At 52.9% G+C, this 65,546-nt stretch overlaps 2 protein-coding genes across 2 annotated transcripts; one reads left to right on the plus strand and one right to left on the minus strand.

Moving 5' to 3' along the window:
• Positions 1-6,238: 6,238 nt before the first annotated feature.
• SPAG8 (sperm associated antigen 8) lies at positions 6,239-20,584 on the plus strand (the record flags this gene model as incomplete). Its single annotated transcript, XM_081880670.1, has 7 exons — positions 6,239-6,345; positions 7,368-7,707; positions 9,268-9,442; positions 11,509-11,554; positions 19,850-19,970; positions 20,080-20,142; positions 20,437-20,584. The coding sequence occupies 7 exons, from the start codon at positions 6,239-6,241 to the stop codon at positions 20,557-20,559; spliced, it is 975 nt and encodes a 324-aa protein (XP_081736796.1). The 3' UTR covers positions 20,560-20,584.
• A 532-nt stretch (positions 20,585-21,116) lies between these two features.
• On the minus strand, positions 21,117-57,600 carry NPR2 (natriuretic peptide receptor 2). The gene is made up of 22 exons (XM_081881396.1): positions 56,734-57,600; positions 41,248-41,450; positions 39,979-40,092; positions 34,111-34,246; positions 32,507-32,601; positions 32,129-32,255; positions 31,795-31,879; positions 30,243-30,363; positions 29,939-30,013; positions 29,740-29,817; positions 28,427-28,531; positions 28,130-28,201; positions 27,541-27,700; positions 27,141-27,302; positions 26,115-26,283; positions 25,232-25,378; positions 24,262-24,385; positions 22,670-22,738; positions 22,351-22,525; positions 22,064-22,162; positions 21,706-21,797; positions 21,117-21,430 (listed from the first exon to the last, which is right to left on the minus strand). The coding sequence occupies exons 1-22, from the start codon at positions 57,500-57,502 to the stop codon at positions 21,368-21,370; spliced, it is 3,240 nt and encodes a 1,079-aa protein (XP_081737522.1). The 5' UTR covers positions 57,503-57,600; the 3' UTR covers positions 21,117-21,367.
• Positions 57,601-65,546: the final 7,946 nt, after the last annotated feature.

Genomic DNA, 65,546 nt, shown 5'->3' on the forward strand with positions numbered 1-65,546 from the left:
AATGGTAGAGTTGGAAGGGACCCCCAAGGAACATCTAGTCTAGGCATCCCCAAACTCAGCCTTCCAGATGTTTTGGGACTGCGACTCCCATCAAGACTAGTGGTCAGGGATGATGGGAATTGTAGTCCCAAAACATCTGGAGGGCTGAGTTTGGGGATGCCTGATCTAGTCCAACCCCATGTTCTCTGGGGCAGCCAAGACATAAAAAATACGAGAAGGGTTAGTGACCCACAGACTTAAAGGGGCCACAGCAGAATCACCCCAGCCCTGAAGAGCCCTGGAAGCAGTGGGGTTGGAGCCAGAGCCAGGCAAGCGAGAGATTAACCGCTCAGCTGCCCACAGTCCAAGGCCAGACCCTGACAGCCACCGAGATGTCTGGGAGCAGCTGAGGCTACCAAGGGAGAACTCCGCCCCCACCCCCTCCAGTCTCCTTTGGGGACGTGCGTCATCCCTGGTGGGCTGTTAGAAGTTTCCTAATGAAAGGCAAACAGCCCCCCCCCCCAGCGCGCGCGCGCACACACACACACACACACACACACACACACACACACATGCATTGCCAAGGCCCATCAGTCATTGACTCCTCCAGCCAAAGTCAACAAATAGCAGAGCCCTGAGCACACGGTGGGGGCAGGGAGAGGCTTGAAGGAGCTGCCTGTGCAAGAGAAGCGGGGAGCCAAGGGCCCCCAGAGGTCAACCCAAAGGGAGACTTCATGGCCTGGGGGGCTTGGAGCGCTGCCCTCCAGCAGCTGTCTCTGCTGAGGCTCTCCAAGGCTGGCTCCATTTGCACCCTCCTGATGCACAACCCTCCTGGTGCATCCAAAATGACAGAATTACATCTTCAGGAGAAGAACAGGCTCAGGAGTAAATTCTTCAGAAGCCTGGAGTCCCTGAAGGGGTGGGACGGTGCCTGGTATGCCTCCTCCTCCTTTGGGCAACATCTTGCTCTGCTTTCCCTTGGCGGCTTGGAAGAGGCAGGGCTGGTCGTCTGGGCAGCCCAGGACCTCTAAACACAAGCTTGCACCCTGGGGTGGTCAGTTGGGTGCTGCGAATGCAGCCAACACAATGCAGGAGGCAGGAGGTGCAAGTTACCGGTTTCTGCAGCCACAGCAGCTGCTGTGATTCTCCAGCCCCCAGAGGCAGTGTTACTCCCTTGTCTCTCCAGACAGATGGGTGGCAGCAGCAGAGGGGGAAGGATCCCCATCCAGTCCGACTCCTTGCAATTCAGGAACCACGACGGAAGCACCAAAAGTCTCCCATGAAGGCGAGTCCTTTCCCTTTTGAGTGAATCCCCCACCCCACAGGCACCCCCCCCAAGTGCTGTGTGTGGGTTTAAGGTTCCTTAACTCGAAGCTGGAAAGGGCACAAAGGGTGCTGAGAGGGGGGTGCTTTGAAAGAGTGGCCGGAGTGCAGCACAGAGGAGTGGCTGCTTCTCCCCACTCACCAGCTGGACTCTTGAGATCCCAAAACCTCACATGGACCTCCCTTTTGGCTCAGGTGGTCCTGCAGTCCGAGCCAGAGACCTGGGAACCCATGGGGGGCTGGCGGGGGGCTGGCTTGTTTATGCACAGTGCCCAGGACGGGGTTGGGTGTTTTCTGGTCATTGAACTGGGAGAACAATGGCAGAGGTGGAGGAAGAGTGAACTTCTTGTGGCTCCTGTCCTTGTAGATGAGAGACTCCCCTCCATCACAGACAGGGCTTTCCAGGTGCGAGGCTTCAGAGCCCTGGGCTGGCGTGGCCTGCTTTGCAGTGGCCCCTTGGCGCAAGCAGGCAAGCCTCTGCCAGGGTCATTTCCTCCCAGGGAGAACCTGCAGGCCCAGACCTGGACTTCTCCTCCCGCCATCCCACTTTTGTGGCGCAAGCGGGGCAAGCGAGGGAGCAGCCTCAGAAGCCAATGCTGAGCCAGGGGCCCTCGGAGACCTCCTTGTGCCAGGCCAGCTGCCTCCTCCTCCTCCTCCTCCTCCTCCTCCTCCTCCTCCTCCTCCTCCTCCTCCTCCTCCTCCCGACCCACAGCAGAGGGAGAGCAGCTGGTTCAGGCTCTGCAGACCCCATTTCCCCAACAGGGCCAGGCCAGGCTATTCTTAGTCCCACAGGCCTGGGGGGGGGGGGTCCGGAGTGCAGCAGCAGCAGCAGCAGCAACAGGCTCCTCCACCAGGCACCCAATTGACTGCCAAACAGCTGCCCTTGCCTCCCCCACCGCCCCCAGGCTGCAAGTGGGGCTGCCTGGCCTCTCCACCAGGCTGGGCACAATTGGGAGACGGGTGAGGTTTCCAGAACTCTCTTTCTAGGCTCCATTAAAACAACAACAAAAACCCAGGAGCCAGAGGCAGCTTTGCCATACTTCTCCTGTTAATTGGGGGGGGGTGTCTTTCCAGCAAGAACCACGTGGGAGCCCCCATTTCGACCTCTAAATATGGCTGACATTCTGCTGCAAGGGCAGAAGCCTCTGTCACTCTCCTGCCATTTGAAATATTTGCATAAATAGTTTTTATTGTTTTACACCATGATGTCAGTGTTTGCTGTGCCTTAACCAGCTGAATTGCAGCTGAGAGGGGGGGCTTTCAAAGTGGGGCACCTTAAACTCTGGCAATGCCTGTCTGGCATGGTGGGGCTGTCACCCACCAATTAGCTTGCTCTGGTTTTAAAAAGGCTCTTACAACTGTTTTATTCTGATGGGCATTTCTTATGTTGGAGTCCTGAGTGCATTTTTATTTAGTTTTGCTCAGCTGTTGATTGTGGTGATATTTTTTATTGATTTTACAGAAAAAATACAAAAGGGTGTCTGTCAATACAGAGATTATAAATGTAACCATTATAACAAATGCAGGAATTCTGCACCCTTTCCCCTATTGTGGCTTCAATATTTCTAACAGATTTTCTCAGTAGTATAATATATATATTACATAAAATTGCTCTCTATTTCAGGCATTAGTGAGTACAAACTAGGTTAAATTTTTTAAAGGGAAACATTGATAACATAGAGCAGTACATGGTGCTGTTTTATGCTGCTGTTTTCACTTGGTGCTTTTTAAATCAGGTCTGGCACCTTTTCTGTTGTGATTTGGATTTCTGTTTGTAAGTTGCCTTGAGTTTGATTTTGTCATAGAGAGGGTGGGCTGTGGGTGTCCTAATTAAAAAAAAGAATAATAAGCATAACACAAATTGTGAACTGCTTTGTGTGATTGAAAGTAAAAAATACAATATTGTGGTGGTGGGGAGGGCTGGGAATGCCCCCCTCTTGCCTGAACTAGAAGTGCTTAGGGGGAAGATGTGATTCCGAAGCAAGTGTCTCAGCCATTGGGGGGGGGGGCTCTAGGTTATGCCTGGCCTGACCTGCACTCAGCTAGTAAACTGAGGAGACCATCCTCTCTGCACGCAGAAGGTCGGGGCAGAAGCATACTGATCTGAAGCTCTGGAATGGTGTAATGTTGGAAAATGTCGATCACTTCTCCTACCTGGGCAGTTATCTTTCCACAAGGGCCAACACTGATGCCGAAATCCAGCATCGCCTGAGCTCTGCGAGTGCAGATTCGTTTACAAAGCTATTGTACTACCAACCTTACTGTACGCTTGTGAAACATGGACCACCTATAAACGCCATCTTCAACTCCTCGAAAGATTCCCTCAATGATGTCTCCAAAAAATTATACACATCACTTGGGAAGATAGGCGAACAACTTCTTTGGACTGGTCATGTTGTTTGGATGCCTGATTATCGTCTTCCAAAGCAACTACTCTGTTCCCAACTTAAGAATGGAAGGCGAAATACTGGTGGACAACAAAAGAGGTTTAAAGACGCTCTCAAGGCAAATCTTAAAAATGTGGTATAAGCACTGATAACTGGGGAACACTGGCCTGTGAGTTCTCCAACTGGAGAACAGCCTTGACCAAAGGCGTCATGGACTTTGAAAACACTCAAACTCAGGATGATAGGGAGAAACGTGCTAAGAGGAAGGAATGCTTGGCAAACCCTCACCTTGATCAACTCCCACCTGGAAACCTCTGTCCCCACTGTGGAAGGAAGTGTGGATCCAGAAATGGCCTCCACAGTCACTTACAGTGGCTGTAGACACCTGCTTCTTGGGAGAAAAGCAATGACAAACCTAGACAGCATCTTAAAAAGCAGAGACATCACTTTGCCAACAAAGGTCCGTGTAGTGAAAGCTCTGGTTTTCCCAGTAGTGATGTATGGAAGTGAGAGCTGGACCATAAAGAAGGCTGATCGCCGAAGAACGGATGCTTTTGAATTCTGGTGCTGGAGGAGACTCTTGAGAGTCCCATGGACTGCAAGAAGATCCAACCTCTCCATTCTGAAGGAAATCAGCCCTGAGTGCTCACTGGAAGGACGGATCCTGAAGCTGAAGTTCCAGTACTTCAGCCACCTCATGAGAAGAGAAGACTCCCTGGAAAAGACCCTGGTGTTGGGAAAGATGGAGGGCACAAGGATAAGGGGACGACGGAGGATGAGATGGTTGGATAGTGTTCTTGAAGCTACTAGCATGAGTTTGACCAAACTGTGGGAAAACATAACAAATTCCTTCCAGTAGCACCTTAAAGACCAACTAAGTCAGTTCTTGGTATGAGCTTTCGTGTGCATGCACACTTCTTCAGATACCTTCAGATACTATGGCAGACCAACACGGCTACCTATCTGTAACTCAAACTGTGGGAGGCAGTGGAAGACAGGAGGGCCTGGCGTGCTCTGGTCCAGGGGGTCACGAAGAGGCGACACCACTAAACGACTAAACCAGTCACTTACAGACTCAACGTTACAGATAGGTAGCCATGTTGGTCTGTCATGGTCAAAACAAAATAAAAAAATTCCTTCCAGTAGCACCTTAAAGACCAACTGAGTTAGTTCTAGGTATGAGCTTTCGTGTGCATGCACACTTCTTCAGATACACTGAGTGTATCTGAAGAAGTGTGCATGCACACGAAAGCTCATACCTAGAACAGACTCAACGTTAATACTGTGTTCGTGGAGGACAATCATACTCAGTTCTGAGTGATCGCCAAAGAAGACTAAACAAAACACCAGGATATTGGAGGCGCCACATGAGAGGGACATAATATTTGGCCCTCTGAGAAGAGCCAGAGGAGGGAGAGCGAACTCCATAACGAATAACAGGAGCTGCGGATGCAGTCGAGCTGAGCCGGGCGGAGGAGAGGAGGGAGCTGGAGGAGAGCTGGGCAACCGCCTCAGGATCAGCTCCTCGCTTCTGAGCACGTGCAGATTGGTGACCTACAGCTGCAGCCGAGAGCAGCCTTCGCGGGCCAAGGAGCTGGGCGGCGGCACGCAACCCTCGGGCACGACAGCTTGGCAAACTCCCCGCGCCCGCCGCCTCCTCGTCGTCTTCGCCGCAGCTGCTCGGCAGATGCACCCCGCGGCCCGCCAGCCCCTTTCCGGAGAGGCTCGGGGGAGGCAGGCGGGGCTGGGGAGGGGCCTCTCCGGCCCAGCGCGGGGGCCAGATGTGGCCATTCGCAAACTCTCTGCCCATGCCCCGGGGCACGCTCGGCTCCACCGTACGCGCCGTCGAGGGGGCTCACGACCAGCGTCTCCCGGACTCCCTGGTGTGGCTCTCCAGACCCGAAGGCGTCTCTTCGGCCCCCACGATCCTCTGCAGGGCCTGATTGGGGTTTGATGAGGCCCTCAGCTCCCGAAGTTAATGGGGGTCCAGCTGTCCTTTGTCAATAAGAAATTGTCGCTGTTTTTTGTGTTGAATATATGCTATATGGCAAATTATGGACCTAATAGGAGCCTACACAACACAAAACACTGTTCCTGTATGTAGGGTTTTTGTTTTTTTATCTTATATTTTGGAAATGTACATCCAGATTTTTTTCTTTATATTTTCTGGTGGGACCCTAAGCTATAGCTTGTGTAGCTTATCCGTAAATCCGGCACTGATCCCCTGCCCTGGCCCCGACGGCAGGGGCGGGCTCCGCGGCAGGGCTGCCCCGAGGGAGCGGGCGAGCCGGCTGCGTCTCTTCCAGGCCCGCTTTGCCCACCGCAAGGCGCAGCCTCTTCGGCCGGGCAAGGGCAGCAGGGCTGCAGGTCTTCGCCGGCTCCGGCTGGCTCCCCACTGGACGCCCGTCGGGGCAGAGACCGGCCGTCGCGGAGCCTGGCGCGGGCGAGAGGGGCGGGGCAGGGGCGGGGCAGCGGCCCTCGGCGCGCGCCAATGAGAGCCTTTCCTGCATTCGCCTCCTGGCCAATGGGCGCGCTGCGTCGCCGTCGCCATGGTAGCGGCCAGCTGGGCCCCAGTCCGTGTTTGGCGTCTCCGCGACGACGTCTCCGGGCCCCCACCTCGAGCGGCGCCGGTCGGAGGGATGGAGCCGGAGGGCGGGTGAGGAATGGAAGAAAGAGACGGAGGCGCAGAGGGAGGGGGAGGAGGCGAGGAAACGCCGAACACGTGTCTTTCTGCACGTGTGAATGGGGGCCGTGGTCTCCTGAGCCGCATGCCGGTGGGCGGGCAAAATCAAAAGTGGGCACCACCCAGGCAATCAGGGGGCATGCTCACAGCAAACTCTAGCCAGGCAAAGGCCCCTGAGAAGGGCACATGGCAGGGGTGGCATGGCCTGCTGGGAATGCCAAGGGCCAGGCAGAGGCCCAGGGATGGCCACATTTAGCTCCAGGCCTGTTTGGGAGCCCGTTATTTCAAGGACTGCCCACACCGCAGAAATCTACCCATGTTGAGGTGGGATTTGGGAGGTTTCGCTTGGGTGCCCCCCTTTAAGATTCATTCAGCTGAGAGGCCTCAGAGACAGGCCTTCTTAGTGGTGGCTCCTGCCCTGGGCACGGAATCCCCTTCCTAAAGCTCTGCACTTGGAGCCATCCTATGTTGTGAATCGCCCTGAGATCTACAACTAAAGGGCAGTATACAGATTTAATAAATAAATCTCAGCCCCATGTGTTCCCTGACCTTCAGTTAAAGACTGAAATCCCCCCTCCCCCATGAAATAATGAGGTCAAGCCTGGTTTTAATTTCATTTATTGCTGTGTGACTTTGGCTTGGTGTTCTGTGTTATGCAGGGGCAAAACTAGCCTCTATCTTACCCGGGTCAAAGACCCAGATTGGCACACATACCTCATGAATATTTGCGTACACACACACCCAGCCTGCGAGCCTCAATTCCGCCCCTCTGGAGGCTTCGCCAGGGCAACAAAACCTGGCTAGCCCCCCCCCCCCAGCTATGGCACTGCCAGGCCTCCCACCTGCCCATCTTTTTGATGAAGAGCAAGATGCAAATTCTAAAAATAAACAGAGTTTCCCATTTTCTTCTTGGAGTGAAGGGTCTGTGCTATTCATTTTTCTGCCTGGAGCAGAGCCAAGTCTGACTGCCTTTCCGCCTTCCTGAACCTCTGCAGGTCCCTTCAAGGCCCACCTGCGCCCAGCGATGGAGAGGCAGCGGCGCCCCCTGTCCCCGAAGCCCCCTGCTGCATGCCGGAGCCCCCTTTGTGCCCGGGAGAGGAGGGGCAGGAGGCGGCGGTGGTGTACGGCCCCAAGGAGATGCTGCCTGAAGACCCCCCGGTGGTGGTCCACACCCCGGCCTACTCAGTGGAGCTGCCTCCCTGCCACGGGGTCCCGGGACCCACTCTGGGGGAGCTGCCGGCCACGGAACAGGAGGCCATCCCCGTCGTCCCCCTGGAGCCCATGAGGGAGCTCCCCATTCGGGGAAAGTGCCTGATCTACAACTGGCAGGAGGAGGTAAGGTTCCCTGGGCTCCACACCCCTGGACGGGCAGGAGGGGGTGGCAAGGCGGGGGGGGGGGATTGTCACCAGGGAATTCCTGTTCCCTTCTCCCCCTGCATTTCCCAAGTGAAGAGACAGTCCCGCAGCAGCAGCAGCAGCAGCAGCAGCAGCCCCTAGGCCTGGGGGTCGGGCGCCTGACGGCCATCTAGTTCAAGCCCCTGCAGTTTGGGAATCACAACTAAGGAGCCCTGGACAGGTGCTACTCAGCCTCTGTTTTAAAACCTCAAACGAAGGAGAGTCCACCAGATTCCAAGGGAGGCCTTTCCACTGCCAAGCAGCTCTTATGGTCAGAAATCTTTAATAAAAAAATTAAAAAAGAAAGTTCTTCCCAATGTTTAGTTGGCAGTAGATGATCTATGGAGCCACACAGACCCAGCAGGAAATCCTCAGCCTCAACAGATAATAACAATAACAATAACAATTTACACCCTGCCCATCTGGCTGGGTTTGCCACCACTCTGGGCGGCTCCCAACAGAATATTAAAAACACGATAAAACATCAAACATTAAAAACGTCCTGAAACAGGGCTGCCTTCAGATGTCTTCTAAAAGTCAGATAGTTGCTTATTTCCTTGACATCTGATGGGAGGGCGTTCCACAGGGCGGGCGCAACCACCAAGAAGGCCCTCTGCCTGGTTCCCTGTAACTTGGCTTCTCAGAGCAAGGGAACCGCCAGGAGGCCCTCAGCGCTGGACCTCAGTGTCCAGGCAGAACGATGGGGGTGGAGATGCTCCTTCAGGGATACTGGACTGAGGCCGTTTAGGGCTTTCAAGCTCAGCACCAACACTTTGAATTGTGCTCGGAAACGTACTGGGAGCCAATGTAGGTCTTTCAGGACCGGTGTTATGTGGTCCCAGCAGCCACTCCCAGTCCCCAGACTAGCTGCTGCATTCTGGATTAGTTGTAGTTTCCAGGTCACCTTCAAAGGTAGCCCCACATAGAGCGCATTAAAGGAGCCCAAGCAGGAGATGACTAGAGCATGCACCACTCTAGATCAGATCTCCAGCACCACAAAACTCCCTTCAACCTTCAGCTAACTGTCCCCCCAAAACCTTGAGCCTCAATTGTCCTGCATAGGCTGGCTTGGTCATGGTTGCCATTCTGGGCAACTGGACTATATTTCCTTGACAAAAGACATGCCTGGTTCAGCTTTCCCGATGGGTGATTAACATTCTGCAGCCTTTAACATGTGTTGGGGAGTATTGTTTTGGTTTGATTTTGTCCTACTTATTTTGTGCTTTCATCCTGTATTTTAATCTTGTGAACTGCCCTTAGATCTTCGGAGGAATGGCAGTATATACATTTAATAAATAAAATAGAAATAAAATGCCCTCTTCCCTGCTGATTGGGGAAGGACTGTCTACGGATTGGGTGGCTGCCCCTCGCTGCCTAAAGGGAGGAGAGCCCTGAATGTGCCAGGAGACCCCAGGGAGAGGGAGCAGCTGGCAGCCCCTTGCCCTCCCCTAGGTGGAGTTCTCTGGCTAACCTGCAGCCGCCCTCTCTGCCCTCTTCCAGAGAGCCACCAATGACCTGGACCGCGTGCCCTGTCCCGAGTGGGGCACAGAGGCCTCCTTCTACCGGCACGGGCACCGGGGGCTGCTCACCCAGCAGTTTCTGGCTGGCCTGAGCAGCACCACCACCATGAAGGACGCCTACCGCAGGCCCTGGAGGACGGGGCTCCCCATAAGAGGTGAGGATCTGGGGAGGGAATGGGGGGGGGGTGCAGAGCCGAGAGCTGCCTTTCCAGACGGCCAAGGAAAAAACTTTGCCACAAAAGTGCCAGGTCGGGAGGCCTGTTTATTGTTTGCTTTCCGGTTTCTCCTCATTAAGCAGACAGACACGTTTTGTTCTCGGGTCCAGACCCGCCCAAAGCACACCCGCCTCCAGCTCTGTCCCTGACCTGGAGGGCTCTGACCACTCAGCCCTCCTGCAGAAATGGCAACACAAGGCGGGTGGGTGGTCCCTGTGGGTCAAAGCCCCTTCCTCAAAACAGGGGCTCCTCCTTGGCCTGAGCTCAGTCAGATACGGGCCTTAAATGCCTTTGAAGCATAGAATTGTAGAATCAGAAGGGGGTCCAGAGGGTCCTCTAGTCCACCCCCTGCAATGTGGGAATCTCGGCTGAAGCATCCATGACAGAGGGCCCCCCAAGCTCTGCTTAAAAGCCCCCAAGGAAGGAGAGGCCACCACTCTCTGGGGAGACTCTTCCACTGCCAAACCGCTCTTGCCGTCAGAAAGTCCTTCCTGCGGTTCGCTGGGAATCTCCTTCCTTGTCACTTGAATCTGTTGCTTTGGCTTTTCTCCTCAGGAGCAGCAGAAAGCCAGCTTCCTCCCTCTTCCATGGGGCAGCCCTTCTGGGGGCCTTTCAGGCTCTCTGGTGTGGGCTGCCTTGAAAAGCCAGCGTTCCATGGGAATGACGACATTTTACCTTTAGCTCCTCCTTTTCTTCTGGCTTTCAGTCTTCTTCTGTGTTTCAATTAAGCCCATTTCATTCCTGTTTGCTGCCCTGAGCCCTTGCAGAGCTGGGGGGGGGGGAGGCAGCAGCTCCACCTCCTCCTTCCAGTCTCTGGGGGTCCAGAGTGCGAGGGGCCACAGCAGTGGAGACCCTTTCCATGGGGTTTCCTGGAGGAGGCGGATCCTGCCCGACTGCTCTGGGGGGGCGTTGGGGGGGCACTGGCCTCTTGGACGTCTCCAGCTGCCGCTCAGGCAAAGCTCTTAGCAGCCTGAGCCCCGCCCCCCAAAACTTCTTCCCCCACCCCAGTCTAAATCAGGCTTCTCAAGAGTCACCCGCTGTAGGCAGGCCTGCTCTGCTCCCACAGGCTCCAAGCCATCGCCATGGGTGCTGCAAAGGGCTCTTCCTTTCCTTGTGGGTGCCTTGCAAGGCTGAGCTGGAGTCACTGGCAAAGCCCCCAAAGGCCATCTGGTCCCCCCTCCCCCCAACCTGACCGTCTTCTTGGAGTGATGATGTTGGATCTTTGTGAGGCCTGGAGAGCTGTAACCTGAGCTTACCTGGGTGGATCACCTTTGCATTCGCACCCTGAGCTGCTTTGTCTCATATAAAGAGGAAAGAGTGAAGCCGTTCCTGACCTCTCGCCTGGGTCCCCCTTTCCTGGGGAGCTTCCCCCCCCCAGCCCAAGCCCACTGGGCAGCCTTTCTGTGCAACATTCCTGTAGCCTGATGGGGATTTCACCACTGCTAGTGGATCAGGCCAGCGACCCATCTAGTCCAGCCTCCTGTTCTCACAGTGGCCCACCAGATGCCAGGGGGAAACCAGCAAGCAGGATTTGAACCCGAGTCTTCTCCCCTCCCGTGGGTTCCAGCAACTGCGATTCAGAAGCCTTGCTGCCAGAGCTGAGGCATTGTGGCTTTGAGCCCCCAATATCCCTCTTGTCCTCTCTGAATGTGTCTCGTCCCCTTTTCAAGCCTTCCAAGTTGGTGGCCTCACCACCTCATGTGGAAGGGAGTTCCATAGTTTAACGGTGCTGCACGAAGGAGGACTTCCTTTATCTGCACTGAATCTTCCAACATTTGGCTTTGTTGGGACACCCGGGAGTTCTGGTGTTAGACCAAAATATAAGCCCCGAGAGAGGGGGGGAAGAGCCCTCCCCTGGCTTGGAGCTTGAAGACGTCACTGCTGCCCAGGGAGGCAAAGGAGACTGGCATGTGTGGGGTGCAGGCAGAGGAGGACATTCTGCTCCCCCCTTGAGGCGCTGTCCTGCCTTCTGAGATCTGACCTCCTTCCTTGTCCTCCTCCCGCAGGGCAGCGTGAGGCCACGCTGGAGTGGCTCCTGTACCAGAAGCACAGGTGAGCGAGCAGCAGGCAGAAAGCCCAAAACACCAGGGCAGTAGGTGAGCCGTGGGTGGCCCCCTCCTTCCCCAGCTGGGCCCACCCTCCTGCCTCTGGAATGGGCTTTCAGAGGTGAGAGAGGCTGCCCCCCCCCCAGGTCTCACCCGCTGTGCCATCGCCCATTTCCCAAGTGGCAGAGGCTCCATCAGACCAGGAACACTTGCTTTGGTGCTCAAGGGGGCAGTCTGTCCTTGGGCTTCCGTGCCCCAAGGCAGCCCTGGATGAGAAGGTGTTACACAAAACAAATGAAATACCGTGAAAATCCCTGAAACAAGAAGTCATTTACTAGAAATATTATCTTATAGAATTAAACTAAGTAACAAAAATCAAAAAGTTTACAGAAAAAATTAGAAAAACCTAGAATTGAACAAAGCCTTAACGGGATGCCGGCTACAAACCTCGTTTCTTGAGTTTGTTTAAAATCTTTTAAGGCTTATGATTTCTCTATTTCCTTCTGAGGAAACTGAATAGTTCAGTGAAACGAGGTTTGTAGCCAGCATCCCATTAAGGCTTTGTTCAATTCTAGGTTTTTCTAATTTTTTCCTTAAACTTTTTGATTTTTGAAATTTAATTCTATTGTGTAATTCTATAAGATAATATTTCTAGTCGATTACTTCTCGTTTCAGGGATTTTCATGGTATTTCATTTGTTTTGTGTAATTTCTCGGTTACGTGACTGTCTTTTTTCTACTAGATGAGAGGGCAGGTGGGCAGGTGCCCCCCAGTGGCGGTGCGTATGCCCACGCTGCCCAGGACGGGTACGGTCCCGAGGGGGGGGCGTGGCACAGAGGGTGTCCTCCCAGGCGCGGAATAGCTGCTTAGGTGCCCACCCACGACTCCCAGGCCTCCCCCAGCTGTCAAAACCAAGGAGGAAGGGGGGGAATGTTGCTGGCAAAGGGGTAGGCTTGGGAGTCACAGATGTGCTAAATGTCATCCCCTAGCAAAGACATCTGGGGCGGTTCGCCCCCACTGCACCCCCTTCCTCCGCCCCTGATGCCCCCTTGCCAGAAACAGATTGCGGGGCCATTCCACGTCAGTTCAACGCAGTCATGCCACCCATTGTCTCGGATTTTGATGAAACTTGGTGTACACCCTTCCCTTATGGTTGAAAGAAACCCCCTTAAGTTTTTCCCCTCTATCTCAAACGGTTTTAATTTTAAAGCACTTCGAAGTTTCGTGAAACCTGTGTTTCTGTCCCTCTTGAGATCCTCGGCCTTGTGTGCATTTAATTTTCTTTCTCCATAACCAATGATCAGATCTCTTTGAAATTTTACACAGAGATCAATAACATGATTGTGGGAATGTTCTGGGGTGCAGGAGAGGATATATTGACTAATTATATCCTTATCCAACTTGTGCTAACAAGTTCCCAAAATATCAGCAGAGTTTATAGACATTCCCCTTTAAGTTCGCAACGGTAACGCTTGCACAGGTTCGCTAGAACCTCTATAATAATTACTCTGGTAATTTCCCCTTTGTTCCCTCTTAAAATACAAGACACGACACAGTCTTTATAAAAGTATAAAAGAGTTTACTCACGTTCTGTTCACAATATGATCCCAGAAGGTAGGCAGGCTTAAAAAGGTTACATGCACTTAGAAACATGCACTTATAGGAAGATAGTACTGTCCTCTCTTGGCTGAGAGCCAAGAGGGCATGTTGCTCCTTCAGAAGATGAAGATGGCAGAGAGGCAAGAGGCAAGAGGCAAGAGAGAGAGTGGCTGCCTGCCCTGTGCTTTTATCATTACCTGCACAGGTGAGGCCACACCCACCTCTGGTCACATGCGGAGGAAGTCCGTCCCCAGGAAGTTTACCTGCTTGCTGGACAGACATCCCTCCCCATGTTCTAACATGTACACTCTAGGAATGTTGTCATTGACTGCTCCTGTGTTTACATCCCACATACCCCTTCTCAGGCAATACAACATACACAAAACATAAACAACTTTATTCAACCACCCAGAGTCCCAGCTTCACACGTAGATTCTGGAAACTCTCTCTTGGTAGGGGTTTCGTCAGGATGTCAGCAGTCATCTCTTGGGTGCTGCAGTAGGATAGTTCCACAAGTCCATCCTGGATCATCTGGCGTATGTAGTGGTATTTAACCCCAATGTGTTTTGTTCTGGCCAGGAACTTCTCACTCTGCGTCAGCTTCAGGCAACTTTGATTGTCCTCTAGCAAGCTGACAGGCCCTTTTCTCACCAACCCAAAGTCCTTTATGAGTTGATCAAGCCAGGCGATCTCTCTGCAGGCTTCTGTTGCTGCAACGTATTCTGATTCTGTGGAAGATAATGCTACACAGCTCTGTTTATAACTGCCCCATGAAACAGGTCCATCACCAAACATGAAAACATGACCACTTGTTGATTTATAATCAGCATTATCCCCAGCCCAATCCGCATCAGTATACCCAACCAACTTAGGGTCTCTGACGGCTGGTAACCTTAATTTACAATTCATGGTACCCTTCAAATATCGCACCACCCTCTTTACACCTGCCCAATCATGCTCAGTGGGAGAATTCACTTTTCTGCTAAGAATCCCCACAGCATTTGCTAAGTCAGGTCTACATGTGGTAACTAAATACAAAAGTTTACCAATCGCCGACCTGTAGTCATTGTTGTCTGGCAACTGCTTCGAATCCTGCTGATTCTTCAGGAAGTCAGTAGCCATCAGTGTAGCAACTGGATGTGCGTCTTGCATCTGCATGTGCTCAATCAGCTCGTGGATCTTCTGTCTTTGGCTGAGAAGAAATGAGCCGTCCTCTTCTCTTTCCACCTGGATCCCGAGGTAGTACTGGACATCTCCTAGCTCCTTGACCTCCACCTCTTTGCTAAGGTGTTTTACTATCTGTGTATAGTCTTTCTCACTTGCTGTGGCAATAATCAGGTCATCAACAAATGCTAAGATATATGAGAATTGTCCATTATTTGACTTACTGTACAAGCACTTGTCAGCGTCGCCTTGCTTGTACCCAAGTTGCGTCAGCATTTTATGCAACTTCTGGTTCCAGGCTCTAGCAGCCTGTTTAAGTCCATAAAGTCCTTTCTGCAGTTTGCACACTAAATGTGCCTCATGTGGTTTCACAAAACCTTTGGGCTGTTTCATATAAATTTCTTCAGAAATCTGCCCATGTAGAAAAGCGGTAGCAATGTCTATGTGTTTCACTCTCATTTTCTTGGAGGCTGCAATGCTTAAAAGCATTCTTACGCTGCTGTACCTCACGGTTGGTGCAAAAACTTCATCATAGTCTTCACCAAAACGCTGTGAAAATCCCTGTGCTACAAGTCTAGCTTTGTAGCGCTGCACTTCTCCTTCTGACCCCTTCTTAACCTTGAAAACCCATTTACTGCCAATGGCCTTCTTACCGGGAGGCAGCTCAGTGAGTGTCCAGGTCTTGTTCTGATGCAGTGCATCCATCTCCTCCTGCGCGGCCTTCCTCCAGAGACTGGCTTCTACAGCTGGCATCTCCTGTATCTCTTCCCAAGTGGAAGGTTCCTGTGGAAACGCCGACCCTGCAAAGTAGGACAACCGTAATGGTGGGACACCTTTGTTGGTTCTGGACGAGCGTCTGACCTCTGGTTCTGGGACCGCATCAGCTTCCTCATCCTCCTCCAACGCAGGCATGTCCCCATCTGAGTCCTCATCTTCGTCTCTGGTGCCGCCAGGGTTCTGGTCCTCTGTGTCGCCTGTAGGGGGTGCTGTAACACTCGAAGGCAGATTAGTACTTTGTGGGGTCTCAAAAGGGAAATATACAAATTCTTGAGTCCTTTCTGACTCATCGGAAGAATCCACAACAGTGTTCTTAGTGTCTACCTTTCCATATTCATCAACATAAACCGCATGGTATGCATTTGTCTTACCAGTTTGTAAGTCCATAATTCTATATCCTTTGCCTCCAGAGGCGTATCCCACCAGGATACCTGCTTTTGCCCTGGAGTCAAGCTTGTGTCTGTGTTCCTTGGGCACGTGGAAGTAACACGGACTTCCAAACACACGTATGTGCGACAGATTGGGAGCTTTCCCATGCCAAAGTTCAAATGGTGTGCGCTCTGCACCTTTAGTTGGCAGTCTATTCTGCAAATAGACCGACGTGTACACTCCTTCGGCCCACAGCTTCTGTGGCAAACATGCATCCTTTAGCATGCACCTTGTCATGTCCATAATGGACCTAAACTTTCTCTCAGCTATGGCATTCTGCTGTGGTGTGTAAGGAATTGTGGTTACATGTGCAATTCCTTCCTTGGCCAGGAGAGCCTGCATTTCATTTGAGCAGTACTCACCTCCATTGTCGCTCATTAGCACAGCTGGAGCTCTTTGGAATTTATTCTTGACCATGGCAATGTATTCCTGGAGCTTGTCCACTGTCTCACTCTTCTCTTTGAGGAAATACACAACACAAAATCTTGAAAAGTCATCCAGAAATATTAAAATGTATCTATTCTTTCCCAGTGAGGGAACATTCATGGGTCCACATATGTCAGTGTGCACTATGTCAAGCACTTTGTTGCTTCTTTGTTCTGCACAACGTGGAAATGAAGGTTTTACAGCCTTCTCAGTAATACAGCTTATGCACTTTGCTGGAGCTTTGTTGCTCTGCTTTACCTGCAAACCTCTTACAAGATCTCTTTTCTGTAGATCCAGAATGACGTTGGTGTCTCTATGTCCAAGCCTTCTGTGCCACAGGTGCAGATCTGCTTCATCTTTCTGGCTGGAATGTGCCACTTTTGCAGACTGATTCTCTGAAAGATCAAGCTCATATACACCATTGATTAGCTCTGCTTGAGCAAACACTTTGCCATTTCTAGTCACCTTGCATTCTCCATTTCCAAATGTGATCTGGAAACCTTTCTTGTCCAGTGTGGACACGCTGATTAAATTGCAGCTCAGCTCTGGTACATACAAAACTCTAGAGATTGTGTTCTCAATGCATTCATTGTTTATATTGCATTTCAGACTCATGGAACCTGCACCTTTTGCTTTAACAATGTTCCCATCTGCAATTTCAATTTCAGATCCTTCTTCATCATTTATCTCATTAAAATAGTCCTTTTTATATGAAAAATGTGAACTGGCACCTGAATCTAAAATCCATTTATTACGTTTATTCTCACGATTCTGGACAGTTAAATTCCTTTCTTGCAGTAGCCATGTGCATTCACATTTCCCCTTCTTTTCTCCTTTTGGCTGAAAGGGGTGGGGTTTCTTGGCTTTAGGAGCCCTGCAATTCTTTGCAATGTGTCCTTCTTTGTTACAATTGAGACAAATCACTTTCTTAGGCATCTCTTTGGACTTTGTAAATTGCCTAGATGCATAACTACTGTCTTTGCTTCTAGCATTTCTCACTGGAGATTCAGCTCTATCTCTGCATTCTTCTTTTAAATAACCAATCAAGTCTTTAAAAGTCAGACCTTGTCTATGATCCATCAAACTTACAAATGCGCTAAAGCGTGGTCCAAGTGATGACAACAAAAATGCTATCTTTGTATCTTCATCAAAAGCTTTGGGAGTCAAATCAATTCTCTGAATAATCTCAGTGAACTTGTTGATGTGCTCTGTGAATTCCTCTTTTGAATTCATCCTCACTCTGGTTAATTTACACACCAAGTTTCTGAAGCAGTTTATGCTAGATTCTCCATACACGCGCTCAATATCTCTTAAGATTTGAGATGCATCATCTGTACTATTTATTAATGATAGCTGCTCATCACGAAGTCCACTCAAAATTATGTGTCTAGCTTCGCTGTTCATGCGTTTCCAAGCACTTATCTTGGCTAAAGCTTCCTCAGACGATCCCGTAGGTTGAGGGTTTAAAGCTTCCAAAATGTGCTTATAATCTAAACATGCTATCAAGCGCTGCTTCCAGTGTATGAAATTGTGTTCATTCAGCACAGGCATTCCTAGCTTTGCATCACTATCAAAAGCTGCTCTAGCCATCTTAAAATCCAAAAATTTGAAAATTCTTCAAAATTTCAAAATTTCTCAAAATTTTAAAATCAAAATCTCAAAAATCTCAAAATTCAAAACAAATCTTCACTGCCTTGGGTCACTGTGAACTCTGAGGGAAGGGGGGGGGATTGCTTAATCCCCACTGCACAATGGAACAAAGGACCATGTGCTTACCAGGAAGTTAACTCAGAAAAATACTACTCAACTCAAAATCACAATCCAATGCAATCCTTCAAAAATACGCAGAAATATGCAATACTGGGGCCAATAACCCTTTGTGGGAATGTTCTGGGGTGCAGGAGAGGATATATTGACTAATTATATCCTTATCCAACTTGTGCTAACAAGTTCCCAAAATATCAGCAGAGTTTATAGACATTCCCCTTTAAGTTCGCAACGGTAACGCTTGCACAGGTTCGCTAGAACCTCTATAATAATTACTCTGGTAATTTCCCCTTTGTTCCCTCTTAAAATACAAGACACGACACAGTCTTTATAAAAGTATAAAAGAGTTTACTCACGTTCTGTTCACAATATGATCCCAGAAGGTAGGCAGGCTTAAAAAGGTTACATGCACTTAGAAACATGCACTTATAGGAAGATAGTACTGTCCTCTCTTGGCTGAGAGCCAAGAGGGCATGTTGCTCCTTCAGAAGATGAAGATGGCAGAGAGGCAAGAGGCAAGAGGCAAGAGAGAGAGTGGCTGCCTGCCCTGTGCTTTTATCATTACCTGCACAGGTGAGGCCACACCCACCTCTGGTCACATGCGGAGGAAGTCCGTCCCCAGGAAGTTTACCTGCTTGCTGGACAGACATCCCTCCCCATGTTCTAACATGTACACTCTAGGAATGTTGTCATTGACTGCTCCTGTGTTTACATCCCACAATGATGAGGATTTCAGGAAAAAAATACACCAGGACTCAAAAGATTTTATAAATGCTTTAAAAAAGATCTATAAATGCAGCTTTTTTGGTGGAAAAACTAGGTTTAGAAAACCTAAATTTTCAGCATTAGGGCACAATGCAATCAAAAGGTTTTGATGGTGACAATTATTGCAAAGACATGTTCTTTCTCAACAAAGAATAAAATTTATGGGTCTCTTATGTCTGATCATTGGTTATGGAGGAAAAATAAAATGCACACAAGGCCGAGGATCTCAAGAGGGACAGAAACACAGATTTCAGGAAACTTTGAAGTGCTATAAAATTAAAACCATTTGAGATAGAGGGGAAAAACTTAAGGGAGTTTCTTTCAACCAAAAGGGAAGGGTGTACGCCAAGTTTCATCAAAATCTGAGATGGTGGGTGGTGAAACCCTTGTTTTTTGTGTTGATTTGATGTGGAATGACCCTGCAAGCAAGTGGGGACTGGGCACAATGGAGAGGGGGAAGCAGTGGAGCTCTCCAAGGAATGGGACCGGGGCACAGACTGTTAAGCTGCCCACTTTTGAGAGTGGCATGGAAGGGGCCTGGCGCCGAATGCCCGTTTGCCCCTTTCGAAGGAGCTGTTGCAGGAGGTTGGGCGAGGGATCCTTCTGATCCCTCCCAACCAGCGTGGCAGGTCAGGTGCCGTGAGGAGACCAGCGCAGTAGACTTTTCCTGAATTGAAGAATGAAAGAAAAGACCAGTTTGGGGAGAAGGCTGTGGGAAGCCTCCCTTCCTTGCCTCGACCCTTTCCTGGTAACTCCAGCCAAGGGACGGAAAAGAAAGCAGGACAGGAATCTGTGCGTGGGGAATAACAAAAGCATAGGTAGGCAAACGAAGGCCCGGGGGCCGGATCCAACCCCATCAGCTTCTAAATCCGTCCCATGGATGGTCCTGGTATCAGCATATTTTTACATGAGTAGAATGTATCCTTTTATTTAAAATGCACCTCTGGGTTATTTTTTTCTTTTCCTTCAAAATATAGTCCGGCCCCCCACAAGGTCTGAGGGACAGTGGACCGGCCTCCTGCTGAAAAAGTTTGCTGAACCTTGAACAAAAGGAGATTGGAGACCCCTTCCCTGAGAGGCAGGCGGAGGGTCTCGGGGTGCAGCATCCAGCCCCCGTGCCCCAGATCTCAACGGGGGGCCCTCCCTTCCCCCATATCCCACAGGGCCAGAGAAGGGAGGAAGGTTTGGGGGAGAGATGGAGCTCTCTGCCGAACTTTGCTCCGTCTCCTTTGGGGTTGACGCAGCACCCCAAGCTCAGATCTTCCTGGGAAATCTCTGAGGTCTCCTCAGTGGGGCTCCCAGTGGCAGGGAACTGGACATTGCCCCCCCCCATTCCAAGAAGCTGCTTCCCAGCCCTCTCTGTCTTCCTCTGCAGCAAGGAGCTGAAGGAGGAAGAGGACGACGGCCCCCCATGTGGACCCATGGATACCATCTCCACCACGCACGACCACTTTCGCAAAGAGGGCTTTGTGTCGGTGGCCCCTGCCCCCACCAAGGTGAGAGAGGGGCAGTGGCATGGGTGGGGCAGGCAAGTGCCCCCCCAGGGGCATCCCCCCAACCCCCCCCAAAAAGAAGCTGCCATGTGACTCTTGATCTCCCCCCCAGCCCCACGACTACCGCCTGGAGCAGCCGCAGACCTTCTGGTTGGAGCACTGCCGACAGGTGCCGGTGAGTGGCCCCCCCTCCCCGACACACCACCCCCACTCCAAATGCCCTACATTCTCTCTCCCCCCCCCCTGTGGTCCTGACTTTGAAGAGGCTCTGGAGGGCACTGAAAAAGGAAGGGGAGCAGGGTTCTCTCCTCCCCCCTTGCACCTGTTGCTTTCACGTGACAAGGCTGCCCCCCCCCAAAAAAAACCAAGACAATGCTGGCTCCCTGACAGGCAGAGGGAGGGGGTGGCCCACGGTGTGTTTCCCAGCCCCCAGCTGCCTTCTCACTGTTGTTTCTCCCCCCCCCCACAGGGCGTCTCCAATATCCGGACTGGTGACACCCCATTCAAGAAGTGTGCGACGTTCACGACCCCCACCACTGAATACCTCGACCAGCCGCTGCCCTACGGCCCAGAGAACTACCCCAAGCTCTAAGAAAATAAAGTGGGGCAGCTATTGGCAGATTGGGGGTGCTGCTGCTTGGGTCTTTTTCTCCCCTTGAAGTCCCTGGCTGGGGGGGGGGGACAGGATTTGAGGATCTCCTGGACAGGCAAAGTCTCTCTCTCCATTTTGGATCTGGCAGCGGAGTCAGGCTCCCAGGGCCAGGAGAAGGAGAGCAGGGAGGGCTGCCCCCCCCCAGGCACCTTCCGACCTCCACTGGCCCCCTGCTCCACCCCGGACAAATAGCAGAGGCTGCCCCAGGTTAAAAAGTCTGTATTTCAACAAAATATTTTGCACTATATTTACACCCGGAGGGAGGGGGGAGGAACAGCGGCGCTCTGGGTTGGCTCAGCCGGCTGAGTTGTGGCGCAGGATCCCACCTGCGGGGGGGGGGGGTCAGGAACCAGCCAGCCCCCCAGCTGGGCGTGGGGAGCACAAGCGGCCTGGGATGATCCGTGCTCCGAGAGGTGCGCTGCCTCTCTGTGGGCTCCTGGGGCCTCCTTGCTGGCGCATCTTGGTCTGGGTGGGGGCGCATCTTGGTCCGGGGGGGGGGGGGGCTCTCATCCTGCCCCATCTTCTTCCTCTCTCTCTCTCTCTCTCTCTCGCTTTCCTCTCATGGCCGGGGGACGATAGGGCTCCAAGTGCTTCCTTCTCTCGGTCCGCCCGCCTGTCTCTCATGGCTGGGGTGGGGGGGCCTTATTGCTCCAAGGCTAAGGGGAGTTTCGGTGGCTCTTGGCGGTGGGAGGAGCCTGCTGCCCAGTACCCATAAGTGGGAGGAGTCACAGGAGGGGGAGGAGCCACATCAGATGACCACGTTCTTCTTCTTCTCGCCCAGCAGCCAATAGGTGCGCAGCTTGCCCTTGCCCTGCCGTGGGGAGAAGAAGAGGCTCAGCCCTGGGACAGGTCGCCCCCCCCAAAAAAACCCACCTGTACCCCTCACCCAGCAGAAACCGAGGGGGTCGTGGCTTCCAGCAGCTTGCCACAACTCTCCCAAAGGTCCAGGGCAGGAGGACCAGGAACAGCGACCTTTTCCTCCCTGGTGGGGGAGCCAAGGGTTGGGGGCTGCCTGGTGGGGTGGGGGCTGCCACACGGCTTCCCCTCCCTCCCTCCCTCCCACCCAGGGAGGATAGAGACCCCCACCTTCATCTCCACATCCCCCCTCAGCTCCAGCTCGAAGCAGCCAAACTCGTCCAGGTTCTCCTTGGTGGTGCTGGAGACATGGATCTTCAAGGCTGGAAGACACAAGGGGTAGGAGTGGGGTCAGGGGGGGGTCAGGGCCAGCGGGAGCCCCCTCCTTCCCAAAACGGGGCCAGAAGAGACAGGTATGGGGCAGCCAGCATCCACGTTGGGCTGGAGGGAGGGAGGATGGACACCAGTTGTGGGGGAATCATAGAACGGCAGTTGGGAGGGGCTCCCAAAGGTCCTCTAGTCCACCCCCTGCAATGCTGTGCAGCAGAAACTTCAACAAGGTTGGGGGTGGGGGGGAGAGGGGGCTCACCCTCGCCGCTGGACTCCATGCGCGACGCTGTGTTGACGGTGTCCCCAAAGAGGCAGTAGCGGGGCATCTTGAGGCCCACCACACCTGCGCACACGGGCCCTGCAGGCAGGCAAAGGGAGGCGGCGGCTTAGAATCGTAGGGTTCAAAGGGACCCCCGAGGGTCATCTAGACCCACCCTCTTCAACACAGGAATGGCAAGCGTCCCTGACAGACAGCCCCCCCGACCTCTGCTCAAAATCCTCCGGTGAAGGACCTGCTGCCGGTGCCCGCGCTGTGCCAGGACTCACCCGAGTGGATGCCAACGCGAAGGCGCAGCTGCTCGTTGGGCCGGTGCCGGATGCGAAAGGTCTTGACGGCCTCTAGGAGAGCTAGCGCCATGCGGACAATTTCGTGGGCGTGCAGCTTCCCGTTCCGGACCGGCAGCCCCGACACCACCATGTAGGCATCGCCAATCGTCTCCACCTGTGGGGTGAACCTGTCAGGCCAGAAGTGGGGAGGGGGCCCCTCTTCCCTACAGCTATATGGTCCAATCCTGGCTCTAGGTTGGGGGCTGAGGGACAGCTTTGGGTTCAACAGCCAGGACCCACAGGCACGTTTTGCACCCACCTTGTAGACGTCGAAGTTATCAATGATGGCATCGAAGCAGGTGTAGAGATCGTTGAGGAGGGTCACCACCTGGAGAGGGAGACACTCAGGTAAGTTGGGGGGAGCCAAGGCAGTGGGGCAGAGGAGGATCTTGGGGGAGAATGAAATGATGGGGGGCAGAAGGGGCAGAGTTGCCAAGGGAGCTTGGGAGGGGTGAGCTTCCAGGGGGAGACAGAGAAGAGGTTGAGTGAAAGCACCAGGAGGGGGACACAGACATCGCTATAGGGCCACCTGGGGATTTTCACTATGGAGGCCCCAATGTGCCTTGCTTAGAGTCATAGAATTGTAATAAAAATAAAAATAATTTTTTTTATTTATACCCTGCCCTTCCCGGTTCAGAAAACCAGGCTCAGGGTTGCTAACAACAAATTTAAAACACTTAATTGATGCAACAAAAAAGAGCATAAAATACAGTATAAAACGTGAATAACAATACATTCAGAATTCAAAAAACAATTTACGGCTGGAAAGGACCCCAGAGGTCCTCTAGCCTAACCCCCCCAGGACTCACAGCTGAAGAATCCCTGGCAGGTGCCCACCCAAACTCTTTTGAAGGAGGGTCCACCACCTTCCGAGGCATTTTCCCTTTACACCTGATCCAAGGGGGAAATGTGTCGTAAAGGTAAAAGGAAAAGGACCCCTTGATGGTTGAGTCCAGTCAAAGGTGACTCTGGGCTTGCGACGCTCATCTCGCTTTTCAGGGAGCCAGTGGCGTTTGTCACAGAAAGCTTTCCTGGTCACGTGGCCAGCAGGACTAAACCGCTTCTGGCTCAACTAGACACCGTGACGGAAGCCAGAGCTCATGGAAACGTCATTTTCCTTCCTGCTGTTAGAATTCCTGCTCCGTGATTGCAGTCATGGGATTTTTGTCTTTCACGTGACAGTGTATGTTTTGACGCCACAAAGTGGGAAGTGACGGAAACAGGATGTTTGTGTTCCTGTGTTCCGTGAAGTGGGACTCTTGTCCTTTGTTCTTTCTCTTTACTGTCTGATGCTAGAGAGGGAGGGAGCCATGTTGCAGTGCTCCGTGTGTGTTTATATGTAAATGAAGTAGGGTAGCTTAGCCATAAAGCTGAGTTGCTGAGGTCTGTCATGCATGATGCACAAACTCTGCGGATCCCTAAGTGTGCCAGTGTTGGTTGGCATCGGTCGCTGTGATGTTCGGGCAGAAGAAAGCTTTTGAAGCTCCCGAATGAACGACCAGGAGGGAGAGAACATGCCAGTCGGGCGTGTGTCTCTGCCAGGGTCCTACTCGAGTGTAGGACGAACTCCTGACACCTGCCGCAGCAGTGTGGTACCCTAACTGAAGCTGAAGACAAGACTACCAAGGTGTCAAAGCCACGTGTGCCATCTGGCATTGCAGGGGAGTGGACTGGATGACCCTTGCCCCCCCCTTCCAGCCCTACAATCCCCTGACACCAACCGCCTCCCTCTGGTGCTGGGAGGGGGTGTGGCCAGGGGGTGTAGGCGAGGTCAAGCGCACCCCCCCTCTCAGCCAGCCTGGTGGGACAGGGACGAGGGGCCCCCACCCCAGCCCCCCTCACCCCCACTACCTGCATAGGGGTGCTCTCGGCCGACAGGGAGGTGAAGCCCACGATGTCGCTGAAGTAGATGGTGACGCAGTCAAAAGCTTCGGCCTGGACCGTCTCACCACGCTTGAGCTGCTCGGCCACTGAGCTGTGGGGGGGGGTACGCAAAGTGAGTCACTGAGCCACTGGCTGACCCCCAACCCCTGCGCACCCATTACTGTCTGGGCAGGTGAGGGTGGGCCTCTGGGGTGGGCATCTCCCTCAGTGCAGCAGGCAGGCGGGCGAAGGCAAGTACCCACCTTCAAGGTGGCCCCAGATCTTCTCCCCACTGAATTGGGTGGGGGGCAGCCTGGGTCAAAGGTAAAGGGACCCCTGACCATTAAGTCCAGTCGCTTATCTCGCTTTATTGGCCGAGGGAGCCGGCGTACAGCTTCCGGGTCATGTGGCCAGCATGACTAAGCCGCTTCTGGCGAACCAGAGCAGCGCACAGAAACACCGTTTACCTTCCCGCCGGAGCGGTACCTATTTATCTACTTGCACTTTGAGGTGCTTTCGAACTGCTAGGATGGCAGGAGCAGGGACCAAGCAACGGGAGCTCACCCCGTCGCAGGGATTTGAACCGCCGACCTTCCGATTGGCAAGTCCTAGGCTCTGTGGTTTAACCCACAGCGCCACCTGCGTCCCTTATAGCCTGGGTTACTGGGTAGGATAATTTGGAGAAATAGTGTAGGATGGCCCCTGCTTTGAAAGGTAACGGATTGGGGTGGGGGCTAGCGGAATTCAGTTGGTTAGGGTAATTGAATTAATATGGGGGGGGGGATGAACAAAAGAGGGAAGTGGGGCAGGCAATCTGCCAATTAGCCAAGGGATTTAGATGGAGATGTGGTTGGCTTACTAATCCAGCATCTATACCTATGAATTGGCACTTGCCTGGCGCCCCCTCTGCCTGCCTGGCTGGGTCCGCGTTCCACCCCCACCCACCCCAGCGACTCACTGGGGGAGGATCTGGTAGAGCAGGGCCTCGGCCTTGCGCTTCTCCTCCAGGTAGGCCTGGGTGCGCTCCTCCACCAGCTTCTCCAGGTTGTTGGCGTACTGCTCCATGCGAGAGAGCAGGTTGTCCAGGATGCTGGCGCTCCCTTCCCTGTGGGGCAGGAAGGGCAGGTGAGGGGGGCAGGGGCTCCTTCACAGGCACATCGGGGTGGGGGGTGGCTCCTCCAGCATCAGGGTGGTCTCCCCCCACCCACATGGGCTGAAGCTCCTGGACGTGCTCAGGACAGGACTCTGCCGCAGCAGCAGAACCTGCCCCCCTTTCCCCGTCATTTGCTCTCACACACCCCTCCCTGTCAATAAAAATACCGTATTTTTCCATGTATAAGACGCCCCCTTTTCCGGGGGACTCAAAATTAAGAAAATGGGGGGATACACTATCCGTGTATAAGATGGCCCCCAAATTTTTAACAAAACTTTTTCAGAAAAAATCCTTCCAGTGGGGGATTGCGCCGAAAAACAATTGAAGAATAACAACAAGAATAAGAATATTTCCTCTTGCATGCCAACATAATATGGATTCATTAATCACGATGGAAAAGTTCCATACCAGGGACTGCAATGATAAGGAGGGGAACTGTGATATTGGGAATAAATAACAGAGAAAACGCAGGAACAAAAATAAAAGACTTTCTCTGGACCAGCCGGAGATGATGTGGCAAGATTTGATATGTTATTAATTACAATGTTATTAATTAAAAATTAATAAAAATTATTTGGAAAAAAACCTAGTCTTATACACGGAAAAGTACAGTACATAGCTGAGGTTCTTCCCCCCCCCCCACAACAAAACGCCTGCCCCCCATAACAAAAATGCGGCCAGCACCCACTTGTTGAACCTCCGGATGAAGATCTTGATCTGGGCAAAGTCCGGCCGCTCGGTCAGATCCTGCGCCCAGCAGCGCTCCATCAGGAGGGCCAGCTCCTCGCTGTGCAGCCGCAGGTCCACCGTGGGGCGGAAGTGGGGCCTCTGGCTGTTGCGCACCTTCTGCACGATCTCTGCGGGGTGGGGAGGGCGAGTGGGGGGAGTGAACGCGCAGGCCGGGTGGAGTGGGGGGGCACGGCCAGCCGGCGGGAGGCTGTTATGGGGCGGGTGAGGGGGGCGGAATGGGTGACTGGGCCACGGAGACAATGAGGATGTGGGCGTGATGAGCACCCTGAGGGTGTCAGAGGGAGATGCGGGGGAGACAAAATGGGGGAGGGGTCACCCTGGGTGGTCAGCAGCAGCAGCGACAGACGTGATCACCCTCAAGTGATGCCGGTCGGTCGGGGACACCAGGCCACAAACACGAGCTGCACGTGCTCCTTCCTCCTCCCGAGGATGCGAAGGCGGCCACAGCCCAAGGGAGCCTGTGGGGAGACCTGAAGAGCAGGCAGGCGGAGCAACGGGGGCTTTGCAGGGGGCTCAGGACAGACCCAGAAGAGGTCACCTGTGCCTGCCCCCATCCTCTTTTCCTCACGCAGAAATGTGCATGTGCTTCCAGCATAAGCGCCAGTTGTGTCTCCCCTGTGATTGGCAGAGCTGTGAGCATTGTCCCCTCTAAACACAAGGCCTGGTGGGGCGCGGGGAGGACTTCCCACCCAGATCAGGAAGGCTTTCTCCCCGGCTGCTCGGACAAGTGCCACGCCTGATACCTGGTGGGTGCTGAGGTGTGGCAGATGACGCACTCCTCCCAGGTAGGACCCGCGCCCACCCCCAGGATAGGCTGTGGTCCAAGTGTGACCAACTTTGTGAGGGGCTCTCCTGCCCACTCATGAGCTAACACCCAAGGACCCCGTGGTGGTTGTCATTGCCACCTCTGCCACCACCCCCCAAGGGGCCAGGGGTGGGGCTCGCCTTTTCCCTCTCCCCTCACCCTTGGGGCTGAGGTCCATGCCCTCGATGTAGAAGGCTCCATTGCGCAGCGCAATCTCCTGAAGGATGATCCCAAAGCTGTAGACGTCGGCCTTCTGCATGGCCAGTGGGGAGAGGACCAGAGGCCCCTTCTGCAGCAGCTCTGGGGCCGTCCACAGCTTCTCTGGGGGGTAGGGGGAAAATCAAGGAAAGGAGGTGGGGGTCAGGAGGCCAGGGGCTCCCACCTCCGCTCCCAATGGCAAAGACCAGCCCAAGTAGTGGAGGTGGGGACCCCTCAACCTGGCAGCATGGGCACTCGCTGAGCCCAGAGAGGGTAGCAGAGAAGGCCCTCGCTGGTCTGGAGGGAAAGGGGCAAGGCAGGAGATAGCACATCCTGCCGCCAGGGTGGGAAGGACACTCACTGGCATACAGGGCATGGTTGCCCTCGCTCTCACTGCACTGCCGGAAACTAGCCAGGCCATAATCTGTGATCTTGAGAACGAAGCGACTGTCCACCACACAGTTGGACGACTTGAGACTCCCGTGGTAGCCAATGATGCTGTTGTGCAGGAAAGCCATGCCCTGTGTCAGGCAGAGAGGGGGAAGCTGCTGAGAAGGCCCTGCAGGAAGAGCCGAAGCAACAAGGGGCACTCTCCTCCCAAGCCAGGAGGCGCAAGGCCAGGGCAGGCCCCACGACCCACACAGGTGATTGGGTGAGTGGCAGCTCCTGCAATGATCGAGCATGTGGGGGTGGGACTTAGTGGAGAAGGTTTTAGCAGAGGGACCCAAACCAAGGAAAGGCTTGGGAGATAATGGCACTGCTGGCCAAGAAGGAGCTGGAGGGCAGAGAGGCCCCACTGTTGGGTGCCATCCTGGCAGCGGCTGAAGCCCCCACAAAGAGGCTATTTGCCCATTCTGCTCTGGGGGGCTCCTCTCTTTTCAGAGGGCAGCTGCATTTCCCCCGCCAAGCCTGGTTGTGGGGCTCCTCTTGCCACCTCCTGAGCCCCCCACCTTGACAATGTCATTGATGAGCGAATAGCGGAACATCCAGTCCAGGTTGATGCTCTCATTCTCCAGGACGTCCTGTCGGGGTGGGGGAGGGGGGGAGATGAAGCAGAGCGGCAGTTAGGTGTTGCCCCCATGTGAAAACAGCCCCTCCCACAGCACTGGGGGGTTGGGGAGGGCACTGCACCCCCCCAGGAGGTGGCCAGAGGCGCAGCAGCCAATGCTCACCGTGACCTCCCCCTCCTTCCCCGGCTGCAGCCATGCAGCGAACAGACACACACCTGTGCCCAGGTGCTTCCTTACCTGCAAGCTGCCCCGGGGGCAATACTCAGTCACAATGCAGATGTTGGGCGGGTCAATGCAGGCCCCGATGAAGCGCGTCAAGTGGTTGAACTGCACGTCCCGCATCTGCAGATGGGCAGAGGCAGGTAGGACATCTGTCGGCCAAGAGCCCCCAGAATGGCCATGAAGGTCCGCACCAGGTTGGCAAAGGCTGGTTTATGTGGCCCATGCCTTGATCCTGTCTCCTGGTGCCATCCTTCCCTCCTCCATCTGCCCACAGGCACACACATAAGGAGGGAGGGCTGCATGGCTCAACTGTGGAACTCTCCCCTGCAGGAGGCAGTGATGGCTACCAGGGCCGGATTGAGGTTTGATGAGGCCCTCAGCTCCTGAAGGTCATGGGGCCCTTTCTATGTCCAGCTGTCCTTTGTCAACAACAAATTGCCGCTGTTTTGTGTGTTGAATATATATGCTATATGCTAATTTATGGACCCAATAGGTATCTAAAGCCATTTGCACATAACAAAATATGTATTTTATCAAAGTGCATCCAGGTTTTTTTCCTTTAAAAAAAATTGGGGCCCGCAAGAGAGTGGGGCCCTAAGCTATAGCTTGTTTAGCTTATACGTCAATCCGGCACTACCAACCGAGAGGGCTTTAAGCAGGGATTTGACAAATTCCTTCAGGGGTAGAGAGATCAATGGCTCTGAGCCAGGATGGCTGTGTTCTGCCTCTGAATGTGTCTGAATGCCAGTTGCTGGAAGCCAAGGGAAGGCAGAGGGCTGCTCTTGTGCCCAGCTCCTCCTGGAGGGTTTCCCATTGGAGGGTTTCCCATTGGAGGCATCTGGTTGGCCCTTGGGAGGCTGGACCAGATGGGCCCCCTTTGGCTCTTTGTGGTCTCTTATGGAACCTCCAGACCCAGAGGCAGTCTATCTCGATTACTGGGTCTGTATGGGTGAGAAGAGGCTGCTGAACCAGGTGGGCCATTGGCCTCATCCAGCAGGACTCCCTCAGGAGGTTGTGGACCTCTCCTTCATTGGAGCTTATAAAGTGGAGGATGGGTGACCATCTGTTTTGATGCTTGAGATTCCTGCATTGGAGGGGGTTGGGATGGATGACCCCTGGGTCCCTTCTAACGCTATGATTCTGTGATTCTATTCTTATGCGAAGACAGCTTGGTCCAAAAGGGGCAGTGGCAGCCCAGGCAACAAACATGCTCTCGGTGTGGTTCTGGGCTCAACACCTGCTGGAGCCAGGCTAGCCCCCCCCCAAGTCATCTCCCACCCCAGCTTGGCTTCTCCCCAAACCGCCCCCCCCCCATGGCAGGTACCTACGTGTTTCAGCTCGAAGAGGACCTGGCGGGTCAGCTCAATCCTCTTCTTGTTGACGTGCTTGATGGCCACAACGTTCCCCTGGCCGAGAAGAAGAGGGGTCAGAGGGAGAAAGGGGGAGGGGTGGGACCCCCACGTCACCGCTCCCCACAACCTGAGCCCCCAATAAATAGGAAGGAGGGCCAAAAAGCACGACACTCACCTTGAAGAGCCCGGTGTTGGCAAAAATCTGGTATTTGCCATGTGCTGTCATCAGGGAGCCGTAACTGGAGCCACGCTTGGGAGAGAAGACAGAGAGTCACCTGCCTGAATGGCAAAAGCTGGGCAGCTGTGTGTTTGTGTGTGCCAGCTGGGCAGCTGCCCAGGCCAGAGCGGAAGGGTGGGAGGGGGGAGATGGCTGCTGGAGAGGAAGGAGGAGCAGAGGAGGAGGCGGCTTGGAGGACCCATGGCAGTGTGTGTGTGTGGGGGGTCTATTGGGAAGACCATGGGGCTCTAACAGGACCCACCAGGGAGAGAGTGAGGCGGCTCCCAGCCCCCTTGTAGTAGCGTTCTGAGCTCCCGAACTGGAGCTCATCCCAGCGGATCCGCCACAGCATGCTGGCCAGCTCCTTCTCCAGCATCAGCTTCCTGGGGAGGAAGGGGGAGGAGTCAGACCAAGGTGAGCCCCGCCCACTGCAAATCCAGCCTCTCTTTTCCCCTCAAAGGAGCCCCACCCCACCCCAAAATGCCTCCTCTGGGAGGCCCACCAGGCTGCCACTGCACACATGGTTTGTCTCTCCTACTCAGAGGTAGACTGCTTTTCAACATGGAGGCTCTGCTCAGGCGTCCTGGCTAACAAGTGCTAAAAGGCTTTGCAGCCAAATCACAAATGCATGTTTTGTTAAGCACAGGGTTAGTACACAGAGAGTCACTAAACTACCCTGTGTGTGTGGCCGCTTCCTTTGCCTCCTCTGGTCGGGAATTCTGGAACAAAGGAGATAGTCCCTTGCACTTCCTTCTGCCTCTGAGGAGACTCTGTCTTCCCACCATTCTTCCAAGCTAAGCAGACGTGAGTCTGGGAGCTCCAGAAACACACACACACCCTATTTTGACACTACCAACTTTTACTTTACTGTAACTTAGAAGTATTTTTCTGCCTATTACTTTGCTGTCTTTGCTGCCTGCGTCGAAACGTAAGTAAACTTTTTTGGCTTATCTTACTAGAAACGTGGTTCATTCTCTGCAAAAGGGGAGAAGAGGGGGAAGGGCAGCAGAACACAATGAAAAGGTATCCCTAACCAATTCCTAAGATTCAATAAGTTGCCAAACATGGAAGTGTTTCTGCTTTTTGTCTTTCTCCCACACACGTGGGGTGGGTGGTTTAAATTTTAATCTACAGATTTAATCCTCACTCAGTCTCCCACAGTCCTGCTGTCTGCTCTGGAGTCCCAGGTGTGAGGCTGGGTTGGAATGACTCACAGAAGAAACAAAGGTGTGTTGCTGAGGCCTGGCTGTGGTTCCACAGTGGCCATTTTGAAAGCACTCTGTACATGCTCCGAATCCCTCTGTGCTCTGCCATCTTTTCACATGTTCTGGGACTGGCAGGGCATTGGAGTGGACCAGTCGGTCTGGCCAGGCATACACTGAGGGCTGGGAAGGAGAGACCGCTTGTCCTTGGAGAAGGTCACAGGGTGGGGTGGGGGGAATCCCTTGCCCAGAGCAGGTCCAGAGCTACTGAGCCAGCTGGCATCAGCCAAGCAATGTTTAGAGTCCTGAGCAGCTGCAAGGGCTGGAGTGCGCTTCACAGAATCACTCTAGGGCTCTGGTTCTCCTCCCCACTTGTGGCAGCTCCAGAATGCAGGGGGGGGGGCAGTGCAGTGGAAACACTCGGCTGAGCCAAAGGATCTGAGCTAAGCCAGGTGGGCACAGAACCAAGCCATGGTGTTTCAGCCCCACCTGTCAGGAGGGGGCGGGTCCTTGCCACCCCTTGACAGCAGACTGGGCTTTTTCCTGAGCACCTTGGGTCTCCCTCGCTCCCACCGCCCAGCTCCATGTGCGCCTCACCTGGGGCTCACTCACCTGAAGATCAGGAAGCTGGAGACTCCAAACATGAGGAAGGTGAGTCCTGCGCCCAGGGCCACAATGGCCAGCGTGTTGAGGGGACCTGCAAGGACAGTGGCAGAGTGGCACCAGGGGGCAGGATCCTGGCATACCTGGCCAGAATAGCCTCAGGAGGAGATCCGCTTTGGCCAGCTGGACTCGCTGAAACATAGGGGGGAGGGGCAGCGCTGCCTATCTGGGGGGGGTGGCAAAAGGGGCAGCAAAGGAAGGTGAGAGGTGATCGTCCCCCACCCTCAGGCTTGGGGTGCAATGAGGTGGGAGGGCCAACCCTCGGGGGACCAGAGGCACCCACTTTTGTCACAGGAGGGGTCGTCCATGTCAAAGCAGGGGGGGTTGTCCAGCGGCGGTGCCCCCTTCACCCAGGGGATAGCTCCCAGCCAGTTCATCTGCTTCTCTGCTCCCACATAGTGCCCCACTACCTGTGGGGAGAGGGGGAAGAGTTTGGCTCATGTGGGCAGAGGGTCCCTGCCGCGCTCCAACACACCCATGTGGGCACCCAGCCCCCTCTCGCCCTGGGGCAGCCCCAAGGGCAGGCATTCCAAACTGAGGACCAGATCCAGCCCTTCTTCTCCCCAGAGGGCTCCTCCCTGGCGCCTGTTTGGTTTGTTCTCCGTCCCCAACCGACTCTGGGGTCACCCTCTCCACACTGCTTGTTTGCTCCCACTCACACCTGGAATTTGCCACTCTCCACGTCCGCCATGGCCCACAGGTTGAAGTCTGTGTCACGGTCATTGTTGTCATCCATGCTGACTGTCCCAGTGACCCCTGTGGGCAGGAGGAGGGCAGGAAAGAGAGGAGGCTATATGTGGGGAGCAGTCAAACCCAACTATGCACGAGTGCTAGCTAGTGCAGAAAAGGGTTAAGATCATAGAGCTGTGTTCCTAGACTCAGGTGGGTCATGCCCCCTTTTCACTGGAGAGAGAAAGTGAAGCCTTCTCTTCCTGTCCCTCACATTCTCTTCTTGCCATGTAACCTAGTGCTCTAAGATTAGAGCTTGTATTTGAAGCCATCTGTATTTTTTACCCAAGACTTTTCTACCTGCGTTCTTCTAGTTGCTGCCTGGAATAATGCACAAATCAGACCTTGGAATTTGTAAGTAACACACTGGAAAGTGTGTAAAGCTCTGTGTTTTGAATTCAGGTATCCAGCTGATTTTTTTAAAATTTCCCCTACCCACATGGGTCACGGCGATCTATTTTCTTACCAGAATAAGAGTGTAAGGAGATCCTGCTGAATGAAGCAAAGGGGGCCCACAGCATCCAGCACCCTGTTCTCACAATGGCCAACCTGATGCCCCATGGGACTCTCCTTTCTTGGAGGTTTCCAGGCAGAGGCTGGATGGCCATCTGACAAGGAAGCTTTCTTTGTGATCCCTGCATTGCAGGGGGGTGGACTAGCTGACCCTCTGGGTCCCCTCCAGCTCTCCCGTTCTACGCTTCCATTCCTGTGGCTTCCAGGAACTAGTGTTCAGAAGCACGGCGGCCTCTGATCATGGAGGCAGAGCTCATGAAACATGGAGGGCGAGGAGGAGGAGGAGGAGGAGGAGGAGGAAGAGATGGCCTCCTGCCTTGTCATCTGTGGGATGTAATCCACTGGGAGTAGTCAAGTACAACATTCCTTGAAATGCTACAGGAGACATGTAAGGGAATGTTTGGTCCAGCCAGTCAAAACTTCCTTTTCCTCCTGGCTGGAGCATCCTTCCTTTTGCATGTGATAGAAGGGGGGCGTGACCTCACCTGTCCAGGTAACAAAAGGACGAGTCATGCAGCACACCTCCCTGATTCCTCTTTTTGCCCTGTGAACTGCTGGAATGCTACCTGCAGCCACTAAGGTAAATCTCCCTTATGGGGTAAACCTGTTTGTATGCCTGCCTTCAGGGATCACACTGTGCTCTGCCTGATCAAGAGTAAACTTTCTTTTTGTTGCTTATGAATAAGACTGTGGTGTCCTTATTCTTTCAGGAGGGATTCAGGGGGTCTTACCAGGAAAATATTAGGACACATTTCAATCTGGACAAGCCAGACTGAATCGCGTATTGTCTTAAGAAACTCACATGAGTTTGCAACAAGTTTTCTGCTGTGTAAAGGGGAATGCATTAATAAGCAATATATCCTCTCCTGCCACCCTGAACACTCCCACATCATCATGCTCTGGGGACCCATTCCAAGCGTGAGAGCCCGCCCCTGCCTGCCTTGTCCTCGCTCAGGCCAGCTGCCCCCCACAGGCCCCCCGCCCCGCCCTGCCCTGCCCCGCCGGCCTCCAGCGCCCAGTTACCCTGGAACTTGCGCCCTTTCATCTTCTCCAGGATGCGGCTGGTGTTGTGCTTGGTGCCGCCCTCTTGCAGCGTCTCGTTCAGGGCCATGGCGTAGAGGAGGAGCCCGTCGTGGAAGCAGCCGGCCACAAGGTTCTTCTGCCATGGGGGGGCAGAGGGAAAGGAAAGAGGGCGTGGGTGGGATTGAAGGCCCACAAGCAGAGGCAGATGCCAGGCCCAGCCAGGAGGCAGATGGACACTCTCATCATGGCCACCACCAGCCTTTGTGGGATGTGATACATAAGGAGCAGTCAAATACAACATTCCTTGTTTTCCTAGAGTGGACATGCAAGGGGATGTTTGGTCCAGCCAGTCAGAACTTCCTGTTTCCTACTTGATGGGACATACTTCCTATTGCATGTGACTAGAGATGGGTGTGACCTTACCTGTGCAGGTAACAAAAGCAAAACCTCACTCTTTTCCGTCTTCCTCTTGTCGTGTGAACTGCAGTGACTGCCAGACTGCAGTCGCTGGGATTAACCCCCTATATGGGGTAGATCCATATATATACACTTTGTAACTAAGTCTGCCTTCAGGGATCCAACTGTGAACTGATAATGTGAGTAAACTTCTGTTATATACTTTACACAAGATTGTGGTGTGTTTATTCTTTTAAGAGGGATATAAGGGAATTTACCAGGAACCTGATAGTGAGAGGCTTACACAAGCCTGCAACCAGCTACCTGCTGTGAGTTTAAAAGGGAAATGTAAAACTCTGCTAAGTAAAGGAACTTGCTAGCCCAAGTTAGGAAGGATATTAATAAACAATATATCCTCTCACGCCTCCCTGAACATTCCCACAGCCTTGTCAGAGGCCCAGCCCTTAAAGCCCCACCAGCCCCTGGGACTCAGCAGTGGATCTGGAGGAGCCTTGTCCAGCCTCCATCCCTCTCAGGTCCTGGGGGTCAAGGGTGACCAGCACCCAAAGGGACACAGCAACTGTCTCCTTATGCCCTCACTGTTGGCCAAGTTCAGAAGATGTCGCAGGAATGTCCCACGGAAGGAATCCCCCTTTAGGCACAGGGACTTCCTCTCAGGCCTCCCAGTTCCACTCCCCTTCCACCCCAACCAAAATGTCCATTTTTACAGAGAAGAAGGGCTGCACTCTGGAATCCTTATCTGTGATTCCTGCATTGCAGGCAGTTGGATGTGATGGTGACATTTTGGATCCCTTCCAGCTCTGCCATTCTATGGTTTCAGCAAATGGCCCCTGAGGAAGAACATTCCTTCTCCTCCAGATTCCCACCACACCCTCTTTGCAGTGTTCAAAATTAGCCAGGCGCATTTTGCACCCGGCTCTCAGCCACTTGCGACCAAGTGAAGATGCCCGGGTGCCAGGATGGCGCCTGACATCTCCACCATCTGCAGGCCTGGGGATCCTTGGTTCTGGACTGCTTTCATGCACTAATACTCTCCTGCAGGAATAGGCCAGGATATATGTGGACTGTCCCTCGAAGTGACTTTTCTTCTTGAAGTTCTCAAAATTCTTAACCTAGCTCAGGGTTGTCATCTGAACTAGCCAGATGTTTAACTGGTAATCAATCAGTCAGTCCATCATCTGAAAAATAAGACTTTAGAGCCATCTTGCCCCAAAATGACAACCAGATATTCCATTTTGGTGACCGTAACCCTGGTTTAAGGAACCATTTGACACCTAGCTTATATATCTGAGTTTGTAACACAGCCTCTTTGTACAGCTGGTGGCATCCCACTTTTCTTCCTCTGACTCCTCTTAGCCTCCCTATTTATTTCTCACCCTGCCTTCCTCCTCCCAGAACCCCATGGCTGCAGCAATGGGCAGGGGGGTGCCCCCATGCTCTCCTCACAACCACCCTGCCAGGTGGGTCAGTCCAAAAGAGGGTCACAGGCCACACAGCAAGCTCCCTGGCAGAGCAGGGAACCTGAACAGGGTCCCTCTGAGGACCCCCATCCCTTGGATTCTGACTTGATTCTCAGGAACTCCCTGGAGAGGCAGGCGGGGGAGGGAGGAGAGGAAGCCTGGAAACAGGAACAGCAATGCGGGGGGGGGGCAGCTTCCTGTCCGCAAAGATGGGTGCGGATGGGCCTTGCTTGGGCCGAGCTCCGAGGTCTCCCCTCCAGGCACACACCTTGGGGAGGAGAGCTTCCGTTCCTCCCCAAACATCTTCCGGGGACGGGGAGGGAAAGACTCAGCTCCTCACCCCAAGAAGGGTGGGCTTTGTGTCCCTGCATCTGGCACAGAAGTCCCTCTCCATCTTCCAAGGCAGGCGGGAGAAAGAGGCTCTCCAGACTGGTCCTCTCTGCAGCTGATCTTTATCAAGCTTGCAACATCCTGTCCCAGGTCAGGACTCTCGTCATCGCCTCCCCCACCACAAGAGCAGGAGAGGAGGCTGCTGGATCTGACCAGCGGCCCATCTAGCTCAGCATCCTGTTTTCACAGGGGCGGACCAGATGCGTCTTCTGGAAAAGCAGCAAGCAGGATTGAGGCCCTGGAGTAGCCCTCTCCTCTCCTGGGGTTTCCAGCAAAGGGGTGTTCGGAAGCATTGCAGCCTCTGATTCTGGAGGCAGGCAGAGCCCAACACTTGGACCAGCAGCCCAACACTTGGCACCCATTGCCACTCATGGGAAAACAGAGGAGGAGGAGCACACACCCACACACCCACAAGCCCATTCACAACCAGCTGTTCCCCTTTTCTCTTTCCAGTCACATGCTGGGAAGGCTCCCAGAGCTACCAGCCAATCACCTATCCCGCACAAGCTGTGTGATGCATATACCGTATTTTTTTGCTCTATAAGACGCACCAGACCATAAGATGCACCTAGTTTTTGGAGGAGGAAAACAAGAAAAAAAATATTCTGAATCTCAGTAGCCAGAACAACAAGAGGGATCGCTGCGCAGTGAAAGCAGTGATCCCTCTTGCTGTTCTGGCTTCTGGGATAGCTGCGCAGCCTGCATTCGCTCCATAGGACGCACACACATTTCCCCTTACTTTTTAGGAGGGAAAAAGTGAGTTTTATAGAGCAAAAAAATATGGTAAATGTAACAACAACAACAGCATTCATCCTGGTACATGAACGGACAGGGAGAGGGAAGAGCTGCCCACCCCATGACCCCTTTGCAAGGCATAGAAAGTGTGGCCAAAGGGGGCAGACCTTGGTTCAATTCACCCCCAGTCCCAGGGACTCAGGGACCCCCAGCCAGCCAGCCGGTGACTCTCCTCCTGCGCACAGGAAGAAACAACACCAAGATGCTGGGAGGAGCATCTCTGAGGGAGAGCTGAGTTCTGGGTTTCCCAGGGGGGCAGGCAGGCAGGAAGCCCCCACCTCCCCACACTGTGCTGAGTTACATAAACACCTCTCATCTTGTCCTGCTTCCTTCTTTCTAAACCTAAAAGCCCCAAACGCTTTTAGCTTTTCCTTATTGGGAAGTAACTCACATCTTCGTCTCCCAATTATTTTTGTTGGTTCGGAATTTCCATTGGAGATAAATTCCTTAAGCCATGCTGACGCGGGGAACACCCTCAAGAAGCACTGATAACATAGCAATATTAATAACGTGATTTTTTAAAATTAAGGATATTAATTCCTGCATTGCAGGGGGCTGGACTAGATGGCCCCCGGTGTCCCTTCCATCTATATAATTCTATTAAACTGTGAATGCAGGCATCCCCAGAAACTCACGGGTCACGCTGGCCAGCAAGAACACAGGAAGACATTTGCCCCCTTTTGCTACACGGAGAGCTCCTTGAGAACAGGTTCTGCCGCTGACCACAAGGGCGGACTCTGCTCTTCCTGTAGATTTGTCACAGGAAGCCTGGTCACTGCAGCCGCCCACCTCAACCCCAGAGCCTTCCTTTCTCTGACGTTTCCAAGATGCCTGTCAATTTGGGGAAGGGGCTCTGAGCCCCGAGTACTTGAGCTCCCCGGACTTCGCTGCATGAGCACTCTGCAGCACATGGGACTTCAGTCGGTGGGCCAGAAGCCACAGGGGGGCTTGCGAGGGCATCCCAGGCGGAGCACAGCAAGGCTGTTGCCAGGCCTACGCAGAACTAGTCTGAGGCCTGGGACAGGAGTTGGGTTAAAATAAAACGACAGAGCAGCTGGTCCAGTTGCATATGATGGCTTAGGGGCCCAGCTGACGTAGCTGTAGGGAGGACGGTGTTCTCCCCTGCCACCCTCTACATGGGCCTGGCTGCTACTGCCATGTGGGACTCCAGCTAAGGCCACAGAAGGCATCTGGGCTGGGACACATTCTCCTCTTGGTGGCATTTCTAGTCAAAATCACAAATACATGATTGCCAGACAGGCACATGAGGGTCTGGCACTCGTAGAGTTCCTGAATCAATATAGAAGGGGCTGTTTGAGGTTACTTCCTTAATGCTTTTGCAGAAATTTCTAACCGAGGAGATAATCTTATCTACTTCCTCCCTGCCTGAGCGCGCGCGCGCTCTCTCTCTCTCTCTCTCTCTCTCTCTCTCTCTCTCCCTCTCTCTCTCTCTCTCTCTCTCTCTCCTTCCTTTCAAGCCAGCAATGTGAGTAGATGTACATGCCTGGGTTCCAATCAAAACCCAGAGTCCATTTTGGAAACTAAGTTTGTATTTTGTAACATAGCAGTATTTTCGCCTGCATACGACTTTGATGTATTTGCTGCCTGCATTGAAATGTAAGTAAACCTTATAAGTTTATCTTACTAAAATGTGTGGTTCATTCTTAGCAACAAGGACAAAGAAAAGGGAAGGTCGGTGGACCACAAATAAACAAGGATAATTGCCTAATTCATAGCTTCCGGTAAGCTGCAACAGCACATAAGTGTTTATACTCTGCTAAAAGGGCTTCACAGCCTGTTTTGCTCTCCTATTTCTCCTACACATGTGGGTCAGGAGGTTTAAGTTTTAATTTACAGAGAGAAAGAGAGAGATTGCTCAGCACCACTGATTTTCAGAGTCTTTTCAGCCTTTCAGCTCAGAACCAGTGCAAAAATCACTTAGCAATAATACTAATTGAACAATGGAATTATCCCTTTAGCATTGATACTGTATAAATCAAGCTTGAATGTGCAAAAGGGGATCCCTTGGTGCAGGCTGGGTCTCAGGTCTGGACCATTTGAAGATCCCCAGGAGAACACGTCATTTTAAATGACATCATTTGGCTTTCCATTCACTTTTCTGTCTGTTTACATTTTATTTTGCTGTCAAATCGCTTTGGGACATTTCTTTTTTTGCATAAGAAGACTAACCCATTCTAAAAATACAGTAATAATGCTTGGGGGCATTACGCTACACGGTCCCATCTGCTACCTTTGCCCCCTCGACTGGCTCCCCTCTGTCTCTGAAGGCCCATTATCAGCATCTTGGCTGGGGAACATTTAGCTCACCCTCCCTGGAGGGACCAGATGCTTCTCAGCTCCTGGGGGGTCCCTCCCAGAAATCCCTTTCACGGCTGCCCTGTGACCCTTTCAAAGCTAAGTGGCGCCTGACTGGTCCTTCTGCCACAGACGCTGGAGCCAGCCTCTTCTGCCTCTGCTGCCTGCCCAAAAATGCTGCCCAGCACAAGCTGTAAGGAAGATCCCCTCCAAACCCACAGCGCCCTCTTTCTCCTCATCTTTGGCTCCCCGTTTGAAGCACCTCCCCTCAGCCTGGCAAAGGCCCTCACCTCAAAGCCCAGACCATGGGGGGGGGTGCCTGCCTGCCTGCCCCCCGCTCTGAAGCCAGTCCCTCTGTGCCCCCCTCCAGCAGCCCCCAAGCTCAGGCCCCTGGCCAGGGGGAAAGCCTCTGGCCCCACAGTGTGGGCTTGTCTCTCCTCCAGAGGGGGAGCTGGGGGGACGCGACGGGGGGGGGACGACGGGGACTTACCAGCGAGTCATTGAGCTCCACGTTGGACTCCCTCCGGGCACGAAGGATCAGCTGGCTCTGGAAACTCTGGTATTCTGGGTTCTGGGGCTCATGGTAGGTGATCACCAGCACCGTCTGCAAGAGAGGCAAGGGGATGTGAATGGCGGAGTTGGAAGGGACCCCAAGGGTCATCTAGTCCAGCCCCCTGTGATGCAGGAATTGCAGCTAAAGCATCCATGATGGATGGCCACCCAACCTCTGGCACCCGGTCACCCTATACAGAGGCACCCATGAGGAGTCAGCACACGAGGCCGAAACCATGGGGGGGACGTGGCCCTGCCAGCTCCAGCTCCAGCTCCAGCTCCAGCTCCAGGCCAGGCCTTCCTCCCCTCTCTCAGCTCCTTAGGCAAACTGTGCCCCCGGCTGCCTTCTCACCCTCAGTGAAGGGGCCCAACTGAACCTGACTAGCCCAAAGTACCTGCAGCCTGGGGTTACTCAAAGGAGGGCCAGGGTGGACCAGTCTTCTTAACTCACCCCAAAAGCTCTGCCCAAAATTGCAGATACTGAAGAAATGAGCCTATGCTGCCAATTCTCGTTATAGACCAGTATGAAGTAGGCAGCACATAAGCGGCACACAAAACACTACCAAACCATTCTATGTTCTATATCTTATATTAATAATCCAAAAATTGAGAGAACAAGGTACAAAGTGTCGGTGATGTTACATCTTCGTTGACAGCGGCATTGGATCATTGATATGTAACCCATGAGCATAACATCGCTGACACTTTGTTTGATCAAACTTACCTTTGTTGATATCTACAGGAGCCTGGCTAAAGGAACTTTAAAGACTGAATCTTCCTTTTGGACACAATTTGAATGAGTTTTCTTCTTTGTGGCTTGTGTAGCAGATTTTGTACCTTGTTCTCTCAATTTTTGGATTATTAATATAAGATTTAGAAGGTAGAATGGTTTGGTAGTGTTTTGTGTGCTATGTGCTGCTTACTTCATACTGGTCCAAAATTCCAGATTGGCAGCAGAAGACAGCTGGCCTTGCTTAAAGACCCAAGAGGAGAGCCCTCTGTGCCTGCTCAGAGGTACTCTTGTCTTTAAGATTAAGTCATATCATCTGATGCACCCATTGGACTCCCTCCTGAGCAGGCCCTGAAGCCCCAGGACCAGCCTTCATCATGGCCTACATCTTCTTGTTGGACTAGATGATCCTCAGGGTGTCCCTTCCAACTCTATGATTTTTGGGTTCTCCCCCCCCCCCCCCGCTGCTGGACTTACTCGAAAGGCCTCCTGGAGGCCTCCTGGGTCCTGGCCCTCCTTGCTCTGCCAGGGCTTGCCGGCCTCCCGGTTGCCCTCGGCTCGCAGGCTCTCTCCAAAGACGTCCACGTAGAAGAAGACGTAGTCTCCCAGGGTCATGCTCTCGTAATGCGCCAGGCGCAGGATCTGGTGCAGCATCTCCAGCGGCCCACAGATGTAGATGACTGAGGGAGGAAGCGCACAGAGGGAGGGGGCTCAGGCAGAGGCAGGGAGAGCCCTGTCCCCAGGAGACGCCCCCAAAACGGAAGGCAGCCACAGGCAGGATGGACACCTGGAGACTGCTGGGATGCTGCCGGGGAGACGGGGGCATCAGGCAGACCCCAGCTGGCTCCAGCCACCGGCCGGCAGCCAGGCGGTCACCGGTCTCCCTTGGAACAGCATCTATCAGTGACATGAGCCTCAGATACATTTAGAGCCCCGTGCATAAATCTTCTCACAGCAGAAGTGGCGGACAGAGAAATGTGTAAGCATATTTACATCATTTATTCAGCATAGTTCAGGAACAAAGGAAAAAACATCTCTGCTTCCCTTCGTCTCCAGCAAAACAGCTAAAAGCAAAAGCAATATACAAACGGAAGTTCCCAGCAGATCTATGCTGGAAGTAAACAGGCATGTGACACACAGCAGTCATGCCTGAACCCTTTGAAGGTGGAACAGAACTAGATCCTAACAGAGACAAGCTCTCTCTTGCCAAAGAGGGACACAGGCGTCTCAAAGACACATGCAGAAGGAACAAAGGCACACGTCAGCAGGTGAAAGGAGGAAAGGATTAAAGCAGGGGTAGGCAAGCTAAGGCCCATGGGCCACAAGCGGCCCACGGGGGTCATTTAACCGGCCCACGAGCCCCCCACCAAACCGAGCCTCCCGCTCGGCGAGTCCCCACGCACTGTGCTAAACTGGCGCAGCGTGGTGCAAGGACTCACTTCCCTGATGTGGGAAATCGCGTCTGTGTGGACGCAGACGCCGGAAATCGCAGGCACACACATAATCTGGCCCACGGAGGGATTTCAGCTGGAGTGAACAGGCCCAGGTGAGGTAAACCTTGCTGACCCCTGGATTAAAGGCACTTGCATTTCTGTACAGTGGTGCCTTGGTACTCAAATGCCTTGGTTCCCAAACACCGAAAACCTAGAAGTGTTGCTGTTTTTGAACATTTTTTGGAATCTGAACGTCCAATGTGGCTGTCAGCTATTGTTTCCAGGGCACCTGCACCAATCATAATCTGTGCCTTGGTTTCCGAACATTTTGGAAGTCAAACGGACTTCCAGAATGGATTAAGTTTGACACTTTTGTTTTTGCTATTTATTTTGCGTTTTTGAGGCTTTTTCGGTTAATTTGTTTTTGTGACTGTGTGGAACCCAGTTCAGCTAGTGATTGATGGATTGTGTGACTGCAGAAATGGATCTAAAGCCCCCCCCCCCATCCAAACAATGACTATCATCAGTGCAGGTAATATATATATATATATATATATATCAATCATGTACAATACTGTCTTATTTATTTTATAGTATGGTACATTGGTTTCTGCTTTCATTTTATGGATCGATGGTCTTGTTAGATAGTAAAATTCATGTTAAATTGCTGTTTTAGGGGTTGTTTTTAAAAGTCTGGAATGGATTACTCCATTTTGCATTGCTTTCTATGGGAAGGCACGCCTTGGTTTTGCAACGCTTTGGTTTTGGAACGGACTTCTGGAACGGATTAAGTTTGAGAACCAAGGGACCACTGTACTCAGCTACAAACTACGGTACCCATTTTCCCTCTTGTTATAACCTAGGAATGATTTTGCTGCAGCAGCAGATCGGGTCTGTCCAGGCTGCCACCCTCCTCCTCCTCCTCCTCCTCCTCCGAGTCACTGTCAGGGCACAGACTCTCCCAGCATCTGGTCCTTAAAGGTCGGCTGTCTCCCTGTACAGGGAGGCGCCAGGAGTCCTTCCATTTCATTGTTCCTCAAGAGCAAGGGCGTCTGAAGTGCTTCCTGGCCGGTTCTTTGCTGCTCCTGGAGGGCTGTGGGGCTGAGGGTTTGCTTCCGTCAGGCTATCCTGCTCTTATTTATTGCTCCCGTTTTGGGGTACCCAGAGAGGACAGCCTAACCCCAGCTACCTTCGCACCACCTGCCCAGAAGCATAGACCACAAGGTGGGGGGCTGCTGCAGCCTCCGGCTAAGACCCTCTGATGGGGAGACCCTCTGCTTTGCCCGGTGTCAGCTCCTCAGACGGCTTGGCTCATAAGGACAGAAGAGGGGGCTGCTGGATCAAGCCAATGGTCCATCAAGGCCAGCATCGCCCGTTCTCACCGTGGCTGACCAGATGCCTGCAGGACCCCGGCAAGCAGGACCCCTGCGGGGGGCACAAGAGCAGCTCTCTCCTCCTGCAATTTCCAAGAAGAGCCTGTTGGATCAGGCCCAAGGGACCCCACCTGCTTGAGAATCCTCTTCCCCACAGGGGCTGGCCAACCAGGTGCCCGTTATGGGGAACCTGAAAATGAGGTCTGAGCACAAGAGCACTCTCTCTCCCACTCCTTGGGAATCCCAGTATGCAGAGTTTTCTCCCTCCAAAAGGGGAAGCAAAGCATGGCTAGAAGCCACAGATAGCCCTCCCCCCCCTGCCCAATTGTCTAAAGGTAAAGGGACCCCTGACCATTAGGTCCAGTCATGGCTGACTCTGGGGTTGCAGTGCTCATCTTGCTTTATTGGCCAAGGGAGCCGGCGTACAGCTTCCGGGTCATGTGGCCAGCAGGACTAAGCTGCTTCTGGTGACCCAGAGCAGCGCACGGAAACACCGTTTACCTTCCCGCCGGAGCAGTACCTATTTATCTACTTGCACTTTGATGTGCTTTCGAACTGCTAGGTTGGCAGGAGCAGGGACCGAGCAACGGGAGCTCACCCCGTCGTGGGGATTCGAACTGCCGACCTTCTGATCGGCAAGTCCTAGGCTCTGTGGTTTAACCCACAGCACCACCCACGTCCCAAATTGTCTAATCCCCCTTTAAAGCCATCATTAAGTTTTGAACTGTGACCATGTGAAGAAGTGCCAATTCCTTTTGTCTCTCCCGAATCTTCCAGCCTTCAGTTTCATTGGGTGAGTTAGAGAAAGAGAATCTTCACCACCATTCATAATTGTGCACGCCTTGGTCATGTTACCATTTATTGGCTCTTCCTTGTAAATGAAAAAGCCCCAAATCTTCTAACAGTCCCTCACAGAAGACTTGCTCCAAGCCCTTGATCATATTATTTCCTTCCTCACATTCTGTCCCATATCATGGCACTTCAAGGAGGGGGCCTGGGGGTCCCAGGGGGTCTCCCACCCAGGCACTGAGCTATCTGTCAGGTTTGGCTTGGCAGCTTTTTGAGGAGCTGGGGGGGGGGAGCCTTTTTAAGGGCGCATCACACTGGAAGGAGAGGAGTCCCGTGAGCCTCGGGGCTTGGAGAGAGGGCTGCCACAAATCTCTGGCTGCCCGGCCTTTGTTTGTTTCAACCATTTGTATTCCACCTAATCACAGTCATCTCTAAGCAGCGAACAAGAGACCCAATGCAATAAGACTAAAAATGACTTAAACATTTCACATCAGAATTCAATTAAAAAGCCAGCTGGAATAAATAAAAAAAAGGCGTTCAGTAGGCTCTGGAGGTTCAACATCATACCCTCCAACATTTCTCCAGTGAAAATAGGGACGTCCTATTCCATAATAATAATGATATTTTTAGTATTTATACCCTGCTCCAGCCACTCTGGGCAGCTTCCAACATACCATATTGTCAGGGCTGCCCGAGGTCCCAGCTCACAAAGGACCAACGCCAGTTCGTTGTTATATACAAAAGTCTTTATTGAAGTTCAGTTTCGATTTCAAAGTCATGGCGTGCAGCTCTACGTCTCAACTCTAGACCGCCGAAGCTCCGTCTGAATCTCCTCCCCCCAGACACCAGTTTAAGACTCTAGCCTTGCTCCACCTCTTCCATTGCTCTTTCCTCCTCTGGGTCCTTCTGTCCGCTGGGGTCTTGCCCTTTCTAGACTCCTCTGACGCTGAGTCCCCTGAGTCTTCCCCCAGCCTCCGGCGGGCTTTGGGACCTGGTTCCCAATCCGGGTTTTCCGCTGTCCCGCGCGCCTGTACATTTGAACTTGGCGCGCGCGCCCAGCCGCCAACCTTTCTCCTGACCGTTACACTGCTCCTGTCACTGCTTCCCTCTTAGGGGGGGCTAGCTGGACCTGACTTCCCCTCCGTTCCCTCACTCTGCGATAGAGGCGTGGTCAGCCCTGACTCATCTTCTCTCCCTACTGGAGGAGACGCTGGCCCTGATACATGGGACTCTTCCCCCCCACTCCGCTCTGGTGGGGGAACTGGTCCTGATCTCCCGCTGCTGCTTTGGGAGTCCCCGCTGGCCCCTTGCTTCTGGTGCGTCCCCCCTGGGACCCCCCTTGCCCTGGCCATCGGCGCCCCCCTCTGGGAATCTTCTGATTCGCTGGAGAGGCTCATGGAATCTCTCGGGCCACTGTCATACTCCCCTACGCTGCCCTCAGATTCTTCCCCTTCACTCTCCGTTTCCTCTCTCCCCTGTGCCTCTGCTCCTGAGCCCCTGACACATATATGAAAACATAACAAAACATTTAAAACACTAAGAATCTTCCCTCTCCAGGACTGCCTTCAGAAGTCTTCAAAGGGTTGTATAGTTACTTATCTCCTTGGCTCAGGGGTCACATAACTCCATCCCCTCCAACATTTCTCTGAAGAAAATAGGGATGTCCTAAGGAAAAGCGGGACATTCTGGGGTCAAATCAGAAACCGGGACGGCTTCAGTAAATCCAGTCCTGTCCTGGAAACATAGGGACACTTGGAGGGTCTGCCTGCCTCAGGGAGGGGGCCTGTCAGACCTCAACTTTGAGGGAGTTAGCTTCACACAGATGAGCCAAGGAGGCATCTGAGTCCTGGGGGACCAGGGACAGGGACTCCACTGAGGACCTCAGGGACTGAGCAGGATGTGTGTGATCCAATCTGTTTGGCTGATGCTTGAACCTGACCTGGTGGCGTATGGGCAGCCAGTGCAAGCTTTGGATCATGATGAGCTGGTGATCATCTGACCCCATCAACAGTCAAGCCTTTTGCTCCAGCTGCAGCCTTCAGACCAAGCCCAAGGCCAGCCCCACCCAGAGCACATGGAGGCTACCAATGCATGTATCACCATGGCCAAATTTCCCTTGCCCAAGAATTGGCATAGTTGGCAGACCAGCCACACCTGGTGAAAGTCACTCCAAGCCACTGAGGCTACCTGAGCCTCCAGCGACAAAGACGGGTCCAGGAGGAGCAACCCCAAACCTGGAAATCTCTGGGAACCCCCCCCCCCAAGTGCCTTCATCTTCCCAGGGGTCTAGCTCAGTCCCCCGGCCCCACTGCTGTGCCCAGACTACGGTCCAGGTCGTGCCCATCCTCTCCCGACTCCGAGGTTATGGCGAAGGAGCAGCCCTGGCACAGCCAAGGCAGCGAGAAGAAACAGCACAAAAACATGTTTGGGTTTGCGGTTGTGGCGAAAGAATTTGCAGGTTCCCGGATTCCAGCACCTTCTGCCTGGCTCCGTAATTGGAAACAGAGGGCCCCACCAGGCAGCTCCAGTTACAGGAAGGAGGGGGCGGCTCCTTGCGTGGCACATGATGGGGGGAGCCCTAGCCCACGGCAGGCTGCCTGCCATAGGAAAGTGGGCTGCAGCTTCTCCAGAGAGGAGAGGAGGGGAGGAAGGCCCTCTCCAAACCTCTCCAGGAAGCACGGCCCCCTCCTTCCCCGCCCCAACCTGGCCCAGCTGGCAGGCAAGGGATGTTGAGCAACAGCTGGAGAGGCAGCAGATGCTGGGATATCAGGCAGCCCACACGGGCGCCCAGAGGAGCCCCTGAGTGCCCCCTGGTCTCACCTTCCCTTTTGCACGAACCCCAGCTCTGGCCTTTGAGGAGCAGGCAGGCGGCAGACCAACCTCCAGGGCACACATGGCACATTGGCATGACTACCGCGCTGCCTGGAATGCAGGCCATGCCTCGCTGAGGCAGCACACCAACACTGTCGCACCAGCGAAGAGTCACGGGCCCCAGGGCACTCTTAGGACTCCAGACCCTCCCTCGCCTTTGTCTCAAGTGGATCTGGATAGGGTGGGAGAGCAACTGGCACCCTCGAAGGGGGGCAGGGAATCATTATCACTTCCAAAGGCAAAAACAGATGGGCGGGAAATGAGATCAGGAAATTAGGTTGCACCAGAACTGGCAGCCTGGGATGAGCCCTGGCAGAGTCCAGGCATGCCTTCCAGATTTCCGGGCAGGGAGAGGAATTCAAGTTCAGCTAAAGGACTGGCTGGCCTCAAAGTCTGCCTGACTCCCATCACAGAAAAACTGACAGCTTGATGAAGGGCTGTCCGCCATACAGAAGGACAAGCCTCGCTTTGGAAGTGGCAGCCTGGCTGCAGCAAAGGCAACTCCTTCTTTGCCAACCCCTGGAGTTCTTCAAGAGCGTCAGCAAGCAAGTGGACAGAGGTGGTCTGATAAGACCCTGCAGCCCTGGACTTTCCCAAAAGCTTTTGACAAAGCCCCTCCCACAAGGGTCCCGAGTGACTTTCACAGTCATGGGATAAGAGGGAGGGTGAAAAATAGAAACAGAGGGTAGGAACAAGTAGCCTGTTTTCACGAGAAGCAGTGCTATTTTTTTAGAAAAAGAGGTGCCAGAACTCACCCTGAACGCCTCCCTTGATCTCTTATAATGGCAGCGGTGCCCCCCTGAGAGGGTCCAAAACTGAGTTCCATTGAGTTCCAGCTGAAAGAAAGCCCTGATGAGAATACAGTGGTACCTCGGGTTAAGAACTTAATTCGTTCTGGAGGTCCGTTCTTAACCTGAAACTGTTCTTAACCTGAGGTACCACTTTAGCTAATGGGGCCTCCTGCTGCCACCACACAATTTCTGTTCTCATCCTGGAGCAAAGTTCTTAACCCGAGGTACTATTTCTGGGTTAGTGGAGTCTGTAACCTGAAGCGTCTGTAACCTGAAGCATCTGTATCCCGAGGTACCACTGTATATTAAGCAGTGTGGTCTGGGCATAAGGAATACTAGAGGGATGGAAATGACTAGCTTAGAGGTGGCTTTACAAGACAATTTAAGCAAATTTATGATGAAGGAGGCAGAGGAAAAAGAGGAGGAGTAGGCCTGGCAATGAGTGATGGCTGAGCCCACCAGGAGTTAAGTCTTCTGTGGCTGCAACTCCTAGGAACCAAAAACAACCCAAGAGTCTTGTGTGACCTTAAAGGCTAGCCAATTTATTATGGCATAATCAGCTTTTGTGGTCTTGAGTCCACTTCATCGGATGCAGAAACCCTCACTCACCCATTGGGAGGGAGGGTTGTAAGCAGGAAGATTGGAGCGAAATGAAGTGTGCAAAGTCCAGGCAAGGACAATTCAGTTAGAACTAGGCAGCCTGCAAAATAACGAAGGGGCCTTCAGCACCATGACAGGTGATCCAGAAATGGACTTGGTGTCTCTGAGTTAACTGGCAGCTGCATTGCGACAGGAGGCCACTGCCTTTGTTCAGACCCAGATATATATTATTGTACTTATTGGTGATTTACGTCAGGCATTTCTTAGACAAGACACATCTGACAAAGAGAAAAAGACAGAGAACCAAGAGGAGAGGGCAGAGAACCACTTGCCTTCCCCTCCAGCAACCAGCTGAAAGCCCTTCAAGGCCCCACCAAGGATCTCCAGCCTTTGACCGAGAATCTACTCCCCCACAGCAGGCCCTGCTGACAGATAACCCCCTAGCCCAAAACAGCTTCTCAGCAGCAGCAGCAGCAGCAGCAGCAGCAGCGACAGGCACATCCGAGGAGAAGCAGACCCAGGGGCAGGCCCTGCATCAGGCACAGATGCCAGCTCTGCCAGCCACGCCAGATCCGGCAATACTATCACAGACTCCAGAACACCAGGGGCTCCTTCAATTGCTCTCCTTCCAGCCTGACATAAAAAGCCCTTCTGCAATTCTGCACCAGACAGAGAGGCCCGTCTCTCTGCAATAGGAACACTGGTCAGGGAATGAATTGCCTGACCACTATAGTCCATTCATTAGCAACCTAAAGGCTGGATTACTGTAATCCAGGGCTATGCAGGGCTGCCCTGGGGTCTGGGGCAGAATAATCTTGTTGGTGGTGGTGGTGTTAAATTTATATACTGCCCTTCATCTGAAGATCTCAAGGCAGTTCACAAGATAAAAATACAGAATAAAGCCACAAAATACAGAATAAAGGCAACTACAAAACAAGAACCCCCTCTCCACATTTAAAAGGTCCTAAGGCTGTTAATCAACCCAAGGTCTGGATGAAGAGGGATGCTTTCGCCTGGTGCCTATACCTGTATAATGAAGGCGCCTGGTGAGCCTCTCTGGGAAGAGCATCCCAGAAATGGGGAGCCAGTGCAGAAAAGGCCCCTTCTTGTGTTGCCACCCTCTGGATGTCGCGTGGAGAGGCACACAAAGAAGGCCTCAGAGGATGACCTCAGGGTCTGGATCAGTTTATATGGGGAGAGGCGGTCCTTGAGGTGTTGTGGTTCTGAGCCATTTAAGGCTTTATAGGTCAAAACCAGCGCTTTGAATTGTGCCTGCAGTCAGACCAGGGTCAGCATTATATGGTCAACAGTTTTGTCCCAGTGAGCAACCTGGCTGCTGAATTCTGCACTTCAGCTGACATTTCCAAACCATCTATCTCCAGGGGCAGCTGAATCTATAACACATCGCAGCAATCTAACCTAGAGGTTACCAGAGCATAGACGACAGGAGTGAGGCTGTCCCTGGCCAGATAGGGATGCAGCTGGGCTACTAGTCAAAGTGGATGGAAGGCAGCTGGACGGCTGATGGCGGCCCAGGGTGACTGGGAGTGGCCACTGAGACCACATTGGCTCCTGAAAGACCTACATTGGCTCCCAGTACATTTCTAAGCACATTTCAAAGTGTTGCTACTGACCTTTAAAATCCTAAACGGCCTCAAAGGCCCAGTGTACCTGAAGGAGCGTCTCCACCCCCATCGTTCTACCCGGACACTGAGGTCCAGCTCCGAGGGCCTTCTGGTGGTTCCCTCCCTGCAAGAAGGGAGGTTACAGGGAACCAGGCAGAGGGCCTTCTCGGTGGTGGTGCCCTCCCTGTGGAATGCCCACCCATCAGATGTCAAGGAAATAAGCAACTATGTGACTTTGAGAAGGCATCTGAAGGTAGCCCTGTTTTGGGAAGTTTTTAATGTTTGGTGTTTTATCGCTGTTTTTAATATTCTGTTGGGAGCCGCCCAGAGTGGCTGGGGAAACACAACCAGATGGGTGGGCTATTAATATTAAATTATTATTATGATATTATAAACAGCAGCATTGGCTGCCCATACACTATCAGGGCAGGGACAAAGTCCTTGTTTTACTCTACAAAGTCCTGAACCACTTAGCTCCAGGGCACCCCAGGCACTCCCTGATGCCTTCTATCCCAGCTCTGGCACCAAGATCATCTGCAAGAGCATCGTTGGCTGTTCCCTGAGTTGGCAAAGCTCCTTTGACAAGAACAAGGAGGTCCGCCTTGGGTGTCATCAGCCCAGTCCTGTGGGATGTTCTTCCACAGAGATTTGTGGTATGATAAGGTAAAAGCACATAAAGCGTTTAAAAACCATATTGTTAGAAAAGCACTGTTTAATGTTTGGATAAGATATAAGGATTTGTTAGAAAATAAAACCCTGAGATGGTTGTCACCAATGGAAGCGAAGTCTCAGAAAAAGCTCAATATGGAGGCCAAATGGCCGAAATATTGGGAAATTTTGGAACAAGATGGAGACAGAGTAAAACTGCAGAGTTTTGAAAAATTAAAAAACAAAGTGCGAGATTGGCTCCATTATTACCAAATAATGGAGGCATATAATTTGGACAAAAAAGTTGGCTTCCAGGTGGAAAAATCAAAATTGGAAACAGAATTGTTAGATCCCAAAATTAAGAATTTGTCAAGAATGTATAACTTGCTGTTGAAATGGAACACTCAGGATGAAACGGTGAAATCTGCTATGATTAAATGGGCACAAGATGTTGGACATAACATTATGATGGCTGACTGGGAACAGTTATGGACCACTGGTATGAAATTTACGGCATGTAATGCCCTAAGAGAGAATTTAATGAAAATGATTTATAGGTGGTACATGACACCAGTTAAGCTTGCAAAAATTTACCATCTGCCCGAAAATAAATGTTGGAAATGTAATGAGACTGAAGGTACATTCTTTCACCTTTGGTGGACATGCCCAAGGATTAAGACATTCTGGGAGATGATCTATAATGAAATGAAAAAGGTATTTAAATATACCTTTCTGAAGAAACCAGAGGCCTTTCTCCTGTGCATGGTAGGCCAACTGGTGTCAAAGAAGGACAAAACTTTCTTTATGTATGCAACAACAGCAGCAAGAATACTCATCACGAAGTATTGGAAGACAGAAGATTTACCCACCCGGGAAGAATGGCAGATGAAAGTGATGGACTATATGGAACTGGCGGAAATGACTGGCAGAATCCGAGACCAGGGAGAAGAGTCAGTGGAAGAAGATTGGAAAAAGTTTAAAGATTATTTACAGAAATATTGTAAAATTAATGAATGTTAGAAAAATGATGGAATGAAGTTATATGGCTTTCGCAGAAATGTTATAAGGAATTAGGTACAGACAGATTGTAAACGTATTAAAGGGAAAAAACAAGGTTAGAATATGTTAAGATAAATTACAGGACAGAAAACCAGAGGAAGATGGAAAGGAATTGCTGAAACAGTTAATTGAAGCGGAATACAAAAAGGGAGGTGTGAGGAGGTCGCTGAAACAAGTGAACGAAAGTTATGATATCGAAATTAATGGATGTGTTTTTAATTGTTTTTGTTTTGTTTGGTTGATTAAATGTTTTAGGGTTTGGGGTCTGTGGTGTTTTTGTTTTTGTTTTGTATTGTATTGTTTAATTCTTTTTCTTTTCTTTTGTAATCTTTAAACTGCTAATAAATATTTTTTTAAAAAAGAGAGAGATTTGGAAGGCACCTCTCATTCTAAGTTTGCTGAAAACTTTTCTTTGCCGCCGGCCTTATTCAGGCAATTCAGAAAAAAACCTTCTGTACTTGTTAGCTGATGATCTATGATTTTAAGTTGTTATGTGTTTTCTCTTGTATATATGTCATTGTTGTAAACCACTCTGAAATTTATGAAACTACAGTACTGTATACAAGTGTTTTTGATAAGTAAATAAAGCTATAAATGGACACAAATCTCACACCAGAAATCGCAATAGCCAAAAAGCAGCGGGGGAACATTGTGAAGGCTTCCAAGTCACTCTGTGACCAACCTTAAGGTGGCCACATTTGAAGGGGGATTGTGACATGATGCTGCTGAATAACATGAAATTCATTATGGGCATAGAAAACTGGAATATAAGAACAATAGAATTATACTCATTATTTTCCATCATTAATTTCTCTCATTGCCTGTTAGCACTGTGTGAAGGACTTCCTTTTATCCATCCCAAATCTTCCAACATTCAGCTTCACTGAATGCCCACAAGTTACACTGGTACCTTGGTTTCCAAATGCCAAAAACCCGGAAGTAAGTGTTTCAGTTTTCAAACTTTTTTGGAACCCAGACATTCTATGTGGCTGTCGGCTATTGATTCCGGGGCACCTGCACCAATCAGAAGCTACACCTTGGTTTTTGAACATTTCAGAAGTCAAACAGACTTCCAGAATGGATTAAGTTTGGAGCTTTTGTTTTTGCTATTTATTTTGTGTTTTTGTTTTTGAGACTCTTTTGGTTAATTTGTTTTTGTGACTGTGTGGAACCCAGTTAAGCTACTGATTGGATTATGAGACTGCAGAAATGGATAAAAGCCCCCTATCCATTCAATGATTTATCATCAGTGCAGGTAAAAAAATTTTTTTTTTTAAATTTTTATCATCTACAATACTGTTTTATTTATTTTATAGTACAGTACATTGATTCCTGCTTTCATTTTATGGATCAATGGTCTTGTTAGATAGTAAAATCCATGTTAATTTTTTGTTTTAAGGGTTGTTTTTAAAAGCCTGGAACGGATTAATTCATTTTGCATTACTTTCTATGGGAAAACGCGCCTTGGTTTTGGAATGGACTTCCGGAACAGATTAAGTTTGAGAAGCAAGGGACCACTGTACAGTATTGTGAGAGGCAGCCATGCTCCTTAATAGCTGCTATCATTTTATAAACTTCTACCCTCGGGTATAGGGTGGCATATAAATTCAATAATTAAATAATAATAATAAATATACCATGCCACCTCTCTTACTTCTCTTTTCTCCAAGCTATGAATTCCCAAACACTGCAACCTTTCTGCAAAGGAGGGTTGCTCCATTCTCTGGATTGTTCTGGTCGACCCAAATGACCCACCTGTATCCGGGCCCAAGAGGGGAGAAGCCTCAGCAGGAGCTGCAGAGACAGCCAACAGCTTGCAGAAGGACAAAAACAGTATTGTGAGCCTGCACAGAATGCTCAGAGACGGTTGGGGAGATGGAATGAAGTGCCCTGGGAAAGGGCACGAGGGACTGGCTGGCACACTTCATTGCAGGTCCCACTTGTTTCTCATATATATATTTGTCCCCGCTAATAATGGATCTCCCATGAAACATGTAATTTAGCCCTCAGCTTTAAGCCATAAAAATCACAGTGTGGGCGGAAGGAATATTTGCCACAAGGGATTGAGGGGATGACGGATGACAGCTCTCCGCTCTCCTGCCTGCTCTGACCAACCTGCCAGCCTCAGCTCAGGCTGCAACAGGCTCCTCTGGGGCAGCCCTTCTTTCCAGGAGCCTCTCCCTGCCCCTGCCTGCAGCTCACAGCTCTGCCTTCCCCCTTAGGGCCTACAACCTGGGGTCTCCGGATCAGTCAGCAGCAGATGTGTCCAACCTGCTGCTGCTCCCCAGGAAGGAGAGGGGAGGTTGATGCAGTGCAAACACACTGGGAGAAGAAATATAGTGTGCCTGTCAGGGTGCTTGCACTGCGCTGACCTCCGACCACCTCCCCACCCCCTCTCCTTCTGGGACTGGAAAGGGAGCAGGCAGCCTGTCAGTTTGCCAGTAAAACTGAATTACTGTGTCACGAAATGATGCATGTCTAAAAAGTGTGTCAACCACATGGAAAGTTTTGTTTTAGGCTCTAGGTTGGGGTCACATCAGACATGACATTAAATGTGTCTTTGCATGCAATGTGCTCTCTCACTCTCTTTAATGTAAATAGCAGCCTCTTGGAGTGGGGGAGGGCAGTAATTATCAGGATCAAAGCAGGCAAGAGTGGGTTAACCCTTTCCTCCCCAGCTGCAATCCTGATGAAAACAGCTCCTCCAAAGTGCCCAGGACCTTGCTGAGCTCAGACCCTGTTTGTCTCCTGCCTAATCTTGGAATTTCAAACTCTGGTGCTGAAGATCAAAGATTAGGTGAATATTTGCTGTGCAACAGCTGTGGAGCCCCCAAGAAGACTGAGGGAGAGCACTCACCTCCAAAATTCTCTGAGGAATGTTGAAGGCGTTTTTAATTTAAACCACAATCCTATGCATGTCTATTCAAACACAAGCCCTCTGCAGCTCAGTGAGGCTGACTCCCAGGTGAGTGCTGCAGATTTTACAAAAGCCTGCCATAAGAAAGATGCTTGAGGGCCAAAGTATGAAGTGGGAGGAAGGGAGAAGGGGGCTGGGGAAGGGGTTGCTCAGAGAAGGCCCAGGGCTGGGGGGGGGGGCAAGTGAAGGGTCAGGCAGACCAGAAGATCCCAGCAGAGCCTCAGACCAGAGCAAGAAGCAGCAAGCTGGTTCTCCGCAGGCCAGACCCCCCTCCCCTAAGAGCAGAGGACAGGACCATCCTCCGCCTCCCCCCACAACGCAGCCCTCCGGCCATCTCACGGGAGCCTGGCGTGTGGTTGCAGGAGGGGCTGGGGAAGAACCTCCCGCCCTATTCTCAAGCCACGCTCGGCTCCCTCTCTGTCAGACAGGAGTTCAGCGGCAGTTCGGGGTTGTTTTTTGGTGCAGGGAGAGAGAACCGGGGCCGCCGTCTCCTCTGGGCTCCCAGCAACTGTCAGCCAGGAGACATCAGACATCTCGGCCGGCCTTCCAGGGGTGTGACATTCCTGAAATTCTCACATTTAAATCTAACCCAGCTCCCGTCGTCAAAGACGCTGCAATAAACTTTTCCCCCTCTTGGAAGGGGGAGAGGTGGCGGCTTCCCGACAGGCAGGCAGGCAGGCTGGCTCTGCCCCGCTCTTCCCTACAAAGGCCGGCCTGAGATGGGTCCCAGCGCGGCCCCAAGGCAGCGGCACTGGAAGGCACCTCCAGCCCCGGAGCCCCGTCTCAGGCCGGGCCGGCTCGCCCACCCATCCGCCCGGCAGCGAGTGGGCCGGGGGTCCGCCCTCTTGCCCTCTTGCCCGGGGCTGGCGGGGGGGCTACAGCCTCCTCGCGGAAGAAGGCGGCGGCGACGGCGGCAGCAGCAGCAGCAGCAGCTGTTCTTTTCGCTCACGGCGCCCCCCGGCCCGCGCCTGCCTCGGCCTGCGCCAGAAACGCCCCCGGAAAGCTCCGCGGAGGCAGCTGGCCAGGTGCGGCGGCGGAGGCTGGAGAGGCGAGCGCGCGGCGCATCCGGCAGCACGACGGCGCTCCTGCGCCCGCTTCCCTCGGCCCCCGGTCCGGCCGCGCGCTCGCCCCTCCGCTGTCCCGGGGGGCGCCCGGCAGAGGCGCTCGGGCCAGGCCCCTTTCCCCGGCCTGGCCGGGGGGGGGGCTGATCCCGCCCCACGCCTTCCTGCCTCCCTCCCTGGCTGTCCCAGGCGGGCTCCGTGCCCGTCCCGATGACACAGCAGCCGCCGAAGAGGCTCCATTAGCAGCCGCAGCTGCAGCTCGGATCGATAAGTGCCTCCTGGCGCATCCATTAAGGAGGAGTGTCAGGCTGCCCTTGGCCAGCTCCTCCCCCCCCCCCCGCCTACGCCCGGAAAATGGAGGGCTCGATCTGGCCTCGGGGTCTGTGAGCGCCACCCCCACCCCAAACTGCCAAGCGGTCCTCGTAGATGCTGAGATAGTTCCAACCGGGTTCCCTTGATGGATGGATGGAGGATCCCTGGGATGGGGTGGGGGGGGCATCTATTTCTCCGTGGCCACACAAGGGCAGCTCCTCCGCCTTGGCTCCCCCCTCCACCAGTCCAGGAGTGCCCCCCTCCGTCCCCTCTCGGAGTCGCAGAGCCCAACTCGGGACAGAGATCTCGATCTCCGGCCCAGAGGAGGCCCGACGGCAGCGGAGGAGGTGCCGTCTCGCCGAGAAATGCCCGCAGTCTGAGCGGGGCTGGGGGGGCTGCATGCAGACGGAGGTGGGAGGGACTGCAGGCACCCGGGACACGAGCCCCCCTTCCCGTCCAGGAGCAGCAGGCGGCCCCCGCTCACCTCTCCCGTTGGCCCGGATGAACTGCACGGCGGTGTCCGGGCCGCCGCCATCGTCTGCTGCGGCGCCGCCTGCGTTGCTGCTGCTGCTGGCGTTGTCTCGGGGCGCGTAGATGTGGTAGCCGACGGTGAGGCCGGCGTGGCGGAGCTCCTGGTAGACGCCCTCGATGGTAAAGTAGAAGGGCCGGTCGTCGGTCTTTCGGTCGACATAGAGGAGCGCGGCGCGGGAGCTCCAGTTGAAGCGCTCGTGCAGGAGGGCCGCGAAGGCGCCCAGCTTGGGCGCGGACGGGCCGGTGCGCACCAGCGTGGTGTAATGCTCCTTCTTGTGGCTGAAGTCCGAGGCGACGGCGCCGGCCGTGAGGAGCGGCAGGCCCCAGTGCGAGGCGAAGCGCCCCACCGAGGCGGCCGGGTAGACGCAGCCGGGCCCCAGCAGCACGTCCGGGTCGTGGTAGAGCTTCAGGTCCACGGCCTGGAGCGGCGCCACCGACTCCGAGCAGGCGCCGTTCAGCTCCGACGTGGCGTTGACCGTGCGCATCGACAGCCCGGCGGCCCGCAGCGCCGGCTCCAGCGCCTCGAGGGCTAGGCGCACGGCGGGGCCCACCCGCGGCAAGGCCCACGGGTAGCTGGGGTTGTGCTCGGGCAGCACCAAGGCCACCGTCACCACCGTCGCGGCCGCGCTCCCGTTGGCGCCCTCGCCCAGGCCCGACGAGGCGGCCGACAGCGAAAGGGCCACGGCGGCGACCACCATCAGCGACGTCTTTGGCGAGGCCATGGCGGGGACGCGAGGAGGGAGTCTGCTCCGCTCGGCTGCTGCGTGGCTACCCGGGGGCCGCTCGCCACCACCTCCTTCGCTTCGCTGCCGCCGCGGGGCCGCCAGATCCCTTCTGTGGGCCGCCGGGCTGCCCTGCGCTCCCCAGGAGAGGCCGCCCCCTCCGCGGCCAGCCCCAGCCGCCCACCCTGCGCCTCCCTCCGGACGCCGTGCCAGAGCCGCCTGCAGACGTGGGGGGGCAGCGCCCCCTGGCGCCTCCGTCCGCGTCCTGGCAGCCCAGGCGCCCCACCAGGCCAGAGGCCGCGCTCCAGAGGCGGCGGCCCGGGGCGCGGCTCCATCCCGCCCGCCGGGCAGGACCTGGCCCGCTGCTACTGAACGCGGCCGCTGGGTGGAGGGCGGCCCTCCCGCCGGCTCCGCTGCAGCTGCCGGGACGCCTCCATCGCGCGCTCTCGCCCTCGAGCGTCCTGCTCGCTTCGCAGCCCGGCGCTCCTTGGGCGAAGGAAGCTCGGGCGGGCAACGGAGCGGCGGCGGCGACCCTGACTATCCCGAGCGCACACGCTGCCCTCGGCGCCTCGGAGCGGGGCTGGCTCTTCCTCCTCGGGGCCTCTCTGGAGGAGAGGCCGGCTCTCTTTCTATCCTAGCCGCGGATCCAGCAGCCTCTTGGTTCGCTCTGCTCCTTCCAGATGGAAGGAACCGGGCGGGAGCGCCGTCCAAGCCGCTTGGAAGCTGTGCGCGGAGTCCCGCCTGCGGTGGCGGCTGAAGAAGCCGGAGACGCGCCTCTCCTCCGGGCAGCTGCCGGTGGAAAGGGGCCAAAGGCGAGGCTCTCCATTGGCTCTCGCTTGCCCTCTCCGGAAAGAAATCTGGAGGGCGACTCAGATGCCTCGCTAGGGCGCGTCAGTCAAGGAGAGCACCGGAGACCCGGCAAAGTGGGCGGAAAGGGCAGCCCCGAAGCCTTTGGGGTCTTTTTATTCGCAGATATGGGGAGGAACATAGAATTATAGAGTTGGAAGGGGTCCCCGGGGTCACCTAGTCCAACCCCGCAGTGCAGGAACCTCGGCTAAAGCATCCATGACCGATGATCATCCAACATGTGCTTCAAAACCTCCGAGGCAGGAGAGTCCCCCGTCTCCCCAGGGAAACCGTTCCACTGCCGAGCAGCTCTTGCCACCAGAAAGTTCTTCCTGATATTGAGTCGGAATCGCCTTTCTTGAAACTTGAAACCAGTGCTTCCAGTCCTGCTCCCCTTCATTAGTGGAAGGGGGTCAAGATAGCCCCCCCCGCGCAGCATTAGGGGCGGCCCCAGTGACGCTGAGGAGCAGCGCGAGAAGCACGACCCGATGTGAGGAGTCGTGTGCATGTAGGACTCGTGTTTGGTGCCTTGACTGTGCCTCAGATGCGCTCGGATCTTCCCATACTGATGATGGAGGAGACGATGCTCTGAGCCATTGGGCAGCGCTGAGCCCGGCCTGTGGGGGCGCCCCGGTTTGACAACCCCCCGGTATCCCCACCACCCCGCTCCTCCTAGCCACTCTGGTGCTGGGGTGGGTGGGGGCTATATATTCTGAACACACAAAAGGAAATAACTTCTTCAAATGACCCGGTTTCGTCCTGGCGAACCCCGGGTTCTCTGCAAGCATAGCAACAAATCCTCTCGCCTTCAGCAGATACGAATGCAAATAGAGTTCTAAAGCGGGGGGGGGGGGGTGAACAATGATGTCTCAGGCCAGCATCCTCCCGTCAACATGCACGCCCTCCCCCTATTTCTGTTCAGGGACCTTAGCCAAAATGGCCGCTCTGCAAAAGGCGGAGAGGCATCTACTGGTTGACCTCTGGATGATTTGAAAAGGATTTCCAACTCCCAATTGTTTAATCAAGTTTAGATTACTGCAGCGTGGGGCTGCCTCTGAAGGTGGTTCGGAAACTTCAACGAATGCAGCATTCGGCCGCCAGGTTGCTCACCTGAGGAAGACGCTTTGCGCACCTTCCACCGATCCAGCCGCCTACAATGCAGGAATCTCAGCACGTCTTCAGGCACCAGGGGAAAAGGTTTCTCTTCAACCGGGTATTCAGCTGATTAACATTCTGTGGTTTTTTAAATGTGTTTGTGGGAGGGTTTGCTTCTGTTTCTGTTTTGTCTTCTCATTTTGTGTGTTTCTGTTGTAAACTGTCCTGGGATCTTCGGGTGAAGGTATAGTGTACAGTATACAAATTTAATTAACAACAACAATAATAATCTTAACAAAAACAGCATTCATTCGACACCAAAATGACTCATCTCTCCTGAATTAGGCTGCTGAAATTCACTTATTTTTGTCTGGAAATATTTGGAGACTGCTCCGTACAGACCGCGGGCGCCCCCTCCGGGATGAGGGACGAGGCCAAATGCTCGCGGCGCTTCGGAGAGGCGGGCGAAGTCGCTGCAGCCTTGGCGGCAGAAGAAGGCGACGCTCCGCCTCTCCTCCTCTTCGGGTTCCTCTGCGTTGTCGATGCCCTGGATGGAGGGGAGTACGTGGGGAGCCCTCGCCCGCCGTCACCGGAATGCGAAGGAGGCAAGCGCGAGCCCCCCCCCCCCATCCCTCCGCCTAGGGATGCTGTTGCCGAAGTTCGGGAAACGAGCGGCGGGAGGGAGACGGATGCTCCTGGCTGGACCCCTTCCCGGCAATGGCCGCGAACTGACCCGGCACCGACGTGTTTTGGGGTCCCGAAGGTGGTGTGGGCAGGGCTGGGCCGGTGGGGAGGCCCCTGTCCTGGCCGAGTCTTCCTTCTCCCATAGTTCTCCACTGGCCACAGAGGGAAGAGAACTTTGGTCCAGCCCAAAGACTTGGCGGGGGAGGACATCACAACGGCCAGCAGAGCTGGGGGCACCCGTCTGCCTCTGGAGACAATGAAGGTGTGTGCCTTTGGGGGTGGAGTCAAACAGCTGCGAGCTTGCAGCGCCTGCTGTGGCTGTGGAGACCAAAGGGGAGAGACATGTTTTGTTGCAACTGGGCAGATGAAGGTGCCTGGCTGTGTTGCTGCAGATGGACCAGGGCGTTTCTCTTCTCTTTGCTCCTCCCAGCGGTCATTCCTCCTCTAGTCACTGCTGCATCTGACTGTCTCCAGGTACTGCCATCATCACTCTAGCCTTCACGTCACCTCTGCATGCTTCTTGTAATGTGGAGTTGTTCTGCCAAGGGGCCTGGTTCCCCCTAGGGAAGGATCCTTGGCAATCCTGCCACCTTCCATTCTGTGTACATGACCAAGCCAGCATAGACAGGTTATCTTCCATAAACACAGTTTGAACAATGAGTCCGTAAGTGACTGTGGAGGCCAATTCTGGATTCACACGTCCTTCCACAGTGGGGACATAGGTTTCCAGGTAGGAGTTGATCACGGTGAGGGTTTGCCAAACACGCCTTCCTCTTAGCACGTTTCTCCCTCGTGTCCTGAGTTCGAGTGTTTTCAAAGCCCATGACACCTTTGGTAAAGGCTGTTCTCCAATTGGAGCCTAGGGCTTGCTGATCAGAAGGTCGGTGGTTCGAATCCCCGCAATGACGGGGTGAGCTCCCGTTGCTCGGTCCCTGCTCCTGCCCACCTGGCAGTTCGAAAGCACGTCAAAGTGCAAGTAGATAAATAGGTAACACTCCGGCGGGAAGGTAAACGGCATTTCCGTGCACTGTCCTGGTTTTCCAGAAGCGGCTTAGTCATGCTGGCCACATGACTGTATGCCGGCTCCCTTGGTCAGTAAAGTGAGATGAGCGCCGCAACCCCAGAGTCATCTGCAACTGGACCTAAAGGTCAGGGGTCCCTTTACCTTTATACTATATTGTTTTAGATTTGCCTTGAGACAGTCTTTAAACCTCTTTTGTTGACCACCAGCATTACACTTCTTAAATTTGGAATAGAGTAGCTGCTTTGGAAGACGATAATCAGGCATCCGAACAACATGACCAGTCCCAAGAAGTTGATGTTGAAGAATCATTGCTTCCACACTGGTGATCTGAAGAAGACGACATCACGGAGACATACATGCTGGGAACCTGGGCTTGGGAGAGCACGTATTTGCCAGAAGCTCTGCCCTGCCGTTTGATGCCCCAAATCTCCCTGATACGGAGCATGTGGAAGGTGCTGAGGCATCGCTCCTGAGGGTTGTAAGTTGCCCAGACTCACGTCCACAAAGCAGCAGGCTGTATGGTAGACCTTCACCTTGGTCTTGATCACCAGCATCACATTCTCCCATACCTTTACGGAGAGGCGAGACGTTGCTGTGGCTGCATTGCCAATAAGCTTGTCCAGCTCAGCATCGATGGAGAGGTTGCTGGTCATGGTGGAGCCCAGGGAGACAAAGCAGCGGGGGGGGGGGGCATCCGGGGTCCCAGCAGCGCCTCCTGGTCCCGCCTGTCTAGGTTGAGAGTGCCGCCTACTGGCCAGTGACGGAAATGCAGCTTCCTTGCCATCAGCACATACGGTACTTTTCTTTTCTTAGTTTTTATTAAAGTTTTTTGGTGTTGCTCTTATACCCAAACGAGACATGAAGGCTGGCAACATCAATCCTGCTGCGTGGGAATCCCTTTCAGACAACTGAGGAGGAATGACCGCTGGAAGGAGCACAGAGAGAAGAAACGCTCTGGTGCATTTGCAACCGGACGCCTTCACCTGCCCCAGATGAAACAAAACATGTCTCTCCTGTATTGGTCTCTGGAGCCATAGCAGGCACTGTAAACGTTACCCCCAAAGGCACACTCCTCCACTGCCTTCTGAGACAGACAGGTGCCAATAACCAGATGGCAGGCGACGGCCATTATCTTGCAAAAGAACTTGTCTGATTAGCTCAACAACAGAATCCTGCATTAGTTTTTTTAACCTTTGCTGGATCCAGGACCACCATATTTAGAAGGCGCTCAGGACACCATGCAGGGAAGCATGATGGAGTCAAGACAGAACACTGCTGGTCAACAGCCACAGAGGTGGTGGGCCCTTGGAGGTTTTTAAGCAGAGGTCAGGTGCACACCTGTGCTTTAATTGAGATTCCAGCATTACAGGGGGCTGGACTAGATGACCCTTGAGGTCCCCTCCAACTCTACAATTCTATGAAATATCTATGAAAATAATCCTGGAAATGGGTTCTGTTCAAATTTCACCCTAGGCGGATTGTTCCAGCTTTGCAGCTCTGCTTGGAACAACCCTCATGCACGAAGCTTCGTTTTTGTGAGGAGTGGGCAGTCATTTACCCCCCCCCCCTTTGGAAAGAGCCAATGCTCCCGGCTGAGGCATCCTGCTTGCTGCCTTTGTCTGCTGTGAAGGGCCACACATGCCAAACAGAGTCAGATAACTGACCTGCTCCAGAGACGTCCCATCAGCCAGGAATTCCCTCTGTGGCCAAAGTCAACTGCATCTTGATAACTTATGAATAGATGTTCTTGTCTGAAGAAATTCCAACATCCTTATGTAAACGTCTGTCCTCAGGCCAAAAAAACCATCTTGGTCTGCTTGCAGGTGACTTCAGACATTGGACAGCCTGATGGGGGGAGGGGGAGAAGAGCTCCACCCAGCATTGGAGGAAACAGGACAGAGGGAGGCCGATTCACATGAGGCGACGGGCGCATTGCAGGGCCGGGGTCTTGCAGGGGGCCCTGGAACCTTCCAAGTGAATCACTAATATCCTGAGCAGCCGTACGGTGCAAGCATGATGTGTGGACTCTAGAACACAAATATTATTATTTTATATCTATTTATATCCCGCCTTTCCGATTTGATTTATTATATTTCTATGCCTCTTTTCATTCAAATGTATCCCAAAGCAGCTTACAAACACTAAATCACAATAATGATAAAGCATAATAAAGCATCACGAATACAGCATAAATCATATAGAATAATAAGTAATCAGTGAAACAATCACAATCTATAAAACGCTGTTAACAAAGAACAGCTAAAACATAAACTAAACAGCACAATTAAAGCAAAAGACATATTATATGATTAAAAAATCAATACAGTATTTATAATCTATCTTCTTTGGCGATCCCTCGTAGCCGAGCAAGATTGTCTTCCATAAACACAGTTTGAACAATGAGTCCGTAAGTGACTGTGGAGGCCAATTCTAGATCCACACGTCCTTCCACAGTGGGGACATTGGTTTCCAGGTGGGAGTTGATCACGGTGTGGATTTGCCAAGTGTGCCTTCCTCTTGGCATGTTTCTCCCTTGCGTCCTGAGTTCGAGTGTCTTCAAAGCCCATGACACCTTTGGTCAAGGTTGTTCTCCAACTGGAGCACTTGCAGGCCAGGGTTTCCCAATTGCTGGTGTTCATACTACATTTTTAAACATTTGCCTTGAGACAGTCTTTAAATTTCTTTTGTTGACCACCAGCATTACACTTCACATTTTTAAATGCAGAATAGAGTAGTTGCTTTGGAAGGCAATATAGTGGTACCTCGGGATACATATGCTTCAGGTTACAGACACTTCAGGTTACAGACTCCGCTAACCCAGAAATAGTACCTTGGGTTAAGAACTTTGCTTCAGGATGAGAACAGAAATTGTGTGGCAGCGGCGCGGTGGCAGCAAGAGGCCCCATTAGCTAAAGTGGTACCTCAGGTTAAGAACAGTTTCAGGTTAAGAACAGACCTCCAGAACGAATTAAGTTCTTAACCCGAGGTACCACTCTAATCAGGCATCCAGACAACATGACCAGTCCAAAAAGTTGATGCTGAAGAATAATTGTTTCGACACTGGTGATCTTTGCTTCTTCCAGTACACTGGCACTAGTTCGCCTGTCTTCCCAAGTGATGTGTAAAAATTTTTGGAGACACTGTTGATGGAATCTTTTGAGGAGTTGGAGATGGCATTTATAAGTGGTCCATGTTTCAGACGCATACAGTAAGGCTGGTAGTACAATAGCTTTGTAAACAAGCATTTTGGTTTTCCTGCGAATGTCCTCAAACACTCTGCCCTTCAATCAGGAGAAAGCCGCACTCGTAGAGCTCAGGCGATGCTGGATTAAAACAATCTTAAGAATCTTAACAATACAGCAATAAAAAATATAAACTGAGCACTGTTAAGTTCATTTTTATAAATACCATATTTATTTTTGTGTCTTATCTTACTCTGTGCACTTGTAATTATGTATTTTATTATCTTTCAATAAAGTTTCTTTTAAGTTCACACACACACTCTTCCCACCCCCATGACTCATAACCCTTCGCTCATTAAAATACCCCAACCCCTAATGCCCATGGCAGCAACTCCCTCCTGAGGGCTCCTTGGGATGGAGGTGGGGCAGCAGAGGGGAGACCAACCAGCTACTGACAGCAAACAGCGTCTCTCTGCTCCTGCAGTTCTTCCTCCTCGGAAAGAGCTCCCTTGGGAAGGCTCCTAGGGCTGGAGGGTGAAGAAAGCAAGTGCTCTCTGGCCAACACAGAGTCTCTCTGCCCTCACCCCCACAGGGACCCCGGATGGCTTGCAGATAAAATAGAAACCGCTAAAAACGTAGGGGGAAAGCTGCAATTAAAAAGCAATCAAGTGCCAATAGAAGTAAAACCATATACTGTACAGAGTGGTCTATTAAAAATACATATAATTACAATAAAAAGCATCAGCTCACAATAAAAGCATAAATATTAAAAACAACTCAAAAGCCCAAAGGAGGAGGAGGAGGAGGAGGAGGAGGCAGCCAGTCCACTCCCTCTGCCTCATGAGGCTGTGCCAGGCAGGGTCCCAGAAGGAAAAGCAGCAAGAAAATTAGGAGAGGAGGTTTGTGTCCTACGTGACTAATTGCTGCCTCATTACAGTACTTCATTAAGCCTTGGGGGTCTGCTGGGCGTCTCTGGCTGGAGGGGCAGCAGAGGCTCCTGCTCCGGGCAGAGGGAGAACTTCCTCGCGGCAGATGCTCACAAGGGGGACTTGCTGCCTTCGGGCTCCCAACTCCAAACGGGGGCCATGAACTGGGTTGCCCCGGCCACCCTTGGCACAGCCTCCTGCCCTGGGCTGGACCCCCAGGCCCCCGCCCCCAGGCCCGCAAGGCGGGCAAATCCCTGGCCTCCGAGCAGGTGCTTTTCCGGAGCAGC

Source organism: Podarcis erhardii (genome assembly GCF_964252035.2).
Source record: "Podarcis erhardii genome assembly, chromosome: 11".
In the NCBI taxonomy this organism is placed as follows: domain Eukaryota; kingdom Metazoa; phylum Chordata; class Lepidosauria; order Squamata; family Lacertidae; genus Podarcis; species Podarcis erhardii.

Bases quoted from the DNA above. Each gene is read 5' to 3' on its own strand.
- NPR2 (XM_081881396.1), bottom strand. From the start codon at position 57,502: ATGGCCTCGCCAAAGACGTCGCTGATGGTGGTCGCCGCCGTGGCCCTT. The intron at 34,247-39,978 runs GTAAGTCCCCGT...CCCCCATGGCAG, and splicing joins TGGAGCTCAATGACTCGCTG to AAGAACCTTGTGGCCGGCTG. The intron at 31,880-32,128 runs GTGGGTGCCTCT...CTGTCCTTGCAG, and splicing joins CGACCCCTCCTGTGACAAAA to GTCCCCTCAACACGCTGGCC.